The sequence below is a fragment of the Caretta caretta genome, chromosome 5 (genome assembly GCF_965140235.1).
Source record: "Caretta caretta isolate rCarCar2 chromosome 5, rCarCar1.hap1, whole genome shotgun sequence".
NCBI classification, from domain to species: domain Eukaryota; kingdom Metazoa; phylum Chordata; order Testudines; family Cheloniidae; genus Caretta; species Caretta caretta.
In genome coordinates this window covers 108,753,539-108,825,627 of record NC_134210.1, presented here as the reverse complement: position 1 = coordinate 108,825,627, position 72,089 = coordinate 108,753,539, and the positions used below count along the sequence as shown (strand labels likewise).

Here is a 72,089-nt window from a genome sequence, read left to right as displayed (position 1 = left end):
TCTCCAGAGTACCTACAAACAAGAAATCAACACCTGTTAATTTACACCATCATTACTGCAGATGAAAAAAAACAAACCTTTCCTATACAATGACATGCAGATACCCCCAAATCAAAGGAATATAAAAGACAGGGGAAAATAATCAAGAGGAAAATATAAATTAGCAAGTGTTCAATAAGGCCTCTATTCAGCCAGATCCTTAAGCACACACCTAAGATGTGACACCACAGTTTTAAATAACTTTATTTTTTTATTTCTTTTAGAGGTCAGATGTTGGGGATACGTTTAGACATAAGCTAGATAGATCCAGTCCCAAACTCTGTACTACAGTAAAGTTCCCATTGACTTCAATACAAGTTTCCCCACACCTATGCATGTAAAATACGGTTACCAAAGCTTAGACAGTCGAATTGAAATTAAAGGTTGGTTTAAAAAATCATCAGCAGGAACTACTGTAGAGCTGAAAGTATATCAGGAAGTGCTCAAGTATCTACAGCAGTTGCTGATAAAGAATTTCAATTACACTGACACTGATTGTAATAAGAAATGATGACTGATTAAAAGGGAGGGACAGTTTCTGTGGAGCTTGTTAGGACTGATTCTCTCTCATTTAATAAGAAACCAACAAGATCAGACAGAGTTCAAAAATCAAACTAGAGATGATAAAAACAAGGTATTTTTTTTTTAAAAAAGGGAGGGGGGAGCATGGAATTTCAATGCCATTGTGTATAAAGTAGTTGCACAACAAAAGATTAACCTATAGAGAATTGGTTTTAAGATAATGTGTGAGGAAAATATTGGAATCAATTATTGTCTAAAAATATAGAATGTGAAAAAGTGAAATGTCACTACATTTAAATGAAAGATAATAATGAAACAATCTGTGATCTTTCTAATAAGATCCAATTGTCAGAAAATGGGGGAAAAGGTTTTAGTTCATACTTTAGTAGGTAACAGCATCAAGAAGCAGTATTTTTTAAAGATCTGACAGATGAGAGAAAAGGGATATTTTTATAATTTTATAAAGAAGGTGAAGCAACTATAAAATATAACTGTCACCAACTAGCCACTAATACTAAAAGTTTTAGTCTATTTGAAGCCTATAGAGTGTAGTACAATTCTGTGGCATGACTGTTCCTTCAGAACATATTCCTGTAATGTGTTGAGCATTCTTCTGACATGCTCAGAGCCCTTAAGTTCCCACTGACTTCACAGGAGCGCTCAGCAACTTCCAGGACAGATCCCTCAGCTAGGGACATTACTAGCTCTCATTTATATTAATGGCCTGATTTTTCAGACATGCTGAGCACCTGCAGTTCTTATTGACTTCAACAGCAGTTGGTTGTTTCATCACTTGTGAAAAATTCTGCCTGCTCTGAATCCCAAGGCATCGTGATCTGATTCTTAGATTTAGAAGTGTATCCAAACTTTTGTGTTGGCACGTGGAAATGGAGCATGCAAACTTGCCTAAATGGGAAAACAGATGTCAAGGTAACAAACAAACAAACAAAAACAGTGGGATTAGGGTGAGGAAAGTACAAATAACCAGAGCTGTGTAAATCCCTTGGTTTTTGTTTGAGAACATTTTTCAGTTACACTGCCAATTTGGTATAATTTATTATATTATTTTACCCAATTTCATCAATTTTGCAAATTTTACACATTTTTTTTAAATGTTGAAAATGGAAAACAAAAATGTTTTGTTTTATAGAGGCTATTTATACAGCAGCACTTGGAGGATAAATGGGGGAAATCAAGTATCTGTCACTTTTCACATCCTCTCACCGTAGAGACAAAATTACTGGTGGTAAAGCGGGCAGTAAAAGACCACTTGAACCCCTCCCTGGGAATGTGAATGGAACAGCTGTGTTAGTATAAAAAGGTCTCTGCACTGAGTCTGTGTGAAGGATAGTGATGGTGGTAGCCAGAGCAAGCCTGGGAAGGAGCCGTGAGATCCATGTTTACCCTGAACCCAATACCAATAGTGCAAGTGGTACTGGGGGCGCTATTCCAAACTGTTGGAGGAGGGGCTGTGCTGTAATCCTCCCCAGGACTCTCTCACAGGATTTATAGATGTTTATCAGGTGGGTTGGGCAGTGAATCCTGGTTACAGTGGTTTTATACCAATGAACTGGATGAACCATAGAGAAGACTGGATGAATAGCTAAAATTCACATATCTCACTTTTGCTTAAACTCGTCTTATTAATAAAGATCACAGAAACAAAAGGAAGATGATCTGAGGGACCAGATTCTATAAACATTCAGGCCTCTGAGTGACTTTGATCACATGGGTTGGCCCAGGTCATTGGGACCACTCATATCAGTAAAGATACTCGAGTTCCAAAAAAATCTGTATTGCCATTTTACACTGAGGCCCATTTACACACCTCTGGCACTGTGGAATCGTTTAACAATGAATTCTAGCACTGCTATATGGTCAGCAATTCACAGGGAGTGTTTCCTGTACATAAGGACTACAGCACTTCAAATATGCCCATCAGTGTTATATGTGAGTTTGAATGAGGAAATGTAATCCAATTAAAAATCACAATCACTTTCTCACTGAACTCAAATAAAAAAAAACATTTGGCTGTAAAGAATCCAGCTAATGCCAGCCTATTAGAGCAATGACTTTTATCTATTGTTTACTCAAGAGTGTTTTATCTTAATTTATGTTTGGTTCCAAATTTCTCTTTGGGCATGTCATCACTGCAGAGTTAATTTTGGTGATTGTCCCTTGACTTGCCACACTGCAAAGCCAGATTCCAGTGCATCCACTCATTTGCATCCACACTAATGGTGCACTCACTTGAATGTGGCTCTGATGAGGTGTCCAACACGCAGATGACTGGAAGGGGTTAATAAGGCCAGGTTGGCCAATTAACTCCAGAGGCTGCACCTGGAGGAGGAGCCAGGGAATTGATAGAAGAGGCTCAGCTGGGCAGAAATAGACAGTGCCTGTTTGCGCTGTGAGGCTGGTAACAGAAGGGGGCTACAGGGAAGTAGGCTGCAGTCCCTCCCTCAGATGAGGGAGTTGGGAAGCTGGTGAACCCAGAGAGGTGGTAAGCCAGGAAGGTCAGAGAAGACAGAAAAGCAGCAAGATAGGATAGTGCAGGCCTTGGCTGCTGATTGGAGGATCCCTGAGCTGGAACCCAGAGTAGAAGGCAGCTCTGGGGTCCCATTCCAGCCACTGCGTACGTGGTCCAGGCCAGGCAGAGGACAGCAGACCGCCTGGGATGGTTTGTTGAGGAAAGACTTTCTTTCATCACCCCCAGAAGGGGAAAGTGTATGGTGACCCAGTCGGAGGGCTAAGTCCTAAAGAAGAGGCTGTGGTTTCTGGAGTGAGAGGGATCCACAGGGTGAGAGGACAATAGGAGAGAGACCCCAAGAGGTAGGTGCAATGCCTGCCAGAGCTAATCCCAGGATGGCCAGGAGAAGGCACCACTAAAGGTGACAGTTGTCCTAGGACTTCTGGGGGCATATCCCAGGGTAATTAGTGCAACAATAAAATGAGACACACTGTGATTCTTTACTAGTGAAGAACTTGTCTGTCCTTGTGGGAACACAGGAGAAATTGTGGGACAGCACTGGAGGACTATCTGCACTTCAGTGGTTTAGCTTGTGTCCTCTCTGCAAAGTGTGTGGATTGCCAGCCCAAGTGAAAGCAGAACCTGAGCTTTAGCCTATATCCCAGAATGGGCCATCCAGCCTCCATGTAAAGCCCTACAACACTAGGCTGAGACTATTTTTGTGCCCAATTCCAAAAGGAAAGCTTCAGCCTCTTTTGGAGGTGGCTAAAGGTCATTCTTCAAATGCATTTTTTGCTAGAGCTAATTTACCTGTGTCTTTGATAAAGATTGCTATTCTTTTTAGATGAATAAGAAAAGCATGATCAGTTAGTAAAATATATACAACGCTACATTCATATCGGCATTGCCACCATGAAACAGATGACACTTTTTCAAAACTCAGAATGTGTCACCTTCCTCCTGCCGCATGTGATCTTATATAAAACAATATTAAATTATTTTGCTGAGAGAAATTTTCATTTCCCATCAACATACATTTTCAAATGCAGTAATAACAATATCCCCAGCTTTCTCATGCTCTCATTATTAGTCTCTGAGGTGTGGAGTATTCTATTTAGCTATCCTACACTGCGTTATAATATGTCTCATCTCAATGATATATATATTTTTTTACCTTCGTTTGTGAAAGACTGTAAGGTTCTCCTTCATGCCTGAGAGTCTGGTCCCACTATGCTAGTATGGTCAATTTCCCTGTTCTTCTCTAGATTTTTTTATGTACCTGATTTTTATCATTTCCTGGAGCATCTCAAGTTACAATGGAAATTCATGAAAAAATGTTTACTATTCTGTGGAATTACATCCTTAGATTTGACAGGAAATCTATGGAATATTTGAGCCATTATAATACTGAAAATCAGTTTTTTAAAATGAGGTCATGATTTGTGTGTTCGCATCACTTACCTCTGCACTACTTGTGCACTGTCCCTTGTCCAGGACTACAAAAGTATAGGCTTTAATTGTGTGCCAAAGCAACAGTGTGCCAGCAGCGCACATGCAGAGCGAGGCAAAGTTCTGTTTACTTTGAAAATATGTCTGGCAGCATAAAATGATCAAGCCCTGCCTCAGCACTGGACTGTCACCAGCATGCTGGTATCACAGTAGGGAGGAAGAGATGTCAGCATCACAACCACCAGTTAACTGGTGGGACAGCCTGCAGGTGTCATATGCCATGTCCCTGACTTAGTGTGTGGCTGATTATTGCTCATACTTCTACAGTCTCAGCTCTACGGGCCAAACACTGTAACTGAGTCCTGAGATGAGGTAGTGATGCTGCTACTTCCCCCTCTTTAATGGAGAAGCTTCAACAGCAGGATTTTCAGGAAAATCTAATGTTTGGGTGAACACCTGAGGAACAAAGCCTGGAGAAGGGTGCTGCTGCATAACACTAACTACACCCCAGCTGCAATCTGGGGACAGCAGAGGCAACTGCAGAATCAGGACCACAAACATTAATAAGAGACAATTTTGAAATTGTGATTAAGAAGACCATTGAAATTGATGGACTCATATGTTTTATATGGCCCTAAATATTACCTCTCTATCACTAGGCTGTAATGATGGGGAGGTGGCTTGTTTTTCTCTACAGCTTGCCAGGACAAAGGCTTACTGATGAAATGCCTCTAGCTACCCTAATGCTTTTGTTTCTCTTTCTCTCTGAACTACTGTTCTTTTTGCCACTGTAGTGGACTTTTCAGACTTCAATGTTCTTCTGTCAGTGAAAGAGACAATCACCTTAAAGTGTTTTTCTGTTTTATAAGATTTCAAACAGTTTAGTTCTCAAAAATTCTATGTCCAAGGTTGTCTACATTTAAAACACCATACCAACCCATCGATTCTTTCAAAAAGGGCTTTATTTAATTAGTTGCTCAAGTAAGTGTTTTAAGATTGAAAGTCATGTAAGCTTTCTTTTTTTTTTCACTTGAACTATTTGATCCATGGCAAGAGAAATAGATAAAATAGATCAAAAAAGCATGAGTAATAACATAGTTATGTATGTTCGTTTTTTTGCAATCCAAAATATTGTGAGTCACTATGCCAAAAAACATGATCTCTTAGACTTTGTCTATACAAAAAGGATTTAAAAAGCAGTTAGCTCATGTGGTTTAAGTTCTGTTCCAAAACCTGTTAGCACTTAGGCCTGGTCTACACTGGGCAGGGGGCGGGGCGGATACGTTTAAGATATGCAACTTCAGCTACGAGAATAGCGTAGCTGAAGTCGACGTATCTTAAATCGACTTAGAATCACTTCTTCATGTCCTTGCGGCGCAGGATCGACGGCTGCTGCTCCCCTGTTGGCTCTGCTTCTGCCTCTCGCCCTGGTGGAGTTCTGGAGTCGACAGCAGAGCGATCGGGGATCGATTTATCGCGCCTACACTAGACACGATAAATCGATCCCCGATAGAGCGATCACTACCTGCCGCTCTGGCAGGTAGTGAAGACATGGCCTTAGTGTAGACAGGTTTTAGCATCTTTAACTATGAGATAGCTGGAAAGCTTTAGGACCAAAAGACCTCTGGGGAAATATGAAATTTAGGAGAAGGAGGCTGGGGGGGTTAATGATCAACACCTTGGTTCAATTAAAGGGGTGGGGCGGGAGAGAAGAAAGGTTGGAGAATAGGCTAAATTTTGCCTTTAGTTACACCCTGTCTTCAGACTGCTGGGGTGCAACAGAGGGTAGATTTTTATCCCACAGACTGCTTTACTAGACTCACATAAGGAGTTTGAAGGGGGAGCTTCCAAAGGTGGGATGGGCGAACCGGTCCAGAAGAAATAAGAATCTTCTTTCTCCCCACCCTGCCAATGAACTTGTGCCCATGTCTAGATCCAAACCAGAAACAAATTTTTTATTAAAGATTCTGAAATTCTTGGTTAACATTTTCCCACATTATTTTTAATTTTAGCTAGGATGTGTCCAAGGTTCTGGCTGGAATCACAGCCATAAGTGCTGAGATAGTATCAGAGAGGATGTTCTCTCGTCAAGCCAGAAACAAGGCATGACAATAATCTTGCAAGAAAGCTTGGTACCTTGAGACTTCCAGCCAAATTTTGTAGACTGTTGATGATTGGCTAAGCTTCCAAATCTTTGAGTGGTTATTCAAATCAAACCTGAACTGCAAACTATTTTAAGCTACTATTCTGTGGCTTCCTCTGATTGTACAATGAAAATAATGGGTCAGCTCTTTGGCTCTAACTAAACATCATCTGGACTGCTCTAGCAATGCCACAGTCACTTAAAGGTGCATCAAGCAGACAAATAAGGATTTAAACTACCCTTTCCCCCATTAGCATGGGGGAGGAGGAGGAAGGAAAGAGGGCTTGCCATACACAGAAGAGAGTGTGGGGCTGGAGCGTACAGCATTTTGGCCTATCCTCAAACAGCAGAATGGTCCTATGGGACCTTTCTAGCTGACATTACGTAGAATAAAGAGATGATATGGGTGAGGTGATATCTTTAATTGGACCAAATTCTGTTGGTGAGATAAGAGAAGCTTTTGAGCCACACTGAGCTGCTCTTCAGCTCTGGGAAAGGTACTCTTAGGGTCACATCAAAATGCAAGGTGGAACAGATTGTTTAGTATAAGCAGTTAGCACATATTATAAGAGACCATTCAAGGTAAAGTGGCCCACTAACACCTCTGAAGTCATAGGACAAAAAAGAGGGGGTTAGTCGGTTACAGATTGTTGTAATAAACCATAAATCCAGTGTCTCTGTTCAGGCGATGATTTTTAGCATCTAGCAGAGTTATGAATTTAAGCTCCCAGGATGATCTTCTGAAAGTGTTGTGTAGGTTTCCTTTGAGAATTAGGACTGCTAGGTTAAACACAGGGTGATCGCTTTGTGAAAAGTGTTCACCCACAGCTAGGGTTGCCAACGTTGTATTCCACCCAAAAAAGGGACTGTTTTCTTAACACCCCTGCACGTGTCCTCCCAATATTATTATTATTGTCATCATTTTGATCAATAATGGTAAGCAGTACTCCCCTACATTCACCAGGGGTATTTCTTGCTGCTTTTTTGCAGCACTGAGAAACTCCTGATCTTGTTGTGCAGAGAAGAAAAAATAAGGGACATCCCCTGTAATAAGGGACTGTTGGTAAGGGAGTGTTTTGTCTTTTATCATTTTCCTTTGTGAATTCATTTGAGATCATAGTGATTGTCTGGTTTCACCCACATAGTTGTTATTGGGGTGTTTAGCACACTGAATAAGGTATACCACATGTTGTGATAGGCATGTGTAGGACCCACGGATCTTGAAAAGTGTGTTGGGTGGGGGCTGTTGATCATTGTAGCAGTGGAGATATATCTGCAGGTTGTGTGTCTGTTATTCTGCCAAGGTCCGGTGCTGTTTGTTGTCGGTAGCTACCGGTGTGGTGCTCTGCTCTTGTTTGATGATGATAACAGTCAGCTGTGTGTGTGCTGCCCCAACTCTGCGCAGATCGCTGACACAGCAGACCCCGAGAGAACCCCCAAAGACCACAGACTCTAGTAAGGTACGAAGGCACCTGGCCAGGTTTATTGTCAAACGAAGGACAGTAATAGTTTCCTATAGACTCGATAGGGTATACTACGAATATGTGCCCCTTGGCAATGGACACAGCTCAGCCAGTGGGATGCTCCACTGCCCCCTAGCCTGGACAAAGATATGTGCTCCGGGACCTATTTTTATACAGTTATAGGACAGGTTACTCATCCCTACTGACGTATTGAGGTACAGCCCCTTGACTCATTAGGGTGCTGTCTCCCCCTTTGATCATGTTGTTTCAAACAAACAGATCTGTCCGTCATGCTATCCTTTTGACCCTGTCTTTGGGATGCACCTGTCTGTTCCTTGTTATCTCTGTGAAGTGTCCTCGTGTTGGGATGTCCAGTGCCATCTTGCACACGTTCCTCTTATTACTACTTATATCATTAGTGTGTGCTTTCCAGGAGCCCTTTTCTTGCCAAGTTCTGCAATTAGGGCCTGCCACTGGCTCACAGCTCAGCTTTGCTTAGCAATGCCTGGAAGTACTTTGGTTCAAGCTTTAGGCCTCAGACCAGGCCTCTGATACAAGGGTTTATATTTCAGGGCCTCTTACTATGTTGCTTTGAGTTGGTGTGTCCTGTTCTGTGGGGTGCTTGCTTCTGATGATGAGCTTGGAGAGATTTGGGGGTTGTTGTGCATATACCAATGGAAGTTATCTAGAATAGTCCTGTTCTAAATTATACCCCAGAGGTTCCAGGACTGGGGAAATAGAAAGGTCTTTTAGAACCACCCTCCCCATCCATGTCTTAGCTGCATGGAACATGAGCTTGGCACAGTTTATGATCTAGTGCAATACCTTTGTCCTGGCTGAGTTACAGTAGTAGCAGCAGCTCTGTCTCCCATATAGGATTATAGAAGCTAAATGCCTCATAGGCAATACTGAAATTGACAAATGGCTGCTGGAGATGGAATCATGGTGTTTCTCCTGAAACACCAAGAAATAAAATTTTAATGCGTGTTGTATTATATTATATTATACTTAAAAACACTGTAGCTCCTAAAATATCAGTATAACAGTGTATGTGATTGGGGATAAAGGGTGGAAGATCATGCTAATATTTTGGAACACTATCTCACTGAAAACTGCAGATTTTGACACATCTATGAAACCAACAAGCAAAATAAAATTTGCCAGTTTTCCTGTGATTAAAGCTATTTGAATAATTCCTCTTCAGGGAAATCATACTTTGAAAAAGTCTCTATTCTTGTACAATAATTCAGAGCACTACCAGCAGCCTACCATTTGCTGCTGCAGACACGTTTTTTTGTCAAATAAAATATTCAGTTTTATTTTTCATGAATTAACTAGTTCAATCGATAGCAGAATGATATTCAGCAAGCAATTTGTTTTATGGTATTTTTCCATCAGTGATGGAATAGATTACCCATGGGTACATGTTTTCATTATTCTAGTTCTATTTGTTATACAGCTTGTTTGGTGGGGGTGGATAGAAAAAAAAGGGGTAAACCTTTTGCTATACATGCAGCAATGATGTATGTGTCCTTATTTGCACTCCCTTGTGAACTATTTTGGATATGGAGCATTCCACTTCAGCCACAGTAACTGTTGCATGGTAAAGTAATCATATAATTGCAGCTCTCAACGTTTTTCCTTTAAATGTCTTTTTCCTGAAAGGAAAAACACAATTACACATAATGAAAGAAGGTAATTATTAAACTTTGTCAGGTGCTTTCTCTTTTACACACCAAGATACTACACTGTTTCTAAAGAAATGAATAGAGAAATTCAATGTTTTGACCATTATTGGAGATTTTGTCTGGATTATAATTATACAAGATTGTAGGCTGTTTCAAAGTACTGTTTCTCTGAAGCTCCTGCAGAGTGCATGCTTGCAAAACTCTGCTTGGAGTTTTCTCTACTCAGTCCTGTATCATACTGTGGGATGATGAGGGCTTTCAAATTATTTAAACAAGGGAGGTTTGTGAGGTTTATTGCTTGCTCTGCTAATCTTCTCAATATGTGTATACATGCAAGATATGATTTGTAAGCCATGTGTGAGGCTCTCTGGTGGATAGCTTTGATCTGATGGAACTCTGGGAAGCTACTTTGTCACTGATCAAATGTATCATTTATGGAAAGATGCAGACTTCAAATATTGATAAAGGAAATGTAAAGCTGATTATAGTATTTGATTATAGCAAAACACAGGGCAGGATGCTCAGGTGGTATAAATTGGCATAGTTACATTAAACTGACTGGAAGTACATGGATTTACACCAGCTGAGGTTCTGGCCCACAGTTTGCACATTTTTCATATAAATAAGGGAAAAATATCTTTCTACAAATCCATTTCAAGACTAGACACCTGTATTTCCTGGGATCATGTTTGGTTCGTTTTACTCTATTGCTATATGCATTTTTAAATCACATTTTACTAAAGCTCAGCATTATTATCTCCAATAAAGCATCACTATTTGAAGATATAACTCAAATACTTAGTCAGAAACTGGACCATTACAAACATATTGCCCACAGAAAATCATTCTCATTTTCTCCTCAAATGACAGTGCAGTTATTAGACTCTGCTAACATGCCTACAAGCAAATTTAATTAGTCTGTTAAATGAAACTGTCAGAAATTTAGGAAACATTTTTGTAGTAAATTATAGCCCTAGGTATTTCTTAATTTGCTTTCTGTAACTTCAGCTGGAAAGTCTGTTTATAATATTCTATTTGTTCAGCATGGATGAAGGTCGCTTCACATTTACTTTCATCTTCATGCTGTCTGGCCATTTCACAGCTGTTTGAATTTTAATAAGAGGGAAAGTGTTTGGAGAGATCTAGGGTTTAAAAACAAAAAGTGTTTGGCATTTACTAGCTTTATAATAAATCTTATCTTGCCAGCAAAAGAATGAGGCTGATGTTTTTGTTTCAAATAATAGATTATGGAAATGAATTCTACAGACAAAATTAATAGGTGTAAAATTATGGTAATAATAGTCATGGTAACCAGATTTCCTGTGCATTAGGAGGTAGGGACCGTGGTATAGTACTGTAGGTCAGGAACCGTGTCGCTGAATCAAAACATGTCCACTTACAGTAACCCTTTTTTATTAAGCATATTTAAGTGCTCTATTAAGATTAAAAGAAGGGCTTCAGAATTAACAAATGACCCGGGGATGGGGAAAAAAAGCTTAGCAGGACAGACGAAATACAGTAAGTAATTATTAAAATGTCTGTTGCCTTTCAAATTCATTGCATATTTACTGGCTTAAAACATGTAGAAGTTTCTTTTATTTTGAATCTCTATTTTAAAACAGAGCTGTGGGATCCATTTGAACACTTCTTGGTCAAACATTTTGCACTGGGTATATGTCAACTCAAGAAGGGATGTAGGGATAAAATTTCTCGACACCATTAATGACTGCTTCTGGGAGCAGCTTGTCCTGGACTCCACAAGGGGAAAGGCAATTCTTGACTGAGTCTTAAGTGGAGCACAGGATCTGGTCCTTGAGACAACTATAGCTGAACCTCTTGGTAATAGCGACCGTAATGTAATTAAATTTAAATATCTTTGTAGGGGACAAAATGCCAAGATACCCACCACAGTAGCATTTAACTTCAAAAAGGGGAAATACACAAAAAATGAAGAAGCTAGTTAAACAGAAATTGAAAGGAACAGTCATATAGGTGAAATGCCTACAAACTTCATGGAGACTATCTAAAAACATCATAAGGCTAAAAACATCATGAGGCCAAACTAAATGTATATTCTTATCCCCAAAAATGTGAGAACCAAAAAATGCCACTATGGCTTAATAGCAGAGTAAAAGTGGCAGTTAGAGGCAAAAAAGAGAAATATAATCAGACAGGCCAAAAAACAATTTGAAGATGAACTAGCAAAAGAAATGAACAGCAAATTATTTTAAAGTACATCAGAAGTTAGAAGCCTGCCAAACAGTCAGTGGGACCACTGGATGCTTGAGTTGCTAGGGGAACACTCACAGAAGACCAGGCCACTTAGGAGAAACTAAATGAATTCTTTGTGTCAGTCTTCGTTATAGAGGTTGTGAGGGAGATTCCCACCTGAGCCATTTTTTAGGTGACAAATCTGAGGAACTGTCGCAGATTGAGGTGTCAATAGAGGAGGTTTTTTGAATATCTTGATAAACAATAAGAAGTCACTAGCACTAGATGATTTTCATCCTAGAATTCTGAAGGAACTCGGATTTGAAATTGCAGAACTATGAACTGTGGTGAGTAGCCTATCATTTAAACCAGCCTCTGTACTAGAGGACTGGAGGGCAGCTAATCTAATGCTGATTTAAAAAACAAACCAAAAAACAAACAAACAAACAAAAGGCCCCAGAGGCAATCCTGGCAATTACAGGCTGCTAAGTCTAACTTCAGTACCAGGCAAATGGATTGAAGCTATAGTAAAGAACAGACTTATCAACACATCGATAAACATGCTGTATTGGGGAAGAGTCAACATGGCTTTTGTAAAGGGAAATCATCTCACCAGTTCATTGGAGTTCTTTGCGGGTACCATATAGGATATGTTTTGAGATAGTATACTGGGACTTTCAGAAAGCCTTTGACAAAGTCCCTCACCAAAGGGTATAAAGCAAAGTAAGGATTCATGGGGTAAAAAGGAAGGTCTTCTCATGAATCGGTAACTAGTTAAAACATAGAAAACAAAGGGTGGGAGTAAATTTTCAGTTTTCATAATGGAGAGAGGTAAGTAATGGTGTCCCCCAAGGGTCTGTATTGGGACCATATTAATAAATGATCTAGAAAAAGGGATAAACAGTGAGATGGCAAAATTTGCAGATGATACAAGACACTCAGGATAGTTACGTCTAAAACCAAAGAATTACAAAGGGATCACACTAAAGTGACAAAATGGCAAACACAATTCAATGTTGACAAGTGCAATGTAATTCACTTTGGAAAAAATAATTGCAGCTATACATACAAAATGATGGGGTCTAAATCAGCTGTTACCACTCAAGAAAGAGATCTTGTAGTCATCGTGGGCTGTTCTCTGAACACAACCACTCAACTTGCCGCTTCAGTCAAAAAGATAATAGAATATTAGGAACCTTTAGGAAAAGGATAGATAATAAGACAGAAAATATCATAATCCATTGTATAAATCCATGGTTCGCCCACATCTTGAATACTGAGTACAGTTCTAGTGATTGCATCTCAGAAAAGATATATATTAGAATTGGAAAAGATTAGCTGAATGGAACTTCTTCTATGTGAGGAGAGGATTAAAAAGACTGGGACTATTCAGCATAGGAAAGAGACAACAAAGGGGATATGAGAGATGTCTATAAAATCATGACTGATGAGGAGAAAGTGTATTGGGAAGTGTTTACCCCTTTACATAACACAAGAACCTGGGGTAACCCCATGAAATTAATAGGCAGCAAGTTAAAAAAAAACATAAGGGAGTACTTCTTCACACAACGCACAGTCAACCTATGAAACTTATTACCATGTGATGTTATGAAGGACAAAAGTATAACTGGGTTCAAAAAAGAATTCAGTAAGTTCAAGGATTATAGGTCCATCAATAAGTATTAGCCAAGATGGTCAGCGACACAACCCCATGCTCCAGGTGTTCCTAAACCTCCAACTGTCAGAAGCTGGTGCTGGATGATATGGAATGGATCACTCCAAATTGCCCTCTTCTATTCATTCCCTCTGAAACATCTGGCACTGGCCACTGTCAGAAGATTGGGATAGGTGGACCATTGGGCTGAGCTAGTATGGCCATTCTTATGTTCTATAACATTTGAGTCTGTAGGGTCTCTTCCAGTGTAAGCAGAATTGTAAGCAAGAGAGCACTGGTGATCACAGAATAGCAACTGTGTTAACCAAATCAGGGTGCTTAACCAATGATGTAAACATTGCTTTCCCAAGTACCATAAGCTCCTCCCACACAGATTTTTAGAAAATTATAGGAGAGGCAAGTATGTTTCTTTAGATCTATGTACTAAAAGAGGCAAGATTCTAATGACCACAGATGCAACAACAAGATTTATTAATTGGAAAAGAAAGAGTATTAAACTATTGTTATTGTCTACTTCATAAGTGCCTGGTTTTGTGTGTTGTGAAGCCTAAATATCACATGTTGTCACCCATTCTTGGGAAAGGTAGACTCAATGGCAATGAAGGTACCCAGTATGCTGACAGTCAGGGGAAGGGAGCTCTACAAGCAGCAGTAAACTGAAGAGAGACAAGAGACTCTGACTGGGATTTTTAAGGAGACCTAAGGAAGTTAGGCACCCAATCCCATTGAATTTCCATGGAAGACTGGCACCAAATTCCCGTAGGCTTTTTTGAAAATCCCATCTTCTACCTCGCTAATTCAAAATAAAGTAAATGTATATTGTGTGGGCAGGAGAACTGACACTCACAGATCCAGGGTTAGGTAGGGACAGAAGCATTTTGTTGAGGTTTAATATCCATCTGGGAGAAGACACCCTGCCAAATGCAGAGCTGCTCAGGGGAAACTGCCTGTGCTTTCACACAGCCAGAATCAAAGCACACAGGAGGGTTATGACAGGTTTCAGAGTAGCAGCCATGTTAGTCTGTATTCACAAAAAGAAAAGAAGGACTTGTGGCACCTTAGAGACTAACAAATTTATTTGAGCATAAGCTTTCGTGAGCTACAGCTCACTTCATCGGATGCATTCAGAAGTGAGTCTCTGAAAACAACAGACACCCAAACAAGTTGCACAGCTAGACTGACCTTACAATAATATCACTGGCCTGGAGCCATATGCAACTGCATTTGGAATTTATTCCAGCTGTAGAGCTATTGTGATTCCTGTGAGCTGCATTTTCACAGGTCGATGAAAGGAAGAAGGGTCTGAAGAGCTGAAATTTGTAAAGGATTAAAGAACAGAAGCTTATTTGAATGAGTTCAATCCCTTGGTAGCCCTTAAATTCTTCCCAGAAGAACTGTTTGGGGTAATCATGTCAGTCCATCTTCTCTCTTGGGTCAGGCAGTTTACCACAGAATCAGCGTCTGTATTGTGTGCCTCTGCTGTGGGGGAGGGAGCTGTTAACATACTTTTCTGGATTGAACCCTATTTCCCACCCGCAGGATAACAGCGTTTCACTTTATTAGTATTCAAACCAGGCATTTTCCCCAGAGATAGCCTCCTTGAGTTCATGATTTGAATATCTCTCAGTTCTTTTTTTTTTTATCTTGTACTTTTTGATGTTTGTAACACATCCTAGATGATTTCATCCATGGATGTAATTAATGTGGTGTTCGCACCATCTTCCTGATAACTAATAAAGAAATTAGTGAAAACCAGACCTTACAACAATCCTTGTGGTACCACACTGAATACTTCATCTTAACATGATGTTTTAACTCCTTGGGGTCCTTACTGCCCTTCAGTACAGCTGCCAGTGTCCATCTGCAAAGGAATTTGAATAAACTTGCTGTACAAAAGCCAGTAGCCAAATCCTGATTACCCTACTCATGTGAGTAATCCCATTCAAGTAGGCATTTGGAGACATACTGATGAAAAGCTCTATGAAAGAGTCAGTGAGTATCACTTACTGATCCACACTGTTGTAGCTCATAGTTCAGTTATCATAGTTCAGTTATCCATTAACTGCTCAAGACTTCTCCTTCTTTATATTTGTTTCATTATTTTAATTCTCTTTCTGGTTGTGTGTGTGTGTGTGTGTGTGTGTGTGTGTGCGCACTCAAAAGCACAGTTGGTTGAATTGCAAGCACTGCAATGGAATGTTTTTAAGTTAAAAAAACTGTTTTTTCATTGGCCGTTTTAAAAAAAATCGATTAAAGTATTTAATCGAAATTATATAAAACTTATGTTTAAAATTGTGTTTAAACTGTCTGACTGTATTTTTTGCAGTATATATTTGACTTGTGGAACTCATTGCTGCAAAATATCATTTTGGTCAATATCTTAATCAGTTTTAAAAAACAAGGATGAGACATATATTAGGACAATTAGAGCATCCATGCTTACATCAGAACTAAATACAGGCATCTATCTAATGTAACTACAATGTCCTAATTATCTATATATATGTCTAATCTTTTTTGAATCCTATTAAGTGTATTTGGCCTCAAGGTCATCTTATGGCACCACTTATGTTATATTTGAGCCATTTTTAGAAGCCTCGTGCTGGCTCTCCACACAAGGGTGACTTTCGTTCCATGAGAGCCCATGATAAATACAATAAGGCAGTCCACACAGAACCAAGCTAAAGTAAAAATCCAGTGCTGGAGGAACAACCAGTATTTCTGAGCTGATTATGATAAGTGTTAGCTGAAACTTTAAAAAATCCAACCCAGGCCCACAGCCCCTTTGTTCCCATACAATCAACCACTTCCCAGAAGGCTCTACAATAGCCCCTTTCCCAAACAATTCCCAATTTAATTTCTCTACCTTATGTTGTCATCTTGGGGTCAGGTCAATGTCCTTGTCCTTTATATCAATGTCTTTGGAGGCTGGCAGTCCTGTTTTAGTGAACAATGTCTTTGGGAGATTGAGGGGCTCCAGGTGGGGACAATCAAGGATAGACTCAGGTGATAAGCAGCCATCTCGCTCTCACTGAATCAGATATCACTATAGAGTCATTTTCTCAACGTAAGTAACATTACTTCAGGGATGTGTTTGACCCACAAAGGCAAGTTTAAAATATCTAAAACCACAATATTTGTGAGCACATGGGCATATATCAAAATCCACATGGACACATGCAAAATGGACAGTTGCATATGCAAGTGTCAAACTGCATGTTCAAGTAGCCATTGAGCATGCAATATTTTTTTTTATTTATGCAAATAGATGTGCCTGTAAATATTGTGGATGAAAATGGTATGCTTGTTTGTTCAAGAGAATAGAAGTGGAAATTTGATGCCTCTGAAAAGGGTGAATATACTAGTGCCCATCTATAAAAAGGGAAATAAGGACAACCCGGGAAATTACACACCAGTCAGCTTAACTTCTGTACGCAGAAAGATAATGGAGCAAATAATTAAGCAATCAATTTGCAAACACCTAGAAGATAATAAGGTGATAAATAACAGTCAGCATGGATTTGTCAAGAGCAAGTCATGTCAAACCAACCTGACAGCTTTCTTTGACAGGGTAACAAGCCTTGTAGATGGGGGGAAGTGGTAGATGTGGTATATTTTGACTTTAGTAAGGCTTTTGATACTGTCTCTCATGTCATTCTCATAAACAAACTAGAGAAATACAACCTAGATGGAGCTAGTATAAGGTGGGTGCATAACTGGTTGGAAAATCATTCCCAGAGAGTATTTATCAGTGGTTCACAGTCATGCTGGAGGCGCATAATGAGTGGGGTCCTGCAGGGATCAGTTCTGGGTCTGGTTCTGTTCAATATCTTTATCAATGATTTAGAGAATGGCATAGAGAGTACACTTACAAAGTTTTCAGATGATACTAAGCTGGGAGGGGTTGAAAGTGATTTGGAGGATAGGATTACAAGTCAAAATGATCTGGACAAACTGGAGAAATGGTCTGAAGTAAATAGGAAGAAATTCAGTAAGGACTAATGCAATGTACTTCACTTAGGAAGGAACAATCAGTTGCACACATACAAAATGGAAAATGACTGTCTAGGAAGGAGTACTGAGGAAAGGAATCTGGGGGTCATAGTGAATCACAAGCTAAATATGAGTCAACAGTGTAACACTGTTGCAAAAAAAGCAAACATCATTCTGGGATGTATTAGCAGGAGTATTGTAAGCAAGACACAAGAAGTAATTCTTCCACTCTACTCTGCGTTGATTAGGCCTCAACTGGAGTATTGTGTCCAGTTCTGGGCGCCACATTTCAGGAAAGATGTGGACAAATTGGAGAAAGTCCAGAGAGGAAAAACAAAAACGATTAAAGGTCTAGAAAAAATCACCAATGAGGGAAGGTTGAAAAACTGGGTTTGTTTAGTCTGGAGAAGAGAAGAGTGAGAGGGGACATGATAACAGTTTTCAAGTACATAAAAGGTTATTACAAGGAGGAGGGAGACAAATTATTCTTCTTAACCTCTGAGGAAAGGACAAGAAGTAATGGGTTTAAATTACAGCAAGGGCGGTTTAGGTTGGACATTAGGAAAAACTTCCTAATTGTTGGAGTGGTTAAGCACTGGAATAAATTGCCTAGGGAGGTTGTAGAATCTCCATCATTGGAGATTTTTAAGACCAGCTTGGACAAACACCTGTTAGGGATGGTCTAGATAATACTTAGTCCTTCCTTGAGTGCAGGGGTCTTGACTAGATGACCTCTCGAGGTCCCTTCCAGTTCTATGATTCTATGATTTGCGCAGAAGATGTTTTGCTGCTACTAAAGGTAGAAACATTTAGTCGTCTTCAGCTTAATGCAGCATGTTTGTATATGACATATAGTTTTAAGGAGCCTACATTTCAAATGTATTTTACTGAATTTTGATCATAGTGTGCAATAACATTTTCCAGAAAATAACACAGTTCTAAGATGTCTTTTTGAAATGAAAGGGGTAGAGTTTTTTCTCTCCAGTGGGAAGATTGCAGAATGACATCTCTCTCTTATATTTGACTGACAGCATTGCTCTCAGTATGCAAAGAAATATAGTCACCTGAAAAAACTAGAGCTAAGCAAATAATTGATGGTGAATTATCGACCAATTACATTATTTTTCAGTTCATAAAATGTCCATGAGTAGCTTGTGGAAAAGAATAATTGCTGTGAGTAATTCCTGAACTATAGATTGTGAGGAGTTCATTGGATGTATTTAATATACAAAAAATCAGTCCTATTTGTTACTTTTGATTGGCTGTATAAATCACATGGTATTGTTTCTGTTCCCCCAAATTAATGAGTGTAATTCTAAGTTTTCTGGAGCAAATACTTGTCTTTGTAAATTCAAAATTTGTTTGCCTTGAATATTATCGAATATTTATTTCAAATGTACTAATTCCATACAGTATTCATGTTTGCTAGAATACTGATGGAAAACAAATTCAAAATGGGTATTTTTACAATTCCATCTCCAAATTATCTAATGCAGCTAGATTTGAGATACTATATTAATAATATTTATACCTTTTGAAGAACTTTTTCATCAGTAGCTCTCAAAATATCTTACAAAGGATGGAAGCTATCCCTATTCCCATTTTACAGTTGAAGCAAAAAGAGATGAAGGGATCTGATGGTAAGCATGATAGGTGGGGTTTGAACCAGGTCTCCTGAGTCTGTCCAAAGCCTTGGTCCACTTGACCACACTCACTCCTATTCTAAAATGCTCTAGTGTCTAAAAAGTGCTGAGATTATTTCACTTCTACATTCATGGTGATTATTAAGCTTCAGTAAATATTTACAATATTGATGCAATAGTTTTCCCGGATAAGATACAATAGATCAGACAAAAGTTGGCAAGTATCAATTGAATTTAATAAAGACGATATAGCTTGTGAAAGGACTTTGTTCAATGTTATGGGAAGGGGGTCTCCACAAGAATTTTCTTTTTGATAATGCTCCTTTTGTACCCTAATGAAGCTAGAAACAATGCCAAAAGCCTGGCTCACATCAGCAGGAGTCTTTGAATTAGAGTTCTATCAAAAACAGATGTTTGAAATAGCTTCTTTTTTAATTTGCTCCCTGGTCAGGCTACCTTCAGTAAACGACCTCATCAAGGAGTTATGTTCAATGCACTTGCTACTGGTGTGTGCACATTTTCAGGGTGAGTGTGAGGGGAACAAAGATTTAAAACCATTTTAAGGTTCACGCTGCCATAGCAGTGTAGAGTGGCCTTAGTTTAAATAAGAATCAGGCCCATAGTACATAGCCAACTATTAGTCATACTTGTCTCTCTTGGGCTCAGCTCCTCCAGTAACATCTACCTTGCCACTTCCTCACTGGCTTATCAGTGACAGGACTTGGGGAATCAAAAGACTCAGAGAATCTGAAGTGGAAGCAGGCAGAGGAGCTCATGTCTTGCTGGGGAGTTTATGGCGCTCCAAGACTTCCCGCCAGAAAGTAGAGCAGCACTGGCAGCTGATAGGAGAAGAATTGTTCAGGCTTGGAGTCCCCTGTGAGCTTCCTTTCATCCACAGCAAGCTTTGTCCCCCTGCCGTTTCCCTCTCCTTGAACGTAGAAGAGAGGGGCAGTAGGATAGCCTGAATCATGGTTTCATATTAAAGATCCAGGGAAGAGAAATAGAGGAAGCAGTTGACAGCATAATCATAGTATTTCAAACTGGAACTTTACCAAAGCTTTCATTAGCTCTTTAATCAGTGTATGAAGAATAATATAAACTTTGAATGTGAATATTTATTTGGAGGTAGTGTATAAGCTAGTTGATGCAGTAGGAATTATTATATCGCTTTAGGTGATGTATGGCTGTAGAGTTAAACAGTGATGAGAATATATTTGCTTAAGAATGAATTACCTGGATCAAAGTAGTACTTAATATCCCTGACTTTCCTAACTGGAAGATACATGTAACCTAAATCATATCGTCAGCTAATATTTTGGTTTGCTTCTGTGGGCATACTTTGTATGGCACTAGTTCTGCACCTAAGAAATTATTCTAATCAGGTAAGATCAGGCAGTAAAAACACTTTTACTGGTAATATGCCACAGCTAACAACCAGTGTTTCTTAAAGATACATTCAGTTAAACAGAATTTGTGAGACTATCAGTATTAGTGCCATTGTATGCCTCCCAATAATAAAACAGCTGACAAAGGTCCAAATCTTAGAAAGTTCTGAGCACCTCCTGAGAGACTGTAGACGCTCTAAGCTTCCTCAGAAGTCTGTGGGTATTGAGGACACTGAACATTGCTCAAAAGGAGCTAAATGCTGTATACAATTAGGCTTTAAGGGACCAGTCACAGTGTTAATTTCTTACCAGAAAGATAAAATGGATTTGCTAATTTCCAGTTCATTAAGTGGCACCTTAGAGACTAACAAATTTATTTCAGCATAAGCTCAGGTAAGGTGAGCTATTACCAACAGGAGAGTGGGGGGGGGGGGGGGGGCGGGAAAGTGATAATCCTGCTGGTAATAGCTCACCTTACTTGATCACTCTCCTTACAGTGTGTATGGTAACACCCATTGTTTCATGTTCTCTATGTATATAAATCACCCCACTGTATTTTCCACTGAATGCATCCAATGAAGTGAGCTGTAGCTCACGAAAGCTTATGCTCAAATAAATTTGTTAGTCTCTAAGGTGCCACAAGTACTCCTTTTCTTGTCACATTTTTGTTATTCCGACCATTTCTGGTTACTTTTTTTTTAGTGATTTGTGAAAATGATATGTTTCCCTAGAAAAGCTTCATTTCATGAGTTCTGTACCTCAAGGTATTTAATGATTAATCATTGATGTACGTACAAGCATGTGTTCACAAGCATAGACATTCTAGGCAGTCAGTATCCTACTCTCTTTTGTACTTCCTCCCCAGTCCATTCTTCAGCTCCAGGCTGTCTCCCCCCACCCCACCCCACCCCATGTCTGTAGCTTAAGCATTCCAAGAGTCTATCTGTCTAGATGCTTTATGGCCTTCACTGGTGCATGCCAAGAGTAAATTCATTTTTCAATTCTTGGTACTAATTGTTTATCATCAAATCTCTGTCATGGATCAAAATTCTAAGTAAAATCCCTTCACTCATGGAGTTGGTGTTCTGGGCATCTTCCAGCATACCAACAAAATCCTGCATATGCCACTCTTTTTGTTTAAATGACTGGATTCCCTATAGGCATTTGCTTTCATCAGTAAGGCTGAGACAATTAATCAAATCCACCTGCTCCAAGGCAACACATTGTCAAATGTAATGCTTTCTAAACCCTTCCCTGCATATAATACGGTAACCCAATCTGTAAAATAACAATGGCATAAAACATCGTTTTCCCCCGCAGGAAATTTACCCCCTACCCCCCCCCCCCCAAAAAGTGGAGATGTTCCAGTAGCCAAATTCCCACTACGAGAGCTGTTGAAACTGATTGACTTGGAATACAAAGTACTGAGAATTGGCCCTGGGTAGCTCTAGATTCTCAAAATGAACTTCAAAGTGAACACTGAAAATGCCTGCAAACTTTTAAAACTATTTACCAGGCTCTGCTATTCACAGTGTCTTTTTAGTCTTTTTCATTGGCAAATGCTTTCATGGTGGTCAGGTTATAAGGTATTTTCCTCTATCCCTGATTGGCTGCCCCAACACATAGGAAACCACTTTAATTTGACATCTGAAAGAAGAGACGTAGTTCAGCTTTGTAATCCATCTTGCAAGTCTTTTTTCTCCTATTATATTTGTATTACAGTAGCACCTAGGAGGCTCCAATCAAGATCAGGGCCCCAATGTGCCAGGCAAGGTGCAAAAACATAAGGACTGGAGCATAATTTCTATCTTGAGTAGACATTTTAAAAACATCTCTTTGAAAATAACATGTAAGTCACACTGGGTGTGTCATTTAAAACATGAAAGAATTCTAGTTTAAAAAAAAATCCCAATTAATCCTTTTTGTGAAAAACGAAAGTGACTACTTAGGAGAATCGGGGCCGCATTCTTTCTCATTCCCACTTGTTTTTACAGCAACATAATTCCATTGACATTAAGAGTTATTCTTGATTTACATCCAGGTAAGGAAGAGGAGAATTCAGTGCATGGATTGTTTTGCTCTCACACTGGTTTGGTAGATGCAGTGTCTTCATTTTGACAGACACCTGAATAGTTGCTGAATGAGTGGAGAATGCCCTGTACAGTCACTTCTCCTAACATAACCCACATATCTAAATGGACAGAAGAAGCTGTTGTCATGAAGCAAACATATAAAGAGCATTCCAGGATGAAGAATTTAATTTGATGTAGCAAATTAAAATAAAACACTGAATATTGCCTGTGCCAAAAGGCAAGAAGGGTTTGCAATTAAGAATTCACCCCTATTATTAACCTCTCATTATTTTTGGCATAATTTAAACAAATCACAAGGGTTTTCAGTTGGGGGAAGGGAGGAAGAAGCCTGTGTAACTTTCATACTTTTCCTGGTACTTGATTGCTCTTTAGAAAAGGAATGATCTATGTGAAGCAATTAGATACTACAGTGATGGATGTGATAGAAAAACCTAGATAGAAGGAAACAACAAATGACTGACAGAAGGAGCTTTAAAATTTGTTCCTTCATTGAAACTAGGTTCTTATATAGAAAACTGGACAGGGACTCAGGAGGTCTATGTACTATTCCCAGCTCTGTCACTGGTTTGCTGGGTTACCTTGGGCAAGTCACTTCACCACCATCGGTGTCCTCACCTATACAGTGGGTATTAATACTAACATCCTTTGTAAAGTACTTTGACATCTATGGATGAAACATGCTATATAAGAGCCAAGCAGTATTATATGGAATCTACTGTCTTATTCTGCGAGTACATTATATATGTTAATGAATATATCCTTCAATAACCAGTATTATCATCATTTTACAGATGAGTTACAGCATCTTATCTAACTCCCACAATCAACAGGAGTTCTTCAGTGAGCAGGTTTTCATTGAATGACACATTTTGATAAATTAATAATTAATTAATTAATATAAATGTTGATTGAAAATGTTGCAAAAATATAAAAAATTGAAAAAGTCAGAAGTTGATGAAATTATTCACTTTTGAAAAAAAGGCTAATTTTTCAATTAAAAAAAAATTGACCAGCTCTAAATAAAGATACACGAGGTTGCTTTCAAAGTGCTGTATGTGCCTGCATGTATTTACTTTTGGTTAGTTTCTATTTTGTAACCAAAGTCTCTAGAGTTCAGGGATCTTTTCTTGCGTAAGGCAGATGATGTGGTGTGGTGCTTAGTGAGAAAAGGCCAGGAGGTGAGTGGATGTCCGGAAAGAATAAAGGACTGGAAGGGAATCAGGACAGGATCAAGGGGAAAAGATATAATGCTTTGGGGAGACAAACAGGGGAGAAAAAGAGAGTGGGGGCAGAGAGCAGGAGAAGAAAAGCAGGTGCTCAGTGAGACACTGTTATTCCACTGCAACATCATAGTTTCTTTAGTGCAGCAGCCTTATTTCCTGATGCCTACACAGGTGTCAGCATCCTGCCACATGTCCCAGTTCATTCCACTCAGGTCTCATTTGCTGGGGGGCACCTTGGTAACCTGTCCACGTGTTCTTTGTGTAACCCCAAGCTGGGGGCTTGGCTGAGGTGCCCTTAAAAATGAAAAAAAAATGCTCTTGGGAGGTTAAACTCCTGAAAGCTTTATGGGGCTATGAAATTCCTTTCTTCCTTAATATCAGCACTGATAATCTGGTGTGAAGGGAGAAAGAGCATCCCCTCCTAAAAGACAGCACAGCAACTGGTGAGGAAGCTATAGTCCATTGGAAGAAAGGGTTATGTGGACTCATGTGGGGACCAATTAATATCCTCAGTGGTTCATATAAGCAGCCAGAGTTCATGCCTGAACTATGCTCCTCCTTTTTTCTGCTACTTCAGTGGTGACCTAAGTCAGTTGGGGATTTTCCTATGGAATGGGAATCCCCAGCGGGCATACAGCCACCTCTACAATACCTAGTCTAGTCTCCACAGCAATAGAAACGGGGGCATGCCTGCAGGTTCTGCTGTTCTCACTTGCCTTGGGAGCCAAATAAAACTGCAGCTTCCCCTAGGATTGGGGGGAGGGAGTCAAAGGCTGTAGAAGAGAGCTCTCATGCAGACCAACTTTTCTATTGTTTGGGTCTGCCTCTTGTCTACACAGCTACTCAAACAATTGTCTTGTTTTGGAAAAAAAAAACATTGCTAATTCAGTCCAGTAGAGACCCCAGTGCTCATGAAATAATGAAATGTATTCTTAAAGCAGAAACTTGACACCTGTGAAGTTTTGATAGGCTTTCTAGGAGTGTTTTTGGAATCACCTTTTTTTTTTTTTTTTTTTGATGCCTCATTTACTGGGTACTTTATTTTATTTTTACACTTACCATGCAGTTTCTGTCTTGTTATACTCTGTTTCCATGTATTGTTGTCAGTTTTCTCTTTTTGACACATTTCTGTAAAGACAGAGCATGAAAATGAATAGCTTCCTCAAGGCCACTAAAGTTGATCATCAGTAGGATAGTAGTAGGTTACACACTTCCTTTAAATTTGAAACATTAATGTCCAGAATTTCACCACCAACTCTCAACCCCACCAGCTATCTTCCAGGCTGTATTTGAAAACATAGTCTTTCTACTACAAAAGGAAAAGTAATATGCCTTTTAAAACTGCAAACAACTTAAGTTATTGTTCTGCAACAACACAGAACTGGACAAGAGATCAGTCTTCAACAATTTGGGGATTTCAGTAGCATAATTCGCAAGAGTATCCAGAACAAATACTGATTTTTGCTGGCAGGACAGTGGGGTGGGAGGAGGTATTGTTTCATATTCTCCGTGTGTATATAAAGTCTGCTGCAGTTTCCACGGTATGCATCTGATGAAGTGAGCTGTAGCTCACGAAAGCTCATGCTCAAATAAATTGGTTAGTCTCTAAGGTGCCACAAGTACTCCTTTTCTTTTTGCGAATACAGACTAACACGGCTGTTCCTCTGAAACCTGTCAAATGAAAATAGCATTTTCCAAAGTGACGGAGAAGGGGAAAGCATGGGGAGGATTTTGAGAAGACAAATTGAGTTCATATTTAGCTATGTTTGGTTAGAACTTCCTGTAGAACAGCCAGGAAGAGATATTAGAAACGTGTGACTGAACTTCAGAGGTGGAGAGAGAGATTTGAAAACTCTCAATATATCAGTGAAATGATCTCCTCTTTAATAGTAGTATTTCTACTGAAAGACATTTAATGTCTTTCGATTCTTCATGGTTTCTCTCTACTTCTGTGCCTCTTGCTCTTTTTTTATTGCCTTCCCTTTCTGAATGTAGAAATATATAATGTGTAGTTCTGTTCATTCCCTCTTGGGGCACCTGGCATTGGCCACTGTTGGAAGACAGGATACTGGGCTGGATGGACCTTTGGTCTGACGCAGTATGACTGTTCTTATGTAGTTGTTTCATAGGGTTCAGGGTGAGGTAAATATACCACTTCTGTGATGATTGCCCTGTCTCCCTTTGTTATTTATCATTAACCCTTAGTACAAATTAAAGCAGATGGAGAGGGGACATGCTATGGACAGACTCTCAAATTCTTTCACAAATCTTCTCCCTTCCCAACTCCAAGGATTGGATTTAAATAAATTATGGACAATTCACAGGTCAAGGGCTGTAAATTAGGCCACCTCGTTCTATGTGACATTCATCAATAAGAAAACAACCTTTGTTGGTATATAATGAACAGTGGAATTTGTTGTTTCATACTATTGTAAAAGGCAGGAGAACACTCATTAAAAATGTACTCCGTTCTGCTGCTGCTCTTCTTTCTTTGTTCCTAAATGGGAAAAGAGGAAGAAATTCTTTGCTCATGAACCATTGCAAGAGATAGCACTGCAAAAGCATCTGGGTATGCCACAAAATCCCACACTGTGTGACCACATGCAAGCCTGGTCAAGTAGCATACTTTTGTGTTTTTTAATTAAAATATAAACCCAAAATTTGGGGTCAGAGGGGCGTGTTTCCTTGTGGTTTCCCTGCTTCTTTCCCCTTTTCCTTCTCTTTCCTTTTTGTGCCCATTTCCACGGCCAAAAATAGAAAAAAGGAAATAGAGGAGGAAAAATGGAGACAAAGGTGAGGAAGAAGGGATAGAGAAGAAAAGCAGTGTTTTGGTTTTACAACAAAAAATGAAAAAAATCTACCTGAACACATTTTTTTGTTTGGTTAAAAATCATTTTTTGTTGACAAAATATTTCAGGATTTTTTCAGACAAGGGGGAAAAATCCTTCAAAGCACCTAAGTTCCATTTCCAAATATGCTAAATCTCATTGAAAGTCAATGAGATTTAAGCTCCTATGTTTCTAAATCACTTTTTAAAATGTGACTTAGACTCTTAAGTCATTGGGCATCTTTGGAAATTTTGTGGAAAGCTGTACGCAGAACCCATCACTTGACTTCAGCAATCTGGTCAACTATGATCCCACCCTTACAACCACCCTCTCAATAACCCCCATACTGGAAATGGAAAAGACTTCTGAGTACCTTGGTGCCTCAGATTTTCTTGACACTTGTCAATCTTGGCATGGAGGTTGCCCTGGGGACTTTGGCAGATGGACTATATCCATTGCCAGAATATATCAGTTCTCCATGTTAATATTGTTAAATCTTTCAGCTGCCTTCAAATACCATTCATAATGAACCCCAGAACAGAGCTTCCTTTTGGTGTCATTGTTCTAATCTGCCAGGGAGATCTCACAGTAGTATGGGGCAATTGTTCTTCAATCCCATGCCTTCTGTCCTTTGGTGTTCCACAAGTTGCATCTGATCCTATTTCGATGTGCTATACTATGCTGTTAAAACAAACCTCTGTCCCATCCACACTTTCCTCTATGGAGAGTTCAAACAGGGAAGAAGAAACAGTTGGGGCATTCGGTTTGGCCTAGAATTTTTCCAAAGAAAGCACGTAGCATGGTATCTCTTTCCTTTCTAAGAAGCGAGAGCTGGAGGTGGCAGACTCTCTGTCTTTCCCCCTTTGGCCCCCCACCCCACGCCCACAAGAGGAATTGGAATATTGATTACACAAGTATTATAACAGTATTCTCCTTGACTCTAGTATAGTTGCTCCTGATTTACACTGGTGTAAGTGACAGAATCAGGCCCTAAATATAGAAAACCACATTGATACCTGTCAATTTCAATTAATTCACAGGGGAAGGGGTAGAATTATTAAATTTCATATAGTTCAACCTGTCTCCATTCATGGACAGACCGTTTTTTGTTTTTTTTTAGCTTGCCTCAAAACAACTCTTGTTCACTGATGTGTGCCTTGGGATGGTAACTGAGAGACAACTTGTCCCATTTTTCAAAGCGGTGAGAGTAAACCCCACATATTTGACATTCAGTTATTTATATGCTGTCTATCTATATCTATCTATCTATAGGATTATTTATATAATATATAAATTTATGCTTACTGTGTTGTGAAGTCTGACTGTCATGAATGTCTCTGCTCTCTGGCATGAGAAAATAAGCTGTCTGATATTCCTAGCTATTTGGAAAATAAGTCTTAAGCATGAAGAAATTATTCCAATACAGGAGAAATCAGAGTATAAAATATATGGCATGAAGTGCTTTATCTATAGCATTATCCTTTGCAGACACTCACTTCTAATTTCTAGATTGCATAGAAAGCCCCTGAGCATATCCTTTGGATCAACTGGGTGACCTACTTTTGTGGCTGTGCTTTTCAGTATACACAGGGTTATGGGAACTATCATGGTGTTCTTTTTTTCTGACAGCGTTTCCAAAATGTCAAAACAGAGATGCTGTGCATGGTCTCATTAGCTGATGAAACCACAAAAGAGAGGGTACAATGATATTTCTTTTTTTTTTAAAGTAATGTATTTTTCACCTTTAAAAAAAAAAATCTTAACCACTGTGTTCGCAGAATTTAGTAAAACAGCATTAGTAATAATAATGAATTAGGTATTGACTGAATACTTTAAGCACATTCCTTGTTTTGTAAAGTTATTTGTAGGGAACTGCTATTCTTTACAAAAAGAGGTTGTTTGATCTTGATTTTATATCTATAGTACAACACACACACCATTTTTATATCTATAAGATACACACACTACCTCTTCTACAGTCCAGGGGCTTGATTCCACACCATTAAGTGACTTGTAAGAGTTTTTATATTTATATATCTCCAGAAATAGGTACTAACACATTTAGGCCCCCATTCTGGAAAGCAATTGAACACATAGTTAAATGCTTTGATGAATCAGGTTCTTAAAATTTCAGCAATCTTTTTTTGTAAAGAATATCAGCTCAATGCAAATAACTTTAAAAACAAAAGGAATATGTTTAAGCATTTAACACCCAGTACAGTATAGCTAATGGGGGGAGGGAGGTGCATCTTACATCCGGAACTGTTATTCTTTACAGAAAGAGGCTGGCTTTTGATTTTATAGATATAGACATCTTTATATAAAATAAACTTCTTCTGTGCTCCAGAGGCTTGATTCTACACCATTAAGTCAGCAAGTGTTTTGCCATTGACTTCAGTGAGCACAGGAGTGGGCCCATATGACTCCCCAGAGATCAGTGGCAGAACTCCCACTAACATCAATTGTGCAGAATCAGGCTATGACATTTTTTTTATAAAATCTTAAACATACATGCTTCAGATACATATTGGAATAAAAATAATGCACCACTAATTCTTCCCACCTTGTGACATTTGATCCATATTTTCACAGGTGTATAGTATATGTACACATTATCAAGTAAAAATGGGATGAGGAGTTGGTTGACCATACTGGATCTTAGTCAGGGAATGCAAATAGTTATCTGGGGGAATCAAAGCCCATCCAATGAAGTGAGCTGTAGCTCACGAAAGCTTATGCTCAAATAAATTTGTTAGTCTCTAAGGTGCCACAAGTACTCCTTTTCTTAAAGCCTAGAGAAAAATTTATTTTTTCTCCAAGTCTGATTTCCCATGTTCTCCAGCAACAAGCACCAGAACCAGGATTCTTTGAGGAGACACTGCTAGTGGATCTCACTTATCTTACCTATTTGCAGAAGTATTCCTCATGGGAAATACCTCTCCCTATTTCACTCCAGAATCCTCTATCTCTGGCTCCTGCCTTCTTCTATAAGAGATGGATATTTTGCAACATCCAGTAACCTATGAGCATGTATTTTGAGACGGAACCTGTTGGAAATGTTATTCTTCCCCTTGAGCCACATAAACTGTTTCTCTTTCCTCCAAGAGGAAGGAGAGGAAACTGACCCTATAGCTTTGCATCAGCTGCTGAGGTTTAGCACTTTTTCCTTCTCATATAGCTGTAGTATTTGCAAAGCCTTATGGGATGTCAGAGCTGTCATTTATTCTTCACTGGAGAGAAGAGCAGGAGAAACAGATCTAGAGAGAAGCAGAAAGGATTGACAATTCTGACAATCATACCCCTCTTCTCAGACAGGAGATCTCACAAAGCACAATTTGGACAAAAGAAAGGGTCAGGATGTGCTGTTGACATGTGCCCCACTCCCTCATACAGAGAAATACATTATTTAAGAGATAAAGAAGAGCTGGTTGCTGGATGAATGCCAGGAATAGAATAAAAAGATATGATGAACCTCCTACAAGTTCAAGATTATGTTATATATATATATATATACAAAATGGGAAGTCTCAGTGTACAAAAGTGTAAAAACTGCATGCTGAAGAGATATTAAAACTAATCATATCCGATTCCTCATAATATCAGTAGAACAGATGGTAACTTCATATATTTTACATGCTGTAAGTGCCTGAAGCCATAGCAACATTCACCTCATGCTGGAAATCTATTTCCATCTTCCGCTATCTCTCACCTTCTCTGAAGACTATCCCCAGAGAGGCCAGAGTCACTTCCTTAGAAAACAGAGGCACAAATTTACATTAGGGAATGATCTCCATTGCCCCACCATCAAACTCACAGATATCTCTGTCAAAATCATTAGACACAAGGTAAATAGTATTAACACAGACACAAACATATTCCTGTCTTCTTTTGGATAAATTGAAGACAGGATTTCTCACAAAATCTCTCAGGAGTGCAACAGATCTATAATTAAGGACCTAAATTTTCAGAAGGCCCTACTAATTCTTGGTGCTTCCATTTTTGGGGGTCCAATTTGAGACACTTTAAAGGTGGGCTCATTTTCCGAAAGTGCTGATTGCCTTCCATCTGAAAATAAGACCATCAGCACTTTCTGAAAATAAGTCCCCCTTTAAAGCATCTCAATTTGGGCCCCCCAAAATTGAGGCAACCACAATCAATCACTTTTGACAATAGGAGATACATAAAAATAAACACTGCTCCCAGATGCTCATGATCAGGACCACTGAATCCATATAATCTTACCATGGACTTCAATGGGTTTTGGATCGAGTCTTCTATAAGAGTTGCTTTATGGGTAGAGGGCAGAATTGCTGATCAAGATCAGACTCAATATCCACCAGGTGGATCTGAGAGACAAATTAAAAAGTCTGGTGTATTTTCAAGCATGCAACTTAAGAACAAACACAGAAGGATCTGGTAAACTGAAATGAATTCATTACATATTTTTAAGAAGGGGTGTGTATGTGTGTATATAATGCCACATTTTAGTGGCAAAATAGCTGAAGACAAAAATTCTAAAATTAATTTGTGTACATTTTTATTTGTGTACATTTCAAAGATAGAACTCTCTGAATTTTTATTACTGTTCAATTTGTGCACAGAATCCAGATGGTAAGCTTCAAGAAAAGAACCCAAGCTGGAAAAAAAAAAACAATCTGAACCTTTTCAGCACTGTCTGCTGGAACTTAAAGCAGAAACAAAATGAACCAAATGATGATATTCTAAACAATCACTTACCTTTTAGTCATACTATATGGGGAGTCTTTTGTTCTTCATGGTACTGGAAGTGTTTGGGTCAGTGGTGTTGGGTGTCATTAATATCTCTAGCTTGCATAAGCTCACTTTCATCAGAACCATCTTCAGAATTACTACCCAGCTTGTCTAAACAATAGATTGTACAAGGAGAAACCACAGAATAGAAATAATTTGAAGGATATTGTATTCCTTTAACATTATGATAGAAAGTGGAAATAAAAAACAATTTAGAATTTGTAACTCAAGTTCATATGTGCCTTTGCAGTCTACTTTAGAACATCTTTGTAAGTAATAAAAAATATCAATTCAACACATTTCAACTCTTTAATATTTGCATTTTAGTCACACCTAGAGGCCTGTTTGTGTCAGGCATTATGGGTAAAATTTTCAAAAGTATCTAAAACACTTAGGAATCTATCTCACTGATTTTCTGTGAGTCAGTAGGACTTCTGCTCCTAAGTAATGTAGATACTTTTAAAAATGGGACTTAGGAGCCTAGAGGATTTAAGGTAAAATTTTAGAAAGCATCCATTCATCCAATAAAGAGGCAGTTGTTGACACCAAAAACTTCCTACTATTGTACTTCCTGGTAGTTAATTTTTCTTTTATGTTTTGGAAGAGTAATTGCCAAGTCACCCCTCCTTCCCTGTATGTCTGTCTTTCTCAGCATGGAAAACACATGTATCTGCTTTCCCTCCACTTCTCACCTAAGGCAACAGACTTTTACAGTATGAAATATCTGTCTACAGACTTTGCCAGAAATTCACCTGCAGATCTGAACAGCAGATCAACAACCCAACCAACCTCCATTGTAATAGCTATTGATGCCACTTTATTATATTCCCATGCTGTCATCACAAGTATTTGAAATGTTATATATAATTTGTTATATCATTTGACATGTTATATATGAGGCTTTTCTGAATCAGTGCTACTAGTGTTTACTCACACAATCCATCGTAGACTGTGTATAAATATTTAAGAAATGCTCTTAAATAGATGCTAGACTTGTGTGTTAAGTACTTAGTATCTACAAATTGCTATGGTTGGCACTGTCTGGAAATGATATATACCCAAGAATTTACATAAAATGTAGAGACTCATTCAGTTTCATATTACCACTGGAATGGCATAGATTGACTTATTTGGAAGTAGCCAACTTCTTCAATGATACACAGCACTACTGATATGAGTGATGGCTCTGCTATTGGGTATGCTTTACTAAATGCTACTTTTAAAATATATAGTAGTTAACCAACTGTATTCGATTAACTGTCTATATTCTTTCTGTTTGCTAAACTAGGACAGTAGACTATATTTTTATAAATGTATGATTCCCCCCCCGTCCCCGGAACAAATGGAATCTTTCTGCTTCTGTTTCCTCTTCAGTGAAATGGGGCTAGTAACATTTACCTACACCATAGTGATATTGCATGAATTAGTAATGTTGAATATGCAATGTTAGTGCTAAGTATTGTTGTTTGTCAGTAGCAAATATAAAGTAAAAAGGAGAAGAATAAACAAAGAAATTATTAATTTACCCAACATATCTGGGGTGAGAAGAAAAATAAAATAGTTCCCCATTACAACACTTCATTTTCATGACTAATTGATCTAATTGCACTACAGTACTGCTATTCAATTATGCTAATGAAGAATAAGTTAAGAATGCATAAATGGAATGACTATTAAAAGCAATAACATTTATGTGACTTATTATTTTGACATAAAAATGTAGGTACCAGATTAGTAACCCTAATTTTGTAACTGCACATAATAATTTAACTAAAGCTTTGTTATTTTAAAGATAGAGATTATTTTGTTCTTCAACTTTTCATTATCTCATTATCCATTTTAAACTACCAGCTTTAATTGAAAAACCTCCTGACATTAGCAGAAAGGTTGGGTGACCATATTTCCCTATGCTGAATATGGAACACCTGGTAAAATTCCTTGTATTCAAGCAATTTCCAATGACAATCAGAACTATGCATACAAACATTCAAATTAACATCAGTTTGACTGAGCCCCCATTAAAAAGAAATACTGTGTAGTTGGATTCTTTTTATTTACCTTCTTATCTTTAAGGCTTCAGGGTTCACACAGGGAGGGGTGACATACACTCCTAGCCCCCCCCCCCCACTGGAAGAGGTGACATACACACATTCCTGTACACCTTTCTCACATGGGTGGGTGATCAACCGACCAGACCCTCCCTGTCCAGCGCTCTCCGCTCTTCATGGCTGGCTGGGCCCCCAGGAATGGAACTGCCTCTCCTGGTACCTGGTGCTGCATCTTCCAGAGGCAATATCTGTGTGTGGGGGGTGTGGGGTGTGGAGGGAAGGGGTCACGCGGGGTCACATGCCCCTCCTCCCCAGATTTCTGTCAGGGTTCACACCAGAATGTGACCAGCATTTTGGCCGTGTGTGGGAGGGAAGGGAAAGGAGCTGCTTCCAGACACTGGGGAGAAGGAATGACCTGGCCTATGTCTGTTACAGCTACAGGGCTTAAGCCCTAAGGATGAATTGTGCACCAGGGCCCAGGAACCCTGATTGCAGGGTGTTAGGATTTCTTCCCCACTCTGAACTCTAGGGTACAGATATGGGGACCCGCATGAAAGACCCCCTAAGCTTATTCTTACCAGCTTAGGCTAAACACTTCCCCAAGGTACAAACTTTGCCTTGTCCTTGAACAGTATGCTGCCACCACCAAGTGTTTTAAACAAAGAACAGGGAAAGAGACCACTTGGAGACGTCTTCCCCAAAAATATCCCCCGAAGCCCTACACACACCCTTTTCTGGGGAGGCTTGAGAATAATATCCTAACCAATTGGTTCCAAAATCATCAAAGACCCAAACCCCTGGATCTTGAAACAATGGAAAAATCAGTCAGGCTATTAAAAGAGGGATTTTATTAAAAAAAAAGAAAGGTAAAAATCATCTCTGTAAAATCAGGGTAGAAAATACTTTACAGGGTTTTCAGATTCAAAACACAGAGGATCCCCCTCTGGACAAAACCTGAAAGTTACAGAAAACAGGAATAAACCTTCCTCTTAACACAGGGAAAATTCACATAAAACAAAAGATGAACTAATCCGCCTTGCCTGGCTTACCTATACTGGTTGCAATATTAGAGACTTGGATTAGGATGGGTTGGAGAAAATGGATTTTTGTCTGGCCTCTCTCAGTCCCAAGAGAGAACAACCACTTAAACAAAGAGCACAAACAAAATCCCGCCCCCCCCAAGATTTGAAAGTATCTTGTCCCTTTATTGGTCCTTTGGGTCAGGTGCCAGCCAGGTTAGCTGAGCTTCTTAACCCTTTACAGGTAACTGGATGTTGCCTCTGTCCAGGAGGGATTTTATAGCACTGTATACAGAAAGGTGGTTACCCTTCCCTTTATTTTTATGACACAGGAACTTCAGCAAACCCAGTCAGAGAGGTGGCTCAGCAGAGGAGGGTGGGGAATGGAGTAGCCGCACGCTCCCTGGGGGCAGGACCACTGGTGGGGGGGAGGGTGCTAAACCCCTGCCTGGAGGGCTGCTGTGGAGCCTGCAGGGTTGGGGTGTGAACCAGCTGGAAATTGCTTCTCCCCTGCCACTCCAGAGCTTAGCTGAGGGGTGGAGAGACTTCCCTGTGCCAGTGCTGTGTGGGGCTTTGGCACATGCATAGCTTGGCTCCTCCTGGCCAGCACCCCAGACCAAAGGGTCTTGGACTTTCCCAGGGTGCTGGCTCAGCCAAAGGCAGTGGGGGAAGGAAGGAGCCTGCCAGCCAGGCTGTCGGTGAGCTGAGATGACCAGGGACTGGTTCTCCACATAGCGCTGGGAGTGGGACGCGCCCAGCTGGGAGGGATATGGAGGAACAGTGGGGTTGCGGGGAGCAAAGGGGCAAAGCAGGGGCAGCGAGAGGGAAGCATATAAAGGGCTGATGGGTGTGTAGCAGAGTCAACACGTAACTGGCTGCTGCCTGGTGCCTGCCTGCACATACCAGCCTCTGCAGCGTGCAGCCAGTGCCAGGGAAATGGGGGATGGAGCCCTGCTGGCCAAGAGCCACCATGCAGCGGGGATTGCGCTGACAGACCAGCAGGGGGAGCGGCCAGCCCCATGTGCTGCATCTTTGCCCTGCCACCAGCCTTGCACACCCACTCGCATCGTTGCCCACTGGACCCCCACTCACTGCTGGTGGGCAGTCAGCTGGCAAGCAGGGATCCGGCCAGCAGCAGGACTTGCCAGTACCAATGGGGGAGGGAGGAGACAGAAAATACGAGACAATTTGCCTGTTTTTAAGAAAAAGTCAGGACACCTGCAGGAGATCTTAAATACGGGACTGTCCCTTTAAAAATGGGAAATCTGGTCACCCTACAGAAATGAAAGATATATACATGACATCCCCGTTCTTAACAATGAGTCTTTTGTTTGTTTGTTTGTTTGTTTTGTTTTTCTTTTTGTTTTTCTTAAAGAAGGCAGAAAGAGTGAAGCATGGTTTGGCTGGTAGCAACTTGATTTCTAGTTTCAGTTCTTTTACGTTCCAATTTGGGTAACCTTGTCTATTCTGGAAAATACTTAGGCACATGCTTAAGTACCATTGGTCAAACTGTTCAAAATTATTATGTAAATATTTAAGAATAGGATTTTCAAAAGTATCCATGGACCAGATTTATGAAGGTATTTAGGCACCTAAAAGATGCATATAGGTACCAAATGGCATTTACAGAAGTGTATTAGCAGGTTAAGTGCTTAAGTCCCTTTGACATCAATAGGAGTCACTTTTACTTCAGTGGGACCTATGCTAAGTCACTTAGGCCCAGGCCCACAAAGGTGTTTAGGTCTCCTTGCTTCAGGTGATTTCAATGAGAATTTGAAGCTTAAATACTCTGAGGATCTGGGCCTCAGGGCCTCTTGAAAAATCTAATATAGAAGAAGGGAGTTGGGTAAAACTTCTGAAAGACTATTTGAAGCACTTTTGGTGCCATTTATTGTGGAGAAAATGAAAGCTATGTCAGTTTCCATCCTACCCCAAGTTGCATGAGGAAGAGAAGCTTTTTGCTTGAGTGCATTGGATTTCCCATTATGAGCATGCTTCCTTTCCTCCCTATCACATACTCAGAAAAACCAAAGAAAGGAGGATGGAGGGAATGAATGCATTGCTGGAAGTTCAACTAGATAGCATACTGTAAGACTAATCAGAAATAAACTCATCTTCACGGGTTATGTTCCTTGAAATGTAAGAAGTGAAGACTTGAGAACAAAAAATCCATAATTACTTTCTGTTTTTTTTTCTTACACTACTCATGCATATATATGGTCTGATTGAACTTGTACGTGGTGGTACATAGTACTCCACATATTGCTATTGACCTCCGATAGTCTCAGACCCACTTTACAAAGATAGGTATGTATTATCTCCATATTACAGATAGGAAAACTGAGATACAGAAGGTCCAAGGCCAGAAATCAATGGGATGACTTGAAGAATAAGGTACTATTCAACATGAGTAGGGAAATCAGAATCAGGCCATAGTGAGCAGTTGTAGATTGCATGAAGATTCAGTGGCAGAGCTGGGATCAGAACCGTTGTCTTTTGATATCGACTTCTGAGTGCCAACCACCATACCACAGTGCTTCTGAAATACTCGTCAACTTTCCATGTGAATTATAGCAAATGAAACTGAATGAAGAACACCAACTGCAAGCATTCACCTATAAAATTTTCTCACAACTCTGTAAAATATTTGCTGAAATATCAATTGTACCTTCTGTGTATGCCTTCCCCCAAAATCCAATTGCTATTGTCCATTCTCAGTGAAAATCGTGACTATTTTTTAAATTTTATTTTAAAATCACTCCTTTCCCTGACCCTTTCCAGCTGAAGAATCTCACCCAAATAATTTAAATGATCAGTAACAGGGACAGATGAATTGATTTCAGTAGAACCTAAGACCACCCTAAAGTTTTTGGGAAACTTAAAATGAACCCAAAAACTTGGGACCAGATCCTCAGCTGCTGAGGATTGCTTTGGGCCTATTGGGGGCCCAAAGCAGGAATATTTTTGAGCCCCCCCCCAACACATACTAATAATTAACAGCCACGTTCCCCCCTCCCGCCCCCTTGAGCTGCTTGGGACCCTAAACAATTGCTTAGTCTGCTATGCCAAGCACTGTCTCTGGCCAGCTGGCGTAAATCAACATAAATTCATGTACTTCAAAGGACCTATGCCAGTTAACACCTGTTGAGGATCTGTCTCTTGATGTTTACAATTTTCAGGATAACTTTACAAACATTTCACATCTTTGCATCCAGAAGTGGAAATGCTATAATGCCAAAAGAGAAGCTCTTTTGGTATTTCCTACCTGACTGAATTCTGAAAGCACTGCAAATCTCATATGAAAGTCTGATCTAATGAGATTTCTCGTCCGAGTCACTACGGTTCGGAATAAAATGAGAGAGACTTCTGATAAGCTTCCAGGTTTCTGGATGCTTCTTCAGACTTCCCCCAACATGCATCTTCTGGGTGTCACCACTCACGAAGCAGTATGGGGCAAATTCTGCACTGATTTACAATCAACCATGAAAACTCATATATATATCAATGGGTTTTCTCGGGAGTAAGTCATGCTATCTTTTTACATATGGTGACCACTTCTCACTTCCTATTCCAATCTGTAAGTTAATTGTTCTTCTACTTCGTTATACTTCCAGTATCACATTTGATACAGGCAACTCCATATGGTTACACATCAACAATTAAAGTTTGTATCATGTTGATTCATTGTTCAAAGCCGGCAATTGTCATTTTATATGAGAACATCCTAAGTCAGTAGGAAAAGGTTTAATTCTTACTTAGTCAAATGTGTTCCCATGTTCCTTGTCTCTTTTCTCTAAATAAATAAAAAAACCACTCTAAACTATATTTTTATGTGAATAAGCATTGTGGTATGAAAATGTACAAAAGACGAAATGAGCCGTACTGTCAAAATTACATTTAACAGCTGGATGATAGTGGTAGGTTATGAGCTAACAGCATCAACAGCATGAACCATATTAGCCAATTAAATTGAATTATGAATACTGTTTTTTTAATGAGAGCTGTTGTCCAGTAGGAATTGAACTGTGACCTCATTAGACTCTGAACTGGATACGAACAGTATATTTCAGTCCTTAAGAACTGGCTCAATTGGAATCTCTAACTAAGCTTATTAAGAGCTTTAATCACAAACAAATGGCTTATGATTAGTGCTTCAGCTAATGGATGCAGGAAGTGGTTGCATGGTAAGGAGGTCATAATTTTTACCTCTGAAGTGATCCATGAAAATAAATATATATAGAGAGAGATAATTTCCAAGTATAATATCCAGGAGTTTATAAATTGTTCTTACTAGGAGCTCCTGGATATTGAGCTCATTTGAAAATTTGAACCCAATCAAATCTAAAAAAGAAAAGGAGTACTTGTGGCACCTTAGAGACTAACCAATTTATTTGAGAGGAGGTATTGTTTCATATTCTCTGTGTGTATATAAAGTCTGCTGCAGTTTCCACGGTATACATCTGACGAAGTGAGCTGTAGCTCACGAAAGCTCATGCTCAAATAAATTGGTTAGTCTCTAAGGTGCCACAAGTACTCCTTTTCTTTTTGCGAATACAGACTAACACGGCTGTTCCTCTGAAACCAATCAAATCTAAGAATCTGTCTGAGAATCTAAGAATCTGGCTTTTAGTCTCTAGATTTCTTCCCCCCCCCCCTTTTGTTTTCTTTAGAAGATTTGTTTTACCAACAAATTAGATTTAAGCATAAGAAAGATTGGCAAATATCAACTAAGCCCTCTTTGAAGTAGGTCTTGAGGGAGTCTTAATATAGGGTTCCAGGACTGAGCCCCTTGTTCGTTTACTGAAGCCAATGTACAAGGTCTAAGGGACTAAACAAGGCAGTGGAGAATCAGACATCTAGCACCTACTCCTCCAGCTGCAAGATACAAATAAATCCTATTAAGATTGAGACCTTCAGAAAGTTACCCATACATTGTCCAAGGGCAACATTGTGCAAATGGCTGAGGGCACTTAATATTGTAAAACTGGAACAAAGGGGATTAATTCCTGCTGTAACATTATTGAAGTTAATGTTGAGGCAAGTCAAGGATTAATTTGGTCCAGATGCGTTAAGACAAGAAACAAGTAGGTTTTACTCGTAAGGTCTGATTCCTGAGAAATGACTGAGAATAGAGAAGTTAGTTGTTTTCATTATATTGCACCTTACATTTAGTTAATAAACCTTACTGCATAAGCGTGATTTTAAAAGACAGCAGACTTGTGTGGGTGCATAAAAAGCCAGGAACATTGTTTTTTGCTATTGTGCAGTTGTCTAGATATTAATGAGTGCTGGCAAGTGAGAAAATCCTTTCTCATTTACATACTGTATGGCCTGAATGTGAATGGCTCCTATAGAAATTACATTCAAACATTTGACAACATTTCCATTTTTAGACTTTACCAAAAATCAAATCCTTTGACCTTCTCTTATATGGCTTCTGCAGGTGGATTTCTACTTCAAAGCACATACGGTACCTCTAGGCAGAGTGAAAAGAGAAAAAAGCTCTATAAAATGGCAACAAGAAAGGGATTTACAATACTAAGCCTTGCTGTCAAGTCTAATTCGGATTCTTTGGGAAGTATTACTCAAGGTTAAGCCAATGCATTCTACAACCTCTGCTGCTGCAAACACCTCAAGAAATGATAACCAGAGGCCTCATTCTTCTCTCATTTTCATCAATATAAATTGGGATTAACTTCATTGAAGTCAATAGTAAGTGGGGTAAGTGAGAGGCGATTCAGGAGCTGTCTGCCATCCAGTTGTCTGAATGCCTTTACTGTGTTGTTGTGGTATGGCCCAGGACTTAATTACCTTCATGCAGCACAATCCCACATACATTGGTGGCTTTAAGCCTATGCTGTCCCATATGGCCCTCCATATTCTGAGGCCCTCCCTGGCATGGTGCTACAAATTGCATTCTCACCTCTAGTGGTTCTCTGGCTTGTTTCCTTCTTCCCTGACAGCTTAATTTCTCATGTTTGTTTTCTCTGCCTGCTGTCTTTTTTTCTCAAGCACTTTCGTGTGTGTGTGTGTGTGTGTGTGTTTGTGTGTGTTTGTGTGTGTGTGTAGGTTTTTTGGGTGGAGGGGAGTGGTATCAGAGAGCATTAAAACTCACAAACAAGTGAAAGGGATCACTGCTGCCTGTGTCTGGGGTTTGTCATAGATATGCAGAGATGCCAAGGAAAGCCCTGGTCATAGCATAGGAGGGACCCTTTTTTGTTCACATATTGTGTGGTGTGAATGTGATGATTCATATGGAAATTACAGTCAGACATAGTTGACAATATTTTCCATGTAAAGACCTCACTGAAAATCAGAACCTTTGATCTTCTTTTCTATGGATTTTGTGGGCAGATTGCTTCTTTCAGGCATATATGGTACATTTTTCTGTGGGCGGAGCTCACACATGTCTTCGCTTGCGAGCCTGCTAACTGTAAATCCAATGCTTGCCAGGTCCAGGATGGAACACAAGAACTCTGTTCTCTTTGGGTGTCACATAATTTTACAGGACACTGGCACACTTATGAATATTTTCTATCATTAAATTCTGTCCCACTAAGGAAGAGATAATATGGTATAGAATAGCGATAAAGGAGCAATGCTTGGCAGAGCCACAAATGTAGTAAGTAAGGGACAACTTAATTTTATACATGTACTGTATGGAGTACAAATGGTAATACTCACCAGGACTGACCTAAGTTCTATATTTTTCTTTTAAAATGACATAAGCATAAACAATTTCTGAGTGATTTCTGAGACTCAATCCCTGGGCCAAAGACCTTCTAAAAGACTATTTGTGAAGAACTCTAGAATTGACAATTTTTGACTCACTAACTTACTGTGGTTCTGTGCATTAGGCCCAGTGACTGTGATTTTCACAGTTAGCGTAAGCAGTTGAGCATGTAGCCAACACCCACTATTACTCAGGTGTCAGCAGTTGGAAGGTATGCAAATCTTAGTTCAGGTGTACATAATCAAGATACCTCTTCTAGATAAGTGTGTAGCCTAAACAATTATAAGATCATTTAATGTGCACTTGTCACAGATAACAGGTTCTTTTTCAGGTGGACACTTAGAATTAAGAAGATGACATCTGATGAAGCACACACGGAAACTTCATTAGCTTTAGTTAATACAGACAAATGTAATTGAAATAATAGAAAAGTTAATATACATAAGTATAAGATCAGTACAGTAAAATGGTTTTCTGCATTGTTCATACTTAGACTCTTGCATTGTGTACACTTTTTTCCTTCTATCTCAGTTTCCAATGGTCTCTATAAAGTAAGTGGAGCCCACCAGTCCTCTGACAAAACCCCAAATGACAAAACCCCAAATGGGGGAACTAAACAGAGCTTTTTATATCCCTCTTCTATGTAGCCTATTGGATATCTAACCATATTTGACCAATTTCCATGACCATAATGAGATTGATACCTGCCTATTACCTATATGTGTCCTTTTGGCTGGCCATAGACAAGCCCCTAATTATTAATGCTAACTGCATCACATGTTTCTTAATTCCTATACGTAAATGTGGTTTAACTGCCTATTTACTGCTTATCAACCAGATTGCTAACGCCCTGCCCCCCAAACCCTCTTCTTACAAATTCTGCAGTGGTTACTGGTTTGTCTTTTCAGAATGAGAGTGCAGATTCATGACTTGGAGTTATCTCTTGGGCCTACCGGCTTTCAGCCTAATAACCCAATTATATGTGTTCTACTTGCTGTTACAGCTTTCATAACTTCCATTAAACATGCTTACCCAAGGAATTATACCCAAAACCTAAAACCTCCGAGATCAGGTCAGGGGTTAACAGTCAACAAGTTTTACCAGAGGAATTGCTATATAGACAGTCCCACCTACGATTGTCATTTACCCAATGATGGACCTATGAAGACTTGTGGCACTTAGTGAAAAATCACTGAGGGCCTGATTTTCCACCTTTCGAGGCCTGATCTTATACCCATTGGTGTTATTGGAAAAACTCCCTTTGATTTCAGGAGGCCCTGAATGAGGCCCACAGTTTCTAGAAATGTACTGCATGAATAATCTCATTGTTTTGAAAGTACTGGACAGTGATGTTCATTCCCAAACCATTCCTGTCTGTTTAATCTTGTCCCAGTTCAAAATGTGCTGATGATGTTTCTCATTTCACTCTTCAGGTCTTGAGGTCCTAGTGCAGAAGCAGGCAGAAGGAAATCCTAAATCTTAATCCTAAATCTTAATCCTAGTTTTAACACTAACGTAACCTGTGGCTTTGGACAAATAACCTCCTTGCCTCAGTTTACCCGTGTGTAAACTGGAGATATGATATGTTGCCAACAAGGATGTTGTGAGTATTAGCAAATGTTTGCAAAGCTCTTTGAAGGTCAAAAGATCTATACACATTTTGAGGTTTTATTTAAATATAGGATTTTATTGAGTATATAAAAAAATGAAAATATAAATTAAACAATGTTTAGATTACCAGTACATAAATACCAACAAAGCAGATCCCACCTACAAAATATAGCATCCAGAACTTGCAATTGCTTGTGTGAAACATGAATGTTGAATGTTGTCATAGGCTGGCTGGGCCTTTAAGTGTTTTCACCCCCAACCTGGGCTGTGACCTAGCAGTTAACCCCAGTTGATCATTATACAGACTCAGTTACAGTTAGTGATCTCAGCTGTGGAAGGGACAGGGAGAACTTCACAGAGAGGGAATAGAACTAAGTGAAGGAGAAGACCTGGGAGAAAGCAACAAGAGGCCTTCTGTCTCTCTGGGAAGGGCTTGGTGAAAGCAAACTGGAGAAAACCACAAGAAGCAAGTATACGAGGCTCTGAGATAAGGCCTGTAAGAAGCAGGAAGATCCCTGAGGGAAGCTGCCAGAGTCCCCAGGGAGAGTAGGCAGTGGGGAAACCTGCTGAGAAGCAGGGGCATAGAAGAACACTGCAGAGTCCAAGAGTAAGGGCAAAGAGTAGAGAACTTCAGTGTAGCCCAAGAGGGGCAGAGGAATTATTGGTTTGGATATTTGTTTGGATTTAAACTAGAATTTTGTTATGCCAAAAGGGGACTGAACTTAAGAAGTGACCTATCTGGAGGGCTGTGCCATGGAAAATCCAAAGACAGGCCAGCACAGCACCAAAGAAGTGGTCAATAGTGATTGTTAGAGGCAAAGGCCCCTGCAGTGCCACTCTCTGATGCTAGGGGGTGCTATGACAGTGAGTGCAACCACCTACACATGTATTTTAACTGGGTATTAAAATATTTCCCTGCTCCACTGTAGAGATTCATCTTCTGAACCAATACAAGATCTATTCCTACCCAGCCCTATGTAATAACGAACTTCAAATATAATTGCTTTACGAACCTAAGTGTTATTATTTATTAACTGCTCAACTGCTGCCAAAATTTCTATATATGTCCAAGTCAAAAACACCTGCTCCTGACGTTGCTTGAATGTACCAGTTGTGTCTGTCTCCTAATGTTGTAATAGATTTAATACAATCACAGCAGATAGTAGTGAAGGATCAATATCAAAGGGTTTAATGAGACATATGTAAGTGTCCTGTGCTATGCAAGCTCCCTTCTTTCACTTGTGCATTAATCTGTAGGGCACAAACATACTCTGTTGTCAATGTTTTATCCAATGAAGACAACTATTGGGATCTCATTCAATTAATCACATAACTTTGCTATTTGATTCAGAAAATTCAATGGAAGCATTTGGTCTTGAATATTTTATTTTCCTAGGATGGCCAGCTTCCAAATGTTTAAGAGAGGGCTGACAAAATATTTGTGGAGAACATCTAGCTTTGTTTTAAAACTCAGCTTGCTTATTTGCCAGGTATTAGGAAATGGTAGCATTATCAATAATAATGCAGAAAAAGCAGAAGTGTTCAATAAATATTTCTGTTTTGTATTTGGGGAAAAAACAAATGATACATATGGTGACGATAATGCTCTTTCTATTCTACTAGTATTTCTGGAGGATGTTAAACAAAAGCTAGTAACGTTAGACATGTTTAAATCAGCAGGTCCACATAACTTGCATCCAAGAATTTTAAGAGACCTGGCTGAGAAGCTCACTGGACTATTAATGTTGACTTTTCAATAAGTCAGGGAGGACTGGGGAAATTCCAGAAGGCTGGAAGAAAGCTAAAGCTGTACCAGATTTTTAAAAAGGTAGATATGAGGACACTGGTTAATAATAGGCCTATCAACCTGACATCGACCCTGAGTAAACTGATATGGGACATGATCAGTATAAAATAAAAGAAGGATAATGTAATTAATGTAAACCAACGTGAGTTTATGGAAAATAAATCCTGTTAAAGTAATATGACTTTTTAAATGAGCTTATAAATTTGGTTAATAAATGTAATAATGTTGATGGAATATGTTTCAACTTCTGTAAAGTGTTTGACTTATTGCCATAACATTTTGATTAAAAAACTAGAATGATATACAACTAATGGCACGCATAAAAGGAATTAAAAATCTGGCTAACTGATAGGTCTCAAAATGTAATTGTAAATGAGAAATTGTCACAAGCAGGTATGTTTCCAATAGGGCCCCACATGGATCAGTTCTTAGCTCTATACTATTTAACATTATTATCAGTGACCTGAAAAAAATCATTTGAAACCATCACTGATCAACTGAGGATGACCAAAAATAAATAAATGGGGTAGTAGTAAATAATGAAGAGGAGAGGGTCATGGTGGATCATTTGCTGATTGTGAGCTACCAGTAAAATGCTGTGGCCAAAAGTGTTAATGTGATCCTGGTATGCATAAACAGGGGAATCTCAAATAGGAGTAGAGAGGTTATTTCACCTCCAGTGCAAGGACTGCTAGAATACTGTGTCCAGTTCTGGTGTCCAGAATTCGAGAAGGATGTTGATAAATTGGAGAGGCTTCAGAGAAGAACCACGAGAATGTTTAAAGGATTAGATAACATGTCTTGTAGCGCTGGACTAACAGAGTTCAATCTATTTATCTTAACAAAGAGACAGGTAAGGTGTGACTTAATTACAATCTATAAGTACATACATGGGGACCAAATATGTAATCATTGGCTCATCAATCTCACAGAGATAGGCTGTTATAAATATAAAGGGAAGGGTAAACCCCTTTAAAATCACTCCTGGCCAGAGGGAAAATCCTTTCACCTGTAAAGGGTTAAGAAGCTAGGATAACCTCGCTGGCACCTGACCAAATGACCAATGAGGAGACAAGATACTTTCAAAAGCTGGGGGGAGGGAGGAAAAACAAAGGGTCTGTCTCTGTCTGTGTGACGCTTTTGCCGGGGACAGAACAGGAATGGAGTCTTAGAATTTAGAAAGTAAACTAGCAAGATATGCGTTAGATTATGATTTCTTTAAATGGCTGAGAAATTAAGTTGTGCTGAATAGAATGGCTATTCCTGTCTGTGTGTCTTTTTGTAACTTAAGGTTTTGCCTAGAGGGAGTCTCTATGTTTTGAATCTAATTACCCTGTAAGATATTTACCATCCTGATTTTACAGAGGTTATTCTTTTGAGTGTTACTTCTTTTTTACTGTTTCTTCTATTAAAATCTTCTTGTAAGACCTGAATGTTTTTTTCATTGTGTTTAAGATCCAAGGGTTTGGGTCTGTGGTCACCTGTGCAAATTGGTGAGGATTTTTACCAAACCTTCTCCAGGAATTGGGGTGCAAGGGTTGGGAGGATTTTGGGGGGAAAGACATTTCCAAACAACGCTTTCCTAATAAAATAAACTCAGATAAACGTTTGGTGGTGGCAGTGGAAGTCCAAGGGCAAAGGGTAAAATAGTTTGTACCTTGGGGAAGTTTTAACCTAAGCTGGTAAAAGTAAGCTTGGGGGGGGGGGGTTCATGCAGATCCCCAGATCTATACCCTAGAGTTCAGAGTGGGGAAGGAACCTTGACATAGGCATAACATGATCCAAAGTCTGGATGTTGAAGGTAGACAAGGCATACATTTTTAGCAGTGAAGGTAGTTAACCACTGAAAAAATTTACTAACAGTCATGGAGTTTTCTCCATCACTGTCAAGTTTTAATAAAGAAAGATCAATATTTTTTCTAAAATATATGCTCTATGAATTATTTTGAGGAAATTCTATGGCCTGTATTATACAAGAGACAGACTTAAATGATCCCAGTGGTATCATCTGGACTTTGAATATATGAAACCTGGTAAATGCATTGTTTGATCCTTTCAGGCATTTTTCATACTCTGTTTTATTGTTGTCTGTGCTGTAACTTGTCCTTAGAAACAGGTCTTTTCTTCTCCCCTCCAGGCTTACTGAGTCTTCTTGCAGTTTTATTCATCTTTGTCATTCCTTGTATGACCATGTTTGTGGTTTATTTGACTTTTTGTAGAGTTTAGCATATTAAAATGTTAGTTTACATAGCAACACACCATTTAGTTTGCCTGACTTTGAATGACAGGCTTTCCTGCTCAGAGTGGCCAGAGGGTGAGATTTTCAAAAGTGTTCAGTGTTGGATTGCCTTTACTCCCACTGAGTCAATGGGCATTTCCATTAAACCTCCCTGTAACTTCAATTGGAGCAGAGTTAGGCCATCAGTGAGAGCATTTGAAAAATCCATCACAATACCTATGTGTCACTTAATTCCGGGGGTGGGATAGCTCAGTGGTTTGAGCATTGGCCTGCTAAACTTGAGTTTGGCCTGAGTTCAATCCTTGAGGGGGTCATTTAGGGATCTGGGGCAAAAATTGGGGATTGGTCCTGCTTTGAGCAGGGGGTTGGACTAGATGACCTCCTGAGGTCCCTTCTAACCCTGATATTCTATGATTCTGTGAATTCACTTAATTGGTGAATAAGTCTTGTTCTGCCCCTTATGTGCAGGAGTGATTTTAGCTCTTATAAAAGGCAGTTCTTCCTTTAGAGTTAATCAAGCTGTACATGCCTGCTGTGTGATGCCCATAACAGTACATTACATCCCTGTTTATTACTAGAACCATAAACCCACAGATTTTGTGTATTCCACTTATTTGTTACTCACCCACTCATCTTATTTTGCATCCTTAGAGACAGAACAAAGTAGGTTATAAAATCAAATCTGAATATTGAAGACTAAGAGTTTTAGGATTTTGTTTTAATTTCAGTGGAAACAGGTTTTTAATGTCAATATAAATGGTGCAAGTTCAAACAGTATTAGCAATCTGGCTGTGTTAGCTCATGAGAACAATGAAATTAAACTGATTTGTAGTCAGGTAGGTTTCACTGTGAAAATTGAATGGCTAGCAGAAATCAAAGGGCTAAAATAGTGAAAAATAAATATGATTTTAAAAATTCATTCATTGTTTATTATATAAAATATTAATATGGGCAAAAATCAATAATTCATTATGTGGTATCTTGACAGTAATCTCTTCATACAGTTTCATCATTAATGTAAATAAACTCTTGGTGTTGGGGAAACTGAAAGAACAACAGTGAAGGGACACAGCGCCTTGAATTAACTATTAACTATACACTTTGTATAAAGTGCCACAATTCAACTTCTCAGATATTCACTTCTTTTGGGGAAATGCCAGAGACAGTCCTTCACAGTGGTTAATTTATAATGAACGAGGTTTCGGTCTCAAGCAATTAAGTGCTGGGGCTCAGACATTTTTTTTTTTACGTTAAAATCATAGAATATCAGGGTTGGAAGGGACCCCAGGAGGTCATCTAGTCCAAGCCCCTGCTCAAAGCAGGACCAATCCCCATCTAAATCATCCCAGCCAGGGCTTTGTCAAGCTGGGCCTTAAAAACCTCTAAGGTTCCACCACCTCCCTAGGTAACCCATTCTAGTGCTTCACTACCCTCTAATGAAATAGTGTTTCCTAATATCCAACCTAGATCTCTCCCACTGCAACTTGAGACCATTGCTTCTTGTTCTGCCACCATCTGAGAACAGCTGAGCTCCATCCTCTTTGGAACCCCCCTTTCAGGTAGTTGAAGGCTGCTATCAAATCTGCCCTCACTCTTCTCTTCTGCAGACTAAGTAATCCCAGTTCCCTCAGCCTCTCCTCAAAAGTCATGTGCTCCAGCTCCCTCATCATTTTTCTTTGCCCTCCACTGGACTGTCTCCAATTTGTCCACATCCCTTCTGTAGTGGGGGGCCCAAAACTGGACACAATACTCCAGGTGTGACCTCACCAGTGCCGAACAGAGGGGAATAATCACTTCCTTAGATCTACTGGCAATGCTCCTATTAATACAGCCCAGTATGCCATTGGCCTTCTTGGCAACGAGGTACACTGCTGACTCATATCCAGGTTCTCATCCACTGTAATCCCGAGGTCCTTTTCTGCAGAACTGCTGCTTAGCCAGTCGGTCCCCAGCCTGTAGTGGTGCATGGGATTCTTCCTTCCTAAGTGCAGGACTCTGCACTTGTCCTTGTTGAACCTCATCAGATTTCTTTTGGCCTAGTCCTCCAATTAGTTTAGGTCACTCTGGACCCTCTACCTACCCTCCAGCATATCTACCTCTCCTCCCATTTTAGTGTCATCCACGAACTTGCAGAGGGTGCAATCCATCCCATCCTCCAGATAATGAAAATGTTGAACAAAACTGGCCCCAGGATTGACCCGTGAGGCACTCTGCTTGATACCGGCTGACAACTAGACATCGAGCCGTTGATCACTACCTGTTGAGCCCGACATTCTAGCCAGCTTTCTATCCACCTTATAGTCCACTCATCCAATCCATACTTCTTTAACTTGCTGGCAAGAATACTGTTGGAGACCTCATCAAAAGCTTTGCTAAAGTCAAGATATATCACATCCACCACTTTCCCCATATCCAGAGAGCCAGTTATCTCATCATAGAAGGCAATCAGCTTGGTCAGGCATGACTTGCTTTTGGTGAATCCATGTTGACTATTCCTGATGACCTTCCTCTCCTCCATGTGCTTCAGAATGGATTCCTTGAGGACCTGCTCCATGATTTTGCTGGGGAGTGAAGTGATGCAGACCAGTCTGTAGTTCTCTGGGTTCTCTTTCTTCCCTTTTAAAAATATGGGCACTATATTTGCCTGTTTCCAGTCATCCGGGACCTTCCCCGATTGCCATGAATTTTCAAAGATAATGGCCAATGGCTCTGTAATCCCATCACACAACTCCCTCAGCACCCTTGGATGCATTAGATCTGAACCTATGGACTTGTGCATGTCCAACTTTTCTAAATAGTCCCTAAACTGTTCTTTCACCAGTGCGGGCTGCTCACCTCCTCCCCTTACTTTGCTGCCCAGTGCAGCAGTCTGGAAGCTGACCTTATCTGTGAAGACCAAGGCAAAAAAAGCATTGAGTACTTCAGCTTCTTCCACATAATCTGTCACTATGTTGCCTCCCCCATTCAGTAAGTGTCCCACACTTTCCCTGACCTTCTTCTTGTTGCTAACATACCTGTAGAAACCCTTCTTGTTACCCTTCATATCCCTTGCTAGCTGCAGCTGCAAGTGTGCCTTGGTCTTCCTGATTACACCCCTGCATGCTCAAGCAATATTTTTAGACTCCTCCATAGTCATCTGTCCAAATTTCCACTTCTTGCAAGCTTCCTTTTTGAGTTTACATCTGAAGCTCACATTCATAACTGATACAATATGCCCAGAGGAGCCGGGGCTAAGAACGGCCACTCCTAGAGGTGCTGGGGTTTAGCCCTGGCAAGCCCTGGCACAAATTAAGCGCTGGCCTTTCAGTTAACACTATTGCAGTCTCTTTCACAATCCTCTGAGCTAAGAGAAACAGGTGTCTATGATCCAGTGATATTGTACCTGGAAAGCCCGGTTTTGGGAACGAAAACCATGCACTGGTATTTCTGTCACCATAATTGTCAAAACTGAGAAAATGCTGTACAGGAGACATAGTTCTTTAAGACGTAGGCTCCATATTGGCACACGGGCAGACACTTCCAGGTAAAGACTTGCCAATGGGAAGTATTTCATTCTTTTCCTTACCTTTGTTCTTCTGTATTTTATTATACGCTTGATATAATTAACAAGTGAGACTCTGCCCACGCTACAGAAGCAAGGAACAGAATTAACAGGTTTTTAAGTATTTCAACACCTGACTTTCTGCTAATAAAGGAGTCCAAATGATAGCATTCTGCAATCTTTTCTCAAACGTCAGCCAATTAATTTACATAAGTTAAATTAACAGTTCTTTAAAAAAAGAATATAATTCCTCTAGTAATGGTAGGTGTCAGTCTTACAGCATAATACTGCAACAGTCTTGGGTCATTAATTTTAAGTGATAATTCATACCCTGGAACTATGTCACTAATAACCAGCACTTACTAAGCTTGAAAAAAATCCATATTTTGTTCTCTCACAAGGAGCAATTTTCTGGGCATAAATTCCTTGAAATAACTATGAAATGCTCTGGGTGCTGATGAGTTGTCTGGGATCCTGGGCAGGCAGGATGTGTATGGCATGACAATTAACATATTTTCCTTAGGAAAAACTAAAGTTAGTTTGACTTTAAATAAAGCGTGCCTTGTTCATTCTTGCATTATAGCTTCAGTACCTTTAATAAATAAGGACAGATGCCCATACAGCTACTGAACAGAAACACTGAGTTGATTTTATTTTTATGTGTATTTCATAATGAAGAAAACCCCAAAGGGTTAATTGTTGTTGGGCACTTTCTGCCAATTATTATACATTGTGAATCTTGCTCACTTTTCTTCTTCCTCTTTTTCTCATTAAATGTCCAATCAATTTTTGCAGCTCCAAGATGTGTGGATAGTCCCAGTAAGCTTTGTTTAAGCCTGCAAACTATTTATTCTAGCCAAGTCCACTTTGTGAACCTGTTCAGGTTTGGTCATTACTGGAATAGAAAAGTAGAGGGTTTGGGGTAAATGTATAGTTGAAGTCACTGAAAAGTGTGTTCCTAGCTCTGCATTGTCTACGTTACAGTCTTACGATAAATTTACCTCCCGGGGATTACACTTCAAGGTGACCTCCCCTGGACTTTAAATTTGGGGGCTTACATTAAAAATGACAAAAAGAAAATACCTTGTACCAGCAAAGTCAACAAAGTCCACGGAACTGTGCATGTGCCTATACTAGTGCACGTGCTTACGTGCTGTGCTAGATCAGGGCTTAAAAAAAATAATCCATACCAAAAAACGATTAAAGTAGGAAACATGAAGTGAGAGGAATATCGTTTTGCTTAGATAAATGAACTTTTCTTTTGTAATTAATATTGTACTGGTTCTACTGTACTAATTCAAATGCTTCCATGGTTTCAAATTTCAGTATTAGGAAGACTATTTCTGACCGTCACAGAGAAAAAAAACATACATGCTCTCAGTATATACAGTATCCTTAACACACAAACCCAGAATACTGATCATTTGGTTGTGCCCAAGAGCAAATTCCTTATAAAATCCCATGACTTTGGAGAGCATTGTATAAACAATCACCAGTAGGGGAAAAGTGAAATTCCAAGCTGCTGCAGCATGTCCCTTAGTAGCAGAAACAATGCTTGAAGCCTGGAGCATGGTGAACATATGGATTATGAGCTGCCAAAGAACAGGTAAGATGCAGAAAAGTCAGTAAACCTTGCCAAGAACTCTCCTCTGTTGATTGCCCTTGTCATGCTTTGGCTCTGACCAGGTCTCTTCTGATCATCAGAATGAGGATGGACTAGATCTTCCCACTAGGATTTTGGGTTCTTTGGGGCTTTGAGTATTTCTTGCTAGCAGGTTTCTTGGCAAGAGATGAAGGTTGTAAAACAGGATTGAAGGGAACTCAGTATGCTATGGTAACAGATAGGGGAATGAACTAATCCTGAGTTTTATACAAAAAACTAAGGGGAAAGTACTGGATATTTTAACAAACTTGAGTTTATATATTTTGCAGAAATGTGTAGAAAGCATGTGCAAAAAACTATATCTCATTCTGGTTATTTATGACTCCAATATTTACAATGCCAGATGTTAAAAACACACATGGGTCTCTAACCCAATCTGCCATGTAGGGTTCACCCCGGCTCACACGCTCTTCATATCAAATTTTCTTGAAAGTCCCTGTGTGATATGATCCTGCTACCATGCAACAGCATGGAACAGGCTCTTCTAGAGATCCCCATTTTCCATGTCTTACAATGCTCTTATTGTTTTTGTTTTTTACTGTACTTCATCCTTAATATAACGTATCAATTCTGAGTTGTTTAATAAGCACAAGAGATAATGCAATGTTAGGCAGTAATCAGTTTTCCCTCTAATTTTTGACAGGCCGTGTGTGCAAAAAATTTCTTCTGTGCAAATTTTTGAAGCAGAGTTCAAATTTGTGCACTATGAGGCAAATGCGCCCAAGCAAGTAAAATGCTTATACATTCAAAAAGTTTTAATTTGCAACTGTGATAATAATAGTTTTATACCATGTTATTTTATAAATTTCATTTTTAAATACTTAGAAAAAGGAAATTTAACCATTCTTCATGAAGCAGAAGTTAGTTTTAAGCATTACGCTTTATGACCTTTTTTATAGACAATCACGAGCATATATCAAGCACATATTAATCATGATCATTATCAGTCCATAGGCTTCTGGCCATTGGTGTCCACTTTCACCTTTCATTCTATACACATGTCTGAAAAGATTTTGATAAGCATATAATAAAGACAATTTAATAAGTATGCCATTAAGTCAATTGATGTGGATTTTCAGATAGAGACAGCATAAGTAAAAAAAGAAAAACAAGAGTTTGTGTTTTAAATTTAAAACTTTCCTTAAAAATCAATAAATGATTATCAGACAAGAATAAGATATGTAATTACAAATGCATTTTAATTTCCTTATTGGTCGAAATGTCAAAGACTGCTAAACTAACTTTACTGTTTTTCCCTGCGATCTTTTTCATTTGCCCATTCAATATAAACTCTGTCCAGATCTATCAGTCCTCCATCGAGCTGGTAACTCTTAATACACATCAGCATGTCCAAATGATCTAATTGTAAACAATTCTATAGTTTGTTTTTTAGAGTGTTCATTAAGCTAAAGCCACGCTCACAGTCTGCACTAGATACTAGGAATGTTCCTCCAATAACCATCTACTTTGCAAGATCCTGAAACTGTTCGTTCTGGTGAGCAAATGTCACCGCATCCGGGAAACTTAAAACCAATTGGCTTTTGATTCTTTCGGCTACTGCAAACTTGAAGTCATTGTACTGACTGACTATAATAATCTCTTCAGCAAGAAAGTCTTTGTATTTTGAACGTAGGGATTTGACCTGATGAATTCCAAAATTGAAGTCTCACTTAACTGTTGCTGCACAATCAAAAGCGGACCACTCCTGGACTTCATCCTCTGGAAACCTGTCTGCCAAATGTGCACACAAGATGTTTATGAAAATTATTATGGAACTAGTATCAATTTCATTATTTTCTTGAGAGCTCATATCTAAGAGAGCCTTAACTTTGTCATTTCATAAGACTGAATCTCCAAGGTACTGTCTTCTGATCTTGTTCAGTTTACCTTGGGCAAGGTGAAATACTTCAAGAGGTGTAAGGCCCTGTTTCTGGAACAGCGTGGATAGTGAAGTCAGCTCCGACAAAACATCATTCAAAACTTCTGATGTTATTCGGTATTACACGGTATTCAGCTTTTTGTGGAAGTATTTAGAAACAGGATCAGTATCTTTGTCTTGCTCAAAATATTCCAGAAGAGGATTATAGTTGCAAATAATTGCTCGAAGTGCAAAGTGCCTAGATAACCAGTGCACTTCATTGATTGGCCTGAAAGCTACTGACTCACATTTAGAAGCATCCACTGTTTCCTGAAATTTGCATTTTCTCCTGGATGACCGACAGAACACCGTGTAGACAGTTCTCATTAAGGTATCAATGTCTCTTATCAGCTTGACCTCTTTCCATGCATCGGAAATCCCCAAGTCTTCCTGGTGTGCAACGCAATGTTGCTTGACTAAGTGTGGAATATCATGTTTCAGCTGAGCCGCCACACCATTGAGTTTGCCCGACATCACAGAGGCACCATCAGATGTGAACATCACCATTTTCATTAGATCAGGTTGGTGTTTTTTATAAAACCCTTTGATTGCAGACACTATTGAAACAGCATCACATTCTTGGAATTGTAATAGTACACTAAACGAAGTTTTATAGTCTGCAGAATTTATGGATCTATATTTAAACTAGAGTATCAAGTATCTGTTAATGGATACATCGGTGCTTTCCTCAACAACTAGAGTATGAAATATTGCAGATGCTATTTCATACATGAGGTCATTTTGGACAATGCAGTTGATAATTTCAAGAAATTCAAAAGCATAATATTTACTTCTCCAGCTCGCTGGTATGCGCACATACTTTTCCATATGGTCATTAATATCCTGAACAGAAAGCATTGAGCTGTTCATTTTAATAGCCAGCAACACACTGTCTAAAAGTACCTTGATTTCTTCTGGGTTTGAGCGCTTGCATTCAAGATTAATTTGCCTCCTCTGCTTTTCAGCTGGACTTTCAAGAATCTCATGCTAAGCAATCCACTCTTTAAGGAAGGGTTTTTGTTTCTAAGTCTTGTTACACCATCTATATGAGACTTACTTGACAGATGACACTTTAAGAAATCCAACTTCCATTCATAGTTCCACATTCTTCCTGTTGAAAATTCTTCCAAAGCTCTGGCATCTTGACAATATACACAAACCACTCCGTTGTCCTTATCATATGTGAACATTTCACAAAGTTTAACAAGCATTACACTATGTGACTTCAGTGTAACCATCTCTATAGTCTCATCCAGCTATCCAGATTTAAATGAAGTCACTGTTCTTTTATGCTTTAGACCTCTAGACAGTGACATTTTGGGACTGATTTTTTACCAGATTTGTTTATTTAAAAATAATACTTTTATTATATGGCTACTATTTCAGTGCGCTTAACAGCATGACTCAACAAAAGGGCAAATGAGAGATCATTCAGATCAGGATACTGGAAGTTTGTGCATAGCTCCGATCACATCCATGCATCTGCGGCAAAAAAACGTGGGAAAATGGTAAAACATCATGAGTAAATGTATGAAGTCCAATGCCTTTGAAAGATTTGAATCACAAAAACAATACTTACCGTTGTTCATTTCTGGGAAATCTTTGCAGTTCCTTAGCAACTACAGCCAGGCATTTTGACTTATTTGCACACACTTGAGTTTGTACACAGCCAAATGAACAGACTACAAGGAGATGGGTGGGTCCCGACTGTCCTGACGTGATCAACGTTCCATGTTCAAAATGCTGGCGGGGAGGGTACAATTCACAGACCTCCTTTCCCTTTCGTCCCCTTGCCAGCTCATAGAATCTGGCTGTATTGATAGATGGCGGGGAAACAATGTCAAAAGTCACTCGTAAATGATATTTCAGCTTGGCTCCAATGCAGTAGTTCATGTTTTGTGCGCGCGATGTGTCGCCAAGTGCACGGGGTTTAGGATCGGTATGCATGTGCACATGTGCGCACAGCTCAGGGGGAAGAGTGTCAGTACCATAGATACTTATGAAAAATGAAAATGCTCCAGCTTCTAATTAACAGCCTGCATTGTTATATACATTACTATTTGTCACTGCTTTGTAATGAGCCTGGTGACAGCTCACGTGGCCCCTTCACAGTTTACTATTCATTTGAATGAGAAGAAGCATGTGGAGATGGGATCAACATATTGTAGCCGATGATTTCATGGAAAATGTCAGCAACTAGCTGTATAATTACTGCAGATGCACAAAATATTCAATGCAAAATTAAAAACTCTTAACATTTACCTATTTTCACATTAGTGGAACAGCCACGAAATGCTGTGCTTTGTGTGTGATTTTGAAAAATTTTTATCCAAAGTTTGTCATGATCATTCCCTCGACATAATTAAATTTCCACAAAGGTTGTGTGGCAGCTTAGCAGTTCATTCTTAAGTTTGTGTTTCAAACAGGGGTGAAAGTCATAGTAATTCTTCAGATTCCCTAAACCTCTACTATGTGCTTCAGAGGATTGGCACTCAGCAGAAACTGTTTTGGCTAGAGATATTGGTGGTGGGGGATAATAATGAAAAAATGTAAAAATGTCAAAGTATTCTTTTACAGTAGCAGCCTTTTTACAGTATCTGCAAAAAGAACAGGAGTACTTGTGGCTTCTTAGAGACTAACACATTTATTTGAGCATAAGCTTTCGTGGGCTACAGCCCACTTCACCGGATGCATGCAGTGGAAAATACAGTAGGACAATTTTATATACACAGAGAACATAAAACAATGGGTGAAACAAATCTTGATTATCACAGCAAAGAGGTTTTTTTTCTCTCCTGCTGGTAATGGTTCACCTTAACTGATCACTCTCATTATAGTCTGTATGGTAACACCCGTTGTTTCATGTTCTTTGTGTATATAGAATCGTCCTACTGTATTTTCCACTGCATGCAAACGATGAAGTGGGCTGTAGCCCACGAAAGCTTATGCTCAAATAAATTTGTTAGTCTCTATGGTGCCACAAGTACTCCTGTTCTTTTTTAAAGTATTCCTTGTCATCTCCCCCGACCTCCAGGTTCAAAAGGAACCCATTTTTCAGGAACATTTTTGTATTTTATTAGCAATTTTATAATAAAAAATATTACCTGAAACATTTCTGAAATGGTTATTAAAAATTTTTAATTTACCAGAAAAAATTGATTAAGTTATCCATAGAAATATTCATAAAACATGCTATGAAAAATCTTGGGGAAAAATAAAAAAATTTCTGAAAACTTAAGGTTTTAATGATTTATTTAATTGTCTTAGGGGTGGGGGGGGGAGGTATTTTACAATGAAAAATATTTCCATTTGAAAAATTTCGACCAGCTCTACTTTGATTCACTTTCTAATTGGGAGTGTATTTTGTCTGCTGTTCTGGTGCCAGTCAGAAAAAGCAACTGGGCCAGACCCTGAGCAAGAATAATCATGTATCTCCATTGACACCAATTTACACCATCTTCAGGCTCTGTCTTGGTGTCTGCTGTTTTCCAGAGGCTTAAGCTCCTGGAATTCACTACCATCTACTTACAAAGGTTGTGTGCTGCTCTCCACTGCAGCTGTGGGGAGAAAGTTTGCTAATTACCCTTTCCTCAGGGAAGCCATCTACAATTTGAACAGCAGAGCATCTACCTGATGGCTCCTCAAAGATAATTGAGAAAATAGCACACCATCAGTGTTTGCTTCTGAGAAGATAAGATCATTTAGGAATGGTAAAGTTTCTTACACTGGAGGGGCTGTTGTAACTTCTCTATGAGAAAGAGACAGAGGACACGAATAGTGAACATTTTCCCTCCAATCAGTTTTAGAGGGAAAATTGCTGGTTTTCCTCAAGAAAACTTGATTATTGATTAGAAAACGGAAAACCCCAAACTAAATTTTTTTCAATGTTCAGCCAAAAATATATTGTATTTGGCAGTTTTGAGATATTAAAACAATAATAATAATCGGTTTTTGATTATTGAAAACTGAACATTTCTTGGTGTTCAAGTTTTTGCTTTTTTAATGAAAAGTCAAAGTTGTCTCCTGAAATTTTTCAACTAAATTAATTTGGGGTTTTTTTGCGTCAAAGTGTTATGGTGAGAGCAAGCCACATTTTATATCCAGTTCTAACAGAGAGCCACTGGACTTGGTGGGTACCTCCATAAATTCAAGTATGCTCGTCTAATGGACACTCTGGAGGATCCACCATCACTAAATGGTGGAAATGAACTCAGTTGAGGCATTTTTTAATGCCTTTTTGCAATAGGGAAGCTATTTTATTACAATTGTATACAATACTGTATGTCATTTTTGCAATGCTATGTAAAAGTTTGTATATTTTAAACAACAGTTGAAATCAAACCAAAGTATCAGGGGCATAAAATTGCCCCACTTCCTGTTGGTAATTTTTTTAAACAAAATTATTCTAAACCCTCCCCCAAACTCATTTTCACTAATAACTACTAACTATCCAATATCTTTACCTAATTACTATTTCCATAAAATAATTACTAATATAATAAATTCTGACTTTGAAACAGTTTCAAAGTACACAGTGCTGATTCTTGTCTCCTTTATACTAGTAGCTCACATAGTGCAACTATGTTTCCACTGTATTTCCTAATTTATTAAGATTGATGACATTATATGATTTGTCAATTAAAAGCTACATGACTGGTGAACAGATTAACAGAAAGAGGTGAAAAAAATGTAATAAATTTACAGTTTATTTCTTCCTGGCTGCTGCTTTGGAAGTTAATGATCTGGAAATGCTTTGAGAGGTCCCTAGTGCCAGTTTAGTTACTTAGGATTCTCTTCCTCATAAAACACAGAACGTACTTTCAATACTTGAGAATTATTCTAAGTGTTTAAAACTAATATCCAGTGTGCTTACTGTTTCCCTCTTGGCTGGTTCTACTGTACTGTATGTTACCAGATAAAACCAAAAGTCATCACAAATATATATGACTAGAATGTGTCTGTTGCTAGCACAGGTATTTATGGAGTCGTGAAGAGGAGGAGAGGAGAAGGATACTGCACCCAAGAATTAAATGCAATAGAAGTACCTGAACTTGGAGAACTCTACAAAGACCCTGCTCCATGCTGCATGGCAGAGATTTGGTAACATGGTAAGAAGGTTGCTGAGATAGTGGTAGGGCAAAGCCAATGGATCTACCACTCTGTGAAAGCATTTTCTGTTCCATTTGCCTCGGACATGATGCATGATGCATAAGCACAGACACTACTTCCGTCCTGAGGTTGGTGCAGCAACCACAAAGCAGCTCCATTATCATTCCCTAGTAGAGGGAGAATGACTCCTTCCTCATAGCACCAGGGAATATCTCTTGTGTGCTAAGTCTGAATACTTGGGCTCTTGTAGTGGGGAGAGGATTTGGTGGGGAGATATTGCTACTGGATAATTATGTTGTAGATTCATCTGGGACGCTAGAAAAGTGGGGTGAGTGTCAGATGTTTGATATACCTGAAATGATGAAGCCCAGTCCTCAGCTCCATTGAGCTTAAATGCAAAGCAGCCTTAAAGTCAGCACAACTGGCAAGTGGCAGATTCCCTGTTCATGGGTGCAGGGCGAGATTGTCCTCAATATTACATGTATGTCTTTGAGAAAATGGGCATAGTCAGGATATCTCTATACACTGGCAACCCCTGTTAGCCCCTTGGTGCCAGGAGCAGTCACATGTGAGTCAGAGCAGTCCTGTGTCTGGCCCTGTTCCCGGCTGGCCTCTGGATCAAAGACTTGCAGAGATGGTTTAAAGGCACCTTTTGCATCTCCTCCTCTTGAGCTATATTGAGTGTAGGTTTGATTCAGCTGAAGACCTGGAGCCATAACTGTAAGTACCTGACATTGCACCAAATTTTGCTGAACAAAAGTTTGAAGGATTGAAATAAGTTCACAAACATTCTCACACTTATCTGCACCTCCTGAACTTTCTCCCCACATCTGATCAGTCTGCCTCCCTCTTTCCAATTTGTCCAGGACACCTACTTTCCACTGTACCATATAGGACCAACAGCATCAAGAAAGTATTACAGAGACTATCCCATATCAAACTGATGTGGTTGTGACATACCAGCATGCAATCCAGACCATTGGACTGTGCCCCCCCTTCCCTGCAACCTTGGGTTCCTTACAATGCCTTGCTGAAGTGACTCCCATCTAGACTGGTCACAACAGCCTTCTGACGCTCGAGGTGTGACTTGCATGCTAGTGTGTAAATGCAACCTCCCGGCTACATTTGGTTACTTCTTCAGGGTGACCACAGCACACTCCCAGTCCCAGATTTTCCCCAGAAACATATGTCCTGTACTGTCCAGCCCTTTCTTGGACAATTCAATATATTAAGTCCCTTATTTCTTTGAGGAAATAATACACAACAATTTTCCCCCGTAAATGGAATTACCTAGATATTTCAATTTAAAGACACTGGATTAGATAAAACAATAAAACACTTTTTAGACTACAAAGAGAGAGTTTAAACAAGTTCAAGCAATGAGGCATAAGAGTCAGAAATGATTACAAGAAAAATAAAGATAAAATGCTTTCTAGTGCCTAACTTAACAAACTATATTAGATTTAAACCAAAGTTTTTCACCACATGCTTCCACCAGCATTACTGACCAAGCTCTTCAGGACCCCTTCAGGTCAGGACCCCTCCCACAGAGCCCAACAACATCTGCTTTTGTCTTCTGAGGTGCAAAAAGTGAGATGGATAGAGGATGGATGTCTCTTGGGGTGTTTGTCCCTCCTGTTTATACATTCAGTCTCTCTTGAAAAGCATTTCCAGCTGAGAACCAACAGCTGTTGGAGGAAGAAGACCACATGATTCTTTGTTGAGAGGCAGATCTCTTTGCTTCTGCCCCCCTTTCTTGCCAAAGAATGGCTACTTGATAGGTGATGGTCCATCAGCTTTGTTGACACTTGTCTGAGGCATCAGCTTGCCCTTTGTCTTTGAGAAACTGGTTTAGTGGTTAACCACTACCCAGATGTATCTGGGAAACAATAATGTTGCTATGTGTGTTTTATCATGATATTACTGATCAGCAAGTTATGAGTTTTATACTGATACAAGGCATATTTTGTACATAGATTATTACAATAGTGTGAAAGGTGTGAATACAGGGGTGCATTCCGGTACAGTAGTGCTTAAAAGTATATGGGTAGATTGAGTTTTTTCACTTCACATGATACCAGGCATAATACTCAGTCAAACTCCATCTGTTTCTCTCTTGTGGTAACAAGTTTTGTATGATGAAAAGCAACATGTTTCAGGGGAAAACTTTTACTGCATCAGAGAATGGGAGAAGTCAAATGCAGCTTAGGCTGATAAAAATTGATTTCCCATACTTGAATTGTGCCCCCTTTGAAGCTCATCTTTAATGTTACTGGTGGCATCAATACAAAGATTCTGCTTAGTGGCAGTCAGCACTGAGATAATCATTGTAAAGATAAATAAATAGAGGAAAAAATTCTGGCTTATACATTTGTCCCTCTTATTAGTCACCAGAGAGTGACTCTAGCTCAGGGGTCGGCAACCTTTCAGAAGTGATGTGCCAAGTCTTCATTTATTCACTCTAATGTAAGGTTTCGCGTGCCAGTAATACATTTTAACGTTTTTAGAAGGTATCTTTCTATAAGTCTATAATATATAACTAAGCTATTGTTGTATGTAAAGTAAATAAGGTTTTTAAAATGTTTAAGAAGCTTCATTTAAAATTAAATTAAAATGCAGATCTTGTCAGTTTAGTGTGATCCTTGCCCTTGCTTTTCCTTGCTGAGTTTTCCAATGTCTGGCACGTATTTGGACACTTCAAGCTGCACACAGGCTTCTGAGTGATCAGTTGTTAACTGGCTCTGAGAGGGACAGAGGACAGATTTCATGTGGGAAAATACCTGTTCACACAGCTACTGTGGATCCAAATGCTGAAAGCATTGCAACTGCAATTTTCTTCAAACAGTTAAATTTCGCTGGCAGGGATGTCCAGCAGGTCAAAATAGAGGCCCCATGATCTCTCTCGACAGTTTCAAGTGCACTCCGCAGATCTCCAGACTTTGATGCCCACAATTCTGAGCTTTTTAACTGAATGAGCTGCATTTCAAAATCTTCAACACCCATCCACTGAAATACAGACAAATCCAAGTCACTTCCCTTGAACTTTTCAGGTTTAATTAGAAAAGAAAGCATTGGGCCAAATCCCTGGAAATCTTGAAATCTGTCAGAAAATTCTGATTCCAGTTCTTGCATGTACATTCTAATCTCAACGTCAAACACAGTGCTCTGTTCCATGTAGTGTGATAGTGATGTAAGCAGCAAATCAGGACTTAAAAATATCCCAGTACAATGGTGCTGGAACAATTTTTAAGGTGGGAGTGCTGAGCTGTGCCCCCTCTTGCCCCTGTCTGCACCCCTCACTGCCCCAGGCTGGGGCCAGTGGGCCACAGCTGGGGGCGGCTGCAGAGCCCTGGGCCGATGGCCAGGACCCCAGGCCGGCAGCGGAGCTCCTGGGACTGGTGGCCGGGACCCGGGGCTGGCAGACGGAACCCCAGCTGGCAGGGGGCTGGCAGTTGGTACCCCAGGCCAGCAGCGGAGCCCCCAAGACCGGTGGCCAGGGCTCCAGGCAGTGTGAGTGCCACTGAAAATCAGCTCATGTGCCACCTTCGGCACGCGTGCCATAGGTTGCCTACCCCTGCTCTAGCTATTCTCCATTAATGGGTGTGTGTGCATGTGCGTGTACATGTGTATGTGTTAATCACCCTATTATATTTCCTTTCAACAGTGGGTTTTTTAAAGAAAAACTTCTTTATAATAGGGTTTCATGTTACTGGTCTTGAACAATTGCCTCAATTAACCTGTATAATATAAAAGGTAGGACTGTTCTTTTCTGATGCCTTTTAATCCCTCAGTCTCTGTTTTGCAGTATGTAGAAACCAGGAAAAGGAGAGATGTTGGAATGGTGACAACAGTAGAAAAGAGAATCATGTGAGGTGGGAAGAAAAGAAAATGAACTAAACCATGAAAGGAACTGCATGGAAGAGGTAGGGGGAAAGTAGAAGGAACAGAAGTACAATTAGGATAAGAAAGAGGCAATACATTGTTTTATTGTTCATACCTACATCCTTATACAGGGGAACACTCTTTTACTGAAGTCATTTTTACCTATGAACAACCTATTCAGATTCACTGTAAGTGGAATAGCAACTGGCCTATTGCAAAACAGTGAAATAATATGGAATTTTTATTTTACTTAACTATAAATGGTGATTCACTGCCAAAGCTCATTATAAGCAAGGTTTCAGAGTAACAGCCGTGTTAGTCTGTATTCGCAAAAAGAAAAGGAGGACTTGTGGCACCTTAGAGACTAACCAATTTATTTGAGCATAAGCTTTCGAAGGGAGCTGTAGCTCACGAAAGCTTATGCTCAAATAAATTGGTTAGTCTCTAAGGTGCCACAAGACCTCCTTTTCATTATAGGCAAGTTACACTAAATACTCCACTGGTGTAAATGAGCACTGCACCATTGCCAATGTAACAGACTATTTGAGGGTCCGGCATGCTAGCATTACAATGAGAAATACAATAATCATCCCAATGTCACTTATAGCTCTGGGTCACTTTGTATCTCAGAAGAGCCCAACTAATGGCATTCTACCTTCTTGATATCTATATCTAAACTTTAAATCCTACAGCCATTAGGCCCAACACTGCCAATGGAATAAATCAGAGTCATATTTTAATTGCCTTTGGCTACATGTGCACACAAATTTATGTGTATTGTTATGTCTAAAATTATATGCTCACTGCAACTCAACATGAAAAATAGGCATTTAGATATTTGCATGTGTAAATACCACGCTTGTTCATGGAATCACAATAAGAGCTGCCAAAATGTATATACCTTTTTGTGCACAGGTCTTGGGCCCCTTTATTTTTTTGTTTTGTTTATAATTCTGACCCTGAATTTTTGTATCCAGAATTTATCCAAATTAATGTGCAAAATCTGCATTAAAGACTCTAGAGGATAGGCATTTGTAAAGTCTTGAGAATGGGTCACTCCTGCCAGAAGCAAGAGTATTCTTAATGTGAAGAGACAGCCAAAAATAAACTATAATTGAGGAGAAGGCTGGTGGAAGTTTGCCAAACATTTTGAAAGGTTCAGTTTGGATTTGGTTTTAGAAATACGCAAAGGCTCAAAGACAGGCTTGTTGTTTTTTCTGAACCTTTAACCTTCCCTGGAGAAAATGGGCTCAAGCTACCTAGCTGTAATCTCCGTGTGTGCTGTACATTTTATTACATATTCTTATAGACAAGGACAATTTCAAGGTGAAGTATCACAAAAGATAGTGCGAAAGAAATCAGTACTTCACCGGGAAACATGAAGACCAGTGTCTTATGAAGAGCAGAAATTGATGTTGCCTTCATAACATGTCCCTCTCTTTTTAACCTACAGGGATTATATTTCCCAACCAATGCTCCTTAATATGTATTAAGAAAACATGAATAATTCACTGCAATCTTGTCTTGACTGGACAAATAGACTAATATAGTATGTGTTTTTTGCCATGGTTAGAGAATAAAAAGATAATCACATGGAACAAATGAATGAAATAGATCTTAATATAGTGACATTGTTCACATGACCATGGTTAACACTTTGGACCTGAGTCTGATTTCACTTACACACTGTATATGTGGCACCTTCAGGCATTCTTGGGGAGATGCTGTGTTGTGAGGAGTGCACGCACAGGCGTGTGCACACACACAGAAACAATCTTGAATTAACTTTATTAACAAGCAGAAAGGACTCCACTCAGGAGTTTAAAAAAGAGCCACTGTGGCTTAACAACCATGTAAAAGAAGAAGTGAGAGATAAAAAGGCATCTTTTAAATAGTGGAAGTCAAATCCTAGTGAGGTAAATAGAAAGGAGCATAAACACCGCCAAATTAAATGTAAAAATGTAATAAGAAAAGCCAAAAAGGAGTTAGAAGAACAGCTAGCCAAAAACTCAAAAGGTAATAACAAAATGTTTTTTAAGTACATCAGAAGCAGGAAGCCTGCTAAACAACCAGTGGGGCCCCAGGACGATCAAGATACAAAAGGAGTACTTAAAGACGATAAAGTCATTGCAGAGAAACTAAATGCTTTGCTTCAGTCTTTACTGAAGGATGTTAGGGAGATTTCCAAACCTGAGCTGTCTTTTATAGGTGACAAATCTGAGGATTGTCACAGATTGAAGTGTCACTAGAGGAGGTTTTGGAATTAATTGAGAAACTTAACAGTAACAAGTCACCGGAACCAGATGGCATTCACCCAAGAGTTCTGAAAGAACTCAAATGTGAAATTGTAGAACTATTAACTATGGTTTGTAACCTGTCCCTTAAATCAGCTTCTCTATCCAATGACTGGAAGATAGCTAATGTAACGCCAATATTTAAAAAGGGCTCTAGAGGTGATCCTGGCAATTACAGACCAATAAGTCTAACATCAGTACCGGGCAAATTAGTTGAAACAATAGTAAAGAATAAAATTGTCAGACACATAGAAGAACATAAATTGTTGCGCAAAACATAAATTGTTGCGCAAAAGTCAACATGGTTTCTGTAAAGGGAAATCATGTCTTCTTACTAATCTATGAGAGTTCTTTGAAGGGGTCAACAAACATGTGGACAAGGGGGATCCAGTGGATATAGTGTACTTAGATTTTCAGAAAGCCTTTGCCAAGGTCTCTCACCAAAGGCTCTTATGTGAATTAAGTTGTCATGGGATAAAAGGGAAGATCCTTTCATGGATTGAGAACTGGTTAAAAGACAGGGAACAAAGGGTAGGAAAAAATGGTAAATTTTCAGAATGGAGAGGGGTAACTAGTGGTATTCCCCAAGGGTCAGTCCTGGGACCAATCCTGTTCAACTTATTCATAAATGATTTGGAGAAAGGAGTAAACAGTGAGGTGGCAAAGTTTGCAGATGATACTAAACTGCTCAAGATAGTTAAAACCAAAGCAGACTGTGAAGAACTTCAAAAAGATCTCACAAGACTAAGTGATTGGGCAACAAAATGCCAAATGAAATTTAATGTGGATAAATGTAAAGTAATGCACGTTAGAAAAAATAACTCCCATTATACAAACAATATGATAGGGGCTAATTTAGCTACAACTAAACAGGAGAAAGATCTTGGAGTCATCATGGATAGTTCTCTGAAGTCGTGGATGGTGTCATACTAACTATTAAGGAGGCCTTCCCAGACTGTTTCTGAACAGTGTGCTTCTTCTGAGAACCAAGCCATGAGGTGAAGTGATTAAGGGTTTGGATACAACACCTGCCTGATTCTGGGATATCAGGTCCTTGACTAAAGGCAGAGGCCAGGGGTCCCTGAGTGACAGCTTGTGCAAGTCTAGGAACCACAGCTGCCTTATCCAGGCTGGTATGCTGAGTATCACTTTGTCTCACTTTTACTTCAGCTTGAAAATGACCTTGGGAATCAATGGCACCTGAAGGTGGGCATTGAGCAGGCCAACATCTTAGGAGAAGAAAAATATGTTGGAGATGGACTAGGAGCTGAGGACTGCATTCAAACACAAAAGGGAGGATTTCTTGTTCTCACGGGTTGCAAATAAATCCTCTTATGGGACTCGCATTTGAAGTTAGAATGGTTGTGCTGAGAGACTACTCATCATCCAAGCTTAACAGCTTGCTCAGTCAGTCCTCCAAGCCATTCTGAACTCTCAGAAGATCTGATGCTATGAGAGTCAGGGAATTTTGAATGCAGAAATTACATTATCTGACTGCTTCCTGGCAAAGGCTTTCTGATCTGGCAACCCCTCTTTGTTGACATAGAACACGACTGTGGTGGTGTTGGTAAGTACATGGATAATCCTGCCCTGTATGAGGCAGGAACTGGTGGCATGCTCTGGAAATTGCCAAAAATTCTAAAAAGTTCCAAAAGTCTGGACAGACAGCGGAGTGGACCACAAGCCTTGAGCTTGCTGATCTCCCAGATGCATTCCCCACTGCATGGCTGACATGTCCGTTACTTAAGTCCCAGAGGGGAGAGATGGGGAGAACAGGACTCCCTTACAAACATTGTCTTGGTTCATCCAGCAATCCAGGGATGATAAGATCTTGTCTGGAATACATACTAGTCTGTCCAGGTGGTATACCAGAGGGTGGTATACTGACTTGAGCGATGTTAGAGGGTTACAGAGATGCAATCTGGCATGTGGGCAGGTGTCAATTAAGTGCATGCCTCCATATGCCTCAGGAGACTGAGGCAGTTCCTCACTGAGGTTCAGGGATGGTCCTAGAAGAACACATAGAGATCTCACAAAGCTAAATACCTTGAAGGCAGGATAAAAGCCCTGGTTACGATTGCATCCAGGACTGCCCTGAGAAATTCTATTCTCTGAAGGGGTGTGAGGATCAATTTTTACTTTGTTCATTTCCAGGCCTAAGCTTGATAATAAGTTCAATGGATACTTCTTTCTACCTTCTGAAAGAGCAACCCAACACCAATCACTCATCCAGGTATGGATAGACCTTGACGTCCCATTGGTGGAGATAGGCTGCTACCACTGCCATGCATGTGGTGTAAAACCTTGGTAGGTTGACAGGATGAAGACTAGAACTGTGAACTGGAAATAATTTTCTCATACTACAAAACTTAGAAGTTTCCTTTGGCCATGGTAGATCACCAAGTGAAAATACACATCCCTCAAATTGAGGGCAATATAAACTCCCAGGGATAATGATTGTAAGGGAAACCATATGGAACCACAGCTTCTTGATGTATTTCTGAAGGTCTAAAATGGAACTGAGACCATTTGGGTATTAGGAACTAGTGGGAATAGACCCTCTTCCCTGGTACTGAGGGAGCACTTCTTCTGTGGCACCTAAATAACAGAGTCTGCACTTCATCCCTGCATACAGACTTCTGAAATGGATCCCTGAAGAGGGATAGGTGAGATGAGGGGTAATAAAGAAATTGCATGATATACCCTGATTCCACCATGGATGGGCTGCCATGCAAGTGATGGGCTGCCATGCAGTTAGTAAATGTGACAATCTGATCCCAAAGTGGGGGAGATTCTCAATGAGATCCTGTATGCTCAGTACACTGACCTCGATGGGGGAACCAAACAGGCTGCTTCCACGCCTGTGGCTGTCTTAAAGAAGTGGTGGAAGAGGATGGCTGGTACCCCCTCTTTTGCTGCTTGTGCTTCCATCTGTACTGAGCTGCCTGTCTAGGTATGTAATGTTGCTGCCTCGGTGAGAACTGGGGGTGAAACTGCCATCTGTGAGGAAAAAAAGGCACCACCCTCAAAAGGGGAGATCTTCAATTGTCTGTTGTAATTCTACAGGAAGCTCTGATGGCTGGAGCCACAATGAGCCATGACTCTGGAAGCTGAATATGCTACATCCAGGGAAACCTTCAGTGTGGATCCTGCAACCAGCTGAACTCCCACCAGGAAAGACTGGAACTCACCCTTGGAGTCCTCTGGCTGCTTGTTGATGAATTTGGCCAACTCATACTAATTGGAATAATAACAACAGGCCAAAAGAGCTTAATGATTTTCTATACATAATCACAGCCCTGCAGTTGAATAAATCTTTCTGTCTAAAGGTCCAAGTTTTTTACATATTCATCTTCAGGAGTTGCTTTTGTTTCACCTTTATGGTATCTTTTATTTACTGCCACCACTGCCAGAGAGCTTGGTGTGGGGTGCTATTGATAAAACTATTTATATCTTTGTGAAGGAACTTAGTATTTGGGCTCTGTGTCCTTTGCCAGTGGTGGGAGGCCTACAGGCCTTATTTATAGGGAGAGCAACTTTCCATGAAGTGGCTGAAGTAAAATGCCTGAGTTTGTGCGGATTTTCCTCCCCAAGCTCTATTTTATCCCCAGGGAGGTAGATATTCTTTTCATGAGCTCTTGATAGGCCTTAAAGTCATCTGGTACCAAAAATAATGATTATGGTACCAGAGCTTCATCCCGTAAAGATGTTCAGAGGAGCAGGTTAGAACCCTGTTGTCTCTGGTGTTGCAGTAGGAGGCCTGTCTGAAGCAGACAACTCTGCACCCCACAGAAGTTCACTACTGACATTGAGCAGTCTATTGATACTGCAGGGAAAAACTTCTTCCCTTGGGATCTTTTTCCATGGTGTAGTTGTTGCTCAGTACGGACTTTGAACAGTCTCTCAGCACAGGGCAAGGAGACTTATCAGGGACCAGTTTCTGTAGTACAGTGGAGACGAGTGTCTAGACACCAGAGGCACCCCACATTGTACCCAGTAGGGCCAATGATGGGCCTGTTACAGTACTGGAGGCTAATTGTGTCTAGACAACACACTCCATTCCCTCTATATGCTCTTGGCAGGATGACTCTTGTGAGAATTAGTATGATCCCTGGAGGAAACCCTGAATTCCCTGAAACGGGAGATTTAAGAACCCACTTCAGACTCCCAGGAGGAATATGAGTTCTCCAAAGGGTCGAGTGGTACCAGGAATCATTGTGGGACATTGGGACTATGATCTACGGTGGGCCTGTGGTACTGGGGGCAACAAAGGGGGCCTCCTAGCTATCGGTACTGTGGTGGAGTGGTTACCAGTGGTCTTGGAGCTGAAAACGAGATTGCTGGACCTGAAGCCACCAGCACCAAGCTGATATAGATTTGGAAATCAATGTACCTACCACCTGTGATGGTCTGGGAAGGCACTTTCAGCCTCAATAATTGGTGTAGGTGGGACTGAGTGGCTCAGCAGCTTCTTCACAGCTGTATGTCCCTCTGGACTAGTCAGTACAAAAATGGGCCTTTGACGGCTGTGAGCAGAGGTGAGGGCTTCAGAAACTGCACAGAGGAAGAAGCTGGTCTTGACGGTCATAGTATGGGAACCAGAGTCAAAGGCTTGTTCAAGAGACTAGGTTGCTTCATCACAGAGTGGTGGGCTAAAGGGGACACTCTACCTTCGGAGAGCCCAGAATCCATGGAGTACTAACTTTGGACAATCGATAAAGAGAAAAACAATGAAAACCCAAACTGAGTACTACTAACAACAAAAAAACAAACTAAAAACAGCACATTTGCTGTAGGAACAAACAGACAGCATGCACCAACCTCTGACCACAGATGGTAAGATGTTAGAGAAGGATGGGCAGGGCAGCTCTGCCTGTATACCCTCAGCTCAGAATCTGAGGGACACCAGAATAAAGATGTGGGCACCTCTCTGGGTACTGCTAGGGAAAACTCTGGTGCCGGTGCATTAGGTGCGCATAAACAACTAGTGTAATGGACATGTGCAATCACAGCAAGAAGAACACTTGCTTTGTATTCTATGCAACATTTTAATAAAACATAAAAGGAAATTAAATACAATCATCTTACATAATAGCTTCCTCTCATATGGTGACACACTTGCCAATTTACTACAATCACTAATTGAACCTTGTACTCAGCTTTTTTTGGGTTTCCCTGCTGAGTCTGTTGCCCACTTAGGAGTGTAGAAATGAATTAATTATATTGTCCTTTTTTATCTCTTAGCCATCTTAGCTCCCTTCTCTCTCTTTGGCTGTTTTTGTACAGCATCACAATGATATCAGATTAAACCTCTCTCAAATGAGCTCTCTCTCAGCTTCTTTTCCTCACCAGATACAAGTCATTTTGTTCAAGTTCTTGCTCCCCTTTTATAGTTGTTAGTAGTTTTCTGTATAACGTACCAATTCTTTGACTACCCATTGTTTGACAGGAGGCATTACAGGTACCATGGAGCAAACAGCATTCCACAGTTTAGGGCTACAATTCTGGTATCTTTCTTTTTGAAAAAGAACTCTGCCTTGGGGCTGACTTTCTGTCTAGACTTTTTAAATCCTTCCTGTTTAGGGGAGAAAAAAAATATCAAACTGTGCTATTAGTGCAGAAAACAACTCTCTAAAGCATCAGACTTCCTACATTAGTTATCATCTTCATCCACTATGATTACTATCGTAAATAATACAGGAGATAATTAGATTAATTATATTTTATTAAAATCATCTTTATTTTAAATGTTATCTCCTTTATAAAATATGTGTTTCCTCAGCTATGTTGAAATCACATCAGTTTGCAATGATGAGTTAAACTATAACAGCTAGGAAGAATGGTCTTGTGAGTAAGGTGGTGGTTGATTTTCTAGTTCTGCCAGAAACGTCCTGTGTGTGACCTTGGACATGCTATTTAATCTCTCTGTGATTCAGTTCCCAATGTTCCTTTCTTTGTCTGTCTCACTAGTCTATGCAGTGATGGTGTAGCCATGTTGGCCCCAGAATATTAAAGAGACAAGGTGGGTGAGGCAGTATCTTATATTGGATACAGAAGCTAGTTGAATAAAACATATTAACTCACCCACCTTGTCTTGTTTATATCACTTACAAGCTCTTCAGGAATTAGACTTCTCTTACTTTATATTTTTACTGTCCAGTATGCTGGGGTCTCCAGAGGTCTGGCTACAAAACCTGCAGAAGCAAGCCTCTTACTCTGGATGACAGACTGTGGCTAGTGAGACTCATGCTAGCACTGTAAAAATAGGTCCTACTGAGATAAAACGATAATAGATGTCCCACCAGGACTAGAGAGATTGACAGTCATTGGAGCTGCAACTTTATATGCCCTCTCTCCTTCTAGGATTGTGGGCTGTGTCTCCTCCTTCCCCTCAAATCCTCCCCCACACCCGAATATGGACTTTGCCTGACTTGTAAACATGTGTCTCTTTTTTTTCCCCTGACTTCCTAAAGACATGTCTTTCAAGCAGACAAAATTCCTCCAAGACTCCATTTGTAGGAGATTGCCTATATACAGTATGTTGTTTTCTTTCCTGAAAGAAAAGCCAAAATACATCTCCTTGATGCTGTGAAATCTAATTACCATAAATGTATAGTTTAGACCATTCTA

General features: G+C 39.7%; 1 long non-coding RNA gene across 1 annotated transcript; it reads left to right on the top strand.

Moving 5' to 3' along the window:
• The first annotated feature begins 27,944 nt into the window (after positions 1 to 27,944).
• Positions 27,945 to 63,201, top strand: LOC142072034 (uncharacterized). Its single transcript, XR_012668312.1, has 3 exons — positions 27,945 to 28,026; positions 59,148 to 59,282; positions 63,089 to 63,201. It is a non-coding gene; the product is annotated as an uncharacterized LOC142072034 (long non-coding RNA).
• The last annotated feature ends 8,888 nt before the right edge of the window (positions 63,202 to 72,089 follow it).